This window comes from Schistocerca cancellata, chromosome 2, assembly GCF_023864275.1.
Source record: "Schistocerca cancellata isolate TAMUIC-IGC-003103 chromosome 2, iqSchCanc2.1, whole genome shotgun sequence".
NCBI classification, from domain to species: domain Eukaryota; kingdom Metazoa; phylum Arthropoda; class Insecta; order Orthoptera; family Acrididae; genus Schistocerca; species Schistocerca cancellata.
In genome coordinates, this window is record NC_064627.1 from 596,900,337 (window position 1) to 596,972,425 (window position 72,089).

Consider the following 72,089-nt stretch of genomic DNA (forward strand, 5'->3'; position numbering starts at 1 on the left):
AAACTTGAGACCGTACTGTGGGTAGTGTAGCCGCCATAATTGATCGCCACACTCAAGCCTGCGCCACCAGATAAGACTTTGTTATAGTAAATTTACTTTTGTACAGCGTGAACCATTAATTTAATAATCATCCTTGAACTTCAAAGAAATTCACCCCGTTGTTTCATCCTAATCATACACCTATATGGAGTTCCTTCCTGGTGCTTGATGACTCCAAGTATCCTATTTTACAGACTTATGAAGTGCCAAGTTAATATAAAGAGGCACCATTTGAATTGTTTTTGTGTATTCTTAACAATTGCAAGGTTTTATAGTAGAAGTCTGCTTACGTAAATTTCAATCAGAGTGTAGCCAAGTTACTACACTCTGGTAAATGACTATAAAGAGTTAGTTCAAATAATAATAACTTTTGAAAGTAAATTCCAGTACGAAAGATATTTTCTTGAAATTAAATGATCAGTATAAAATGTGTGTGCTTTAGTATCTAAGTATTTTAGTATTTAAGTTAGTTTATTATAGAAAATGATTTTCTATGCGTCCCAACTGGTCAAACTTTTTTAGCTTCTCTGAAGTTATATACTGGTCTTTTTCTCTTTTAAAAACGTACAGTATAAGGTTGTAGGGGTCAAAAGAAATTCCAGTGTCTGCATCAATATTGTTTACGTGCAATAATATTTATGGTCCAAAATGGTTCAAGTGGCTCTGAGCACTATAGGACTTAACATCTATGGTCATCAGTTCCCTAGAACTTAGAACTACTTAAACCTAACTAACCTAAGGACATCACACAACACCCAGTCATCACGAGGCAGAGAAAATCCGTGACCCCGCCGGGAATCGAACCCGGGAACCCGGGCGCGGGAAGCGAGAACGCTACCGAGTAATATTTATTTGAAGAACCAAATTAAACAGTAGGAAGAAAGTAGACAAAAACTCATACTTCTGCTTTTTCAATGCTTCACTGTTTCTTTGTCCGCCCCCGGTAGCTGAATTGTCAGCGTGACGGATTGTCAATCCTCTGGACCCGGGTTCGATTCCCGGCTGGGTCGGGGGATTTTCTCCGCCCAGGGACTGGGTGTTGTGCTGTCATCATCATCATCATCATCATCCTATCATCCTCATCGACTGCAGGTCGCCGAAGTGGTGCCAAATGGAATAACCGGCACCCGGCGAACGACCTGCCCGACGGGGGACCCTAGCCATACGATTAAATAAATAAAACTGTTTCACTGTCTGGATAGGATGGCGACCTTTATTAGATGTTTTAAACCACTAAATGAACTTGGAACTGAGTTGTCCTGGCTTCAGTATAATATTATTCATAGTGCGTTTCTATTTAACTGCTGGGTAAAATCTTAGGAAAAGAATTGAATAGTTTGATTTACGTATCCATTAGACACAACACACGGTCAAATCCTGTAAGAAGGGTAACTCTATTGATTAGCTTTTCTTACAAACGGGACTATCCTCTCATAGTGTACTTTATTTGGAAACTAAACTAAATTTAAGTAAGAGGGTTATACACTATATGGTCGAAAGTATACGGACACCTGGCTGAAAATGACTTACAAGTTCGGTAATGCTGGAATTCGATATGATGTTGGCCCAGCCTTAGCCTTGATGACAGCTTCCACTCTCGCAGGCTTACGTACAATAAGGTGCTGGAAAGTTTCTGGGGGAATGGCAGCCCATTCTTCACGAAGTGCAGTACTGAGGAGAGGTATCGAGGTCTTTCGGTGAGGCCTGGCACGAAGTCGGCGTTTCAAAACATCCCAAAGGTGTTCTATAGAATTCAGGTCAGGATTCTGTGCACGCCAATCCATTACAGGGATGTTACTGTCATGTAACCACTCCGCCACAGGCCGTGCATTATGAACAGATGCTTGATCGTGTTGAAAGATGCAATCGCCATCCCCGAATTGCTCTTCAACAGTGGGAAGCAAGAAGGTGCTTAAAACATCAACGTAGGCCTGTGCTGTGATAGTGCAACGCAAAATAACAAGGGGTGCAAGCCCCTTCCATGAAAAACACGACCACACCATAACACCACCGCCTCCGAATTTTACTTTTGGCACCACACACGCTGGTAGATGACGTTCACTGGGTATTCGCCATACCCACACCCTGCCTTCGAATCGCCACATTGTGTACCGTCATTCATCACTCCACACAACGTTTTTCCACTGTTCAATCGTCCAATGTTTACGCTCGTTACACCAAGCGCGACTTGTTTGGCATTTACCGGCGTGATGTGTGGCTTATGAGCAGTCGCTCGACCATGAAGTCCAATTTTCCTCACCTCCCGCCTAACTGTCATAGTACTTGCACTGGATCCTGATGCAGTTTGGATTTCCTGTGTGATGGTCTGGATAGATGTCTGCCTATTACACATTACGACCCTCTTCAACTGCCGGCAGTCTCTGTCAGTCAACAGACGAGGTCGGCCTGTATGCTTTTGTGCTGTACATGTCGCTTAAAGTTTCCACTTCACTATCACATCGGAAACAGTGGACCTAGGGATGTTCAGGTGTGTGGAAATCTCGCCTACAGACGTATGGCACTAGTGACGCCCGATCACCTGACCACATTCGAAGTCCGTGAGTTCCGTGGAGCGCCCCATTCTGCTCTCTAACGATGTCTAATGACTAGTGAGGTCGCTGATATGGAGTACCTGGCAATAGGTGGCAGCAAAATGCACCTAATATGAAAAACGTATGTTTTTGGGGGTGTCCGGATACTTTTGATCACATAGTGTACGTGGCTTTTCCCGTAACAGGACTATTTGTTCTGTTGGGGTGTAGTGTACGTGTCAACGTAGAGACAGGGTTTTCTGTCATTTAGGTAAAAACATACTCAGTTATAATAGTAGTGTTAGGGTTATACAGTCAAAAGTAAGAGTAGTAATTACTACGCAAAGTGCTACGTTCTGTTTTTGTAGTTAGCAAAGAACCATGTATACAGGCTTGTCACGAGAACAGTGCTCTGTTAAGGCGAAGGGATGTGCTTTGATGCACTTCATAACGACCTATCACTTGAGACTGGCGCAATGGCCGAAATCGTGATTGTGAATAAACACATTTACCTAATAACCAGGAGGAGCCCGCTCGAGTTCTCGAGCGTGTTAACTTGCCACTTCTGGGATACAGGGAAATAAGCCTGCCCCAGATCGAATCCAGCTTTTGGACGACGAGGGCTGGTGAGCTGACCAGCACGGATGTGGTTGTAGGCGGTTTTCCACATCCGGTATGTAAATAGCGGGTTTGGTACCATCGTCCCGCCTCAAACACACCGTACGCAAACATTTCGAAAACGTTCTCAGACTTGAACTTACTCATGGCACAAACAGACGGGCTACACAGATTCCGTCCCGACGTCAGAAAGGGCATCCAGCCACAGATACCACTAACGTTGCTAAAAGTTGTGAAGCAATGACGACCCCATAGAGCAACAGGAAAAGGCAAAGAAAAATAACAAGAACAATATGAGCAGCAAAGCACCGGTTAGAAAAAATGAATTGTTCCGAACGACTTCTAAAGTATGTTTCTGATGCCACTTCAGTCTCGGTGCACAAAATACATGACTTTTGTGGAAGCACACGATACATTTGAGACGTTTCAACTATAATGTTTCCCTTACTTGTTTACAAATAATAAGAATATTTTTGCGGGTTACAAGTCATAAGCATAAAATCCCAGGAAGATTTACGTCCTATTAATTATGAGCGGAAACATAATTGGTTCAAATGGCTCTGAGCACTGCGGGACTTAACATCTGAGGTCATCAGTCCCCTAGAACCTAGAACTACTTAAACGTAACTAACCTAAGGACATCACACACATCCATGCCCGAGGCAGGATTCGAACCTGCGACCGTAGCGGTCACGCGGTTACAGACCGAAGCGTCTAGAACATAATTCCGAAGATACATGCTGTCATAAGACAATGTCACTTTCTGTCAGACAGTTTGTTTGAAATATACCACATGCTCACAAATCATGAAATTCTGTTTAGGCTGTTCCCAACTACAATTTCTTATTCACTGTGTAAACATTATCTTTTTATTTATGAAAAACAGTTCCCTATTGCAGTACCTGTCTCGTCGTTCCCGTATACAGCTGATGCTTGTTCGTATTCGCAACTGCGAATACATTCAATGAAAAAGTGTTCGTTTTACAAAAACCATTCTGGACTAATGGAAAACCACTTATTTTCAGACTGCAAACAAACTTTTGCACGTGTTATATTCTTGAATCTCTGATCTTTAATTCACGATTATTTAAAACATCCGTCGTAATCCATTTCTTTCATAGATTTTTCTACACACACACACACACATACAAAATATTAAATAAATATTATTGTGGAACGTTAATACAGTATATTCACGTTCTTAAAAACAATTTTGTCTAAATTTTCTCTAATGGGAAAACTAAATGACAGCACAGTAATTAGTGTGACAAAGGAGGTTTCCAGGACGTTATAAATAGTAGTCAAAAGAGACCCAGAACACAGTTCGTAGTTTATTTTTCATACAGTTACACTCAGAAAAGTCAGAAAGGAGTTCGTAATCAATTCGGTTTTAAACTTCTTTGCAACCATTCTGTCGTTGAGTTATTTTGCACGTATGTCTTTGGCTATTGAAACGCACCGAAACGTGTAAGTTATACTAGTACATGCTTGATAACATGTTTTTATCACACAGTGTTTAACGAAATGCGAATGGGTGCTGAAAAGTAATGCCTCGGAATCTTTTATCACGTGACTAATGTCGATTGGGGTATTATACAATGAAGCGCCACAGAAACTGATATACCGTAGGCATGCGTATTCAAAAACAAAGATGATATGTCAACAGGCAGAATACGGCCCTGCTGTCGGCAACCCCTATATAAGACAAGTGTCTGGCGCAGTTGTCAGATCGGTTAATGCTGCTACAATGGCAGGTTATCAAGATGTAAGCGAGTTTGAACGTGGTGTTACATTCGGCGCACGAGCGATGGGACACAGCATCTCCTAGGTAGCGATGAAGCGGGTATTTTCCCGTGCGACTATTTCACGAGTGTACCGTGAATATTAGAAATCCGGTAAAACATCAAATCTTCGACATCGCTTCGGCCGGAAAAGGATCCAGCAAGAACGGGACCAATGACGACTGAAGAGAATTGTTGAACGTGACAGAAGTGCAGCCCTTCCGCAAATTGCTGCAGATTTCAATGCTGGGCCATCAACAAAAGTCATCGTGCGAACCATTCTACGAAACATCATCGATACGGGCTTTCGGAGCTGAAGGCCCACCTGTGTACCGTTGATGACTGCGCCTCATTATGCTTATCGCTTCGCCTGGGACCGTCGACACCGACAATGGACTGTTGATGACTGCAAAGATTTTGCCTGGTCGGACGAGTCTCGTTTCAAATTGTATCGAGCAGATGAACGTCTACGAGTATAGAGACAACCTCATGAATCCATGGACCTTGCATGTCAGCAGGGGAATGTTCAAGCTCGTGGAGGCTCTATAATGGTGTGGGGAGTGTGCAGTTGGAGTGATTGGTACGTCTAGATACGACTCTGACAGGTCGTCTGATCATGTGTGATCACCTGTTGCCATTTATGTTCATTGTGCATTCCAGCGTACTTGAGCAATTCCAGCAGGACAATGTGACACCTCCACGTCCAGAATTGCTACAGAGTGTCTGCAGAAGCACTCCTCTGCTTTCAAACATTTCCGCTGGCCACCAAATTCTCCAGGCATGAACATTACTGAGCGTATCTGGGATGCCTTGCAGCGTGCTGTTCAGAAGAGATCTCCACCCCATCGTACTCTTACGGGTTTATGGACAGCTCTGCAGGATTCATGGTGTCAGTTCCCTCCAGCAGTTCTTCAGACGTTAGTCGAGTCCATGCCACTTCGTGTTATGGCACTTCTGCGTGCTCGCGGGAGCCCTATAAGATATTAGGCAGGAGTACCAGTTTCCTTCGCTCTTCAGTGTATGTAATGCATATTACTCGGTCAACTTCCCCGGTGCGATCACGCAAGTTGCAACCCTATGCCGCTAGATGATTCCGAATTGTAGCATGTAACATGGCAGTACGTAATGTAACTAGATCGGTGTGTGAGAAAGAGCATATTGTCGTCAAGTTTCGAATTCGAAGAGTTCATGCTCTCCTTCAGAATGACAGTGCCACACCACACACGAGCGCTGCGACATCTGCAAAAATCCGACGCCTTGGTTTCCCTGTCACCCATCATGCTCCATGCAGTTCCGACTTAGCTCCATCCGATTTTCACCTATTTCCAACACTTAAAGAACCCATTCGAAGACTTCAGTTTGAAGTGGTGTAAGCAGAGGTGAGGTTGCCGCTCCGTCAACAAACTCAAACATGCTACAGTGGCGGTATCAACAAATTGGACTCTTTTTGGGGAAATGCGTTCGTCGCCAGGATGACCATGCGAGAAATAAATATATAGATATGAAGACTAAAGATGCAAGATATTAATAACATTTGTTTTCTTTAAAAACAACTTAAGAATTTTCACATAAAAAATTCGGAGCAAGAACGTGCCACCCTCATAACCTAGATGCCGTGCAGTGAAACTTAAAGAAATTTTGATTTTCAGTCATTATAGATAAACTGTCTATACATTCATAGCACTAGCGGCTATCGCCGATCTCCATACTGGTCAAGATTGATTGTTGGCCTTGCTCGAGCTCAGTTATTGTTTTGTTAATCAGTTCAGTTTCAACGTAAATGCTACCGGTTATTGTTTTTGTGCTGTGTGCAGTTGTGAGAGTTTCTAATGATAGATCAGTTTGTAACAAGAAAGAAGAGGAAAATAGATTTTGATTCGTCTGCTAGCTTTATGGTAAGTTAAAAATATATACGCACTATTGTAACAACCTAAATACCTGTCTGTAGCAGTTTAATTTTAACAGTGGAATCTTTATTTGGAGGCTGGTAGAACTTTGGGGTTCCAATATTTCAGTATTTCACAAGGCAATGGAGCGGTAAATATCATAAGAAATAACATGAAATTAAAATCAATACATAAAAATGCATCTGGATTTGTCTGTGTCGCACAAAAATCGCGTTGATCAACAAAAATATACTCCAAGTGACGTTGGTTGCATTTCTTGAAAAAAATTGCTCAGTATTCTACCATCAAAGGCCACACGGGCGGTACTCATTTATGAAAACCAGTTCCGATAGGGAACGATGGGGAGAGGTTTGAAGAGAGAGGAAGATGTATGTGCTGACAGCACATTTTATAGCTCGTTCGTTCCTAAAAGATTTTATCAGCGGGCCGACTGCGTCCTGCAAGCTTCCCTTCCCCTTTCGTCCAAAATCTATTTTCGCTCTTGTAATACGATAATAACTGAAGCCAGCATTTCCATGCACAATTAAATCTTAAAATATGCATGAATACATGCGCTATAAAATGCCCAAACATCCTCAATTAATGGTAAAACGTGCAATCTCACAATTCAATCTTTTGTAGCGTTGCGCTGTATTTTCTTTTAAAAATAATGTACAGCAAATAGTTTTAACTAATTCTACAACGGCTAGGGGTAGCTCTGCCTGCTGAGGCACTGAGGTAACCATCGCATCCCTGGTTCGGAAGGCGAGGTGCTTTGAATCGATCTGCCGGCAACCTTGGAAATGGTTTTCTGTGGTTCCCATTTTCAATTTAGGCAAATGCCAGGGTTTATGCCTTACTATAGGCCACAGTCAATTCCTTCCGAATACCTTTCTGTCCTAACACATTCCAATTCTCTTAAAGATGCAACCCCTCTGCTTAAATGAAAATAACTGCATCGAAGGAGAGCTGAGCGTGTCTTTGGAGACTCCCGGCATTAACAGCCGTATGATAAATAAATAATAATCCAAATTCTGTTCATTCAGGCTCGTGCATTCGTCTGTGAGGACATTCTTTCCTGCAGAAACTGATCTTCATTACATTGCAAGAAGTAACAGATGCATACTTAAATGAGCAAATTTGGGGAAGTATAAGGTTCAATAATTCTAGATCCTTTGCATTTTCGCCACCAAAAATTGTTGTAGCTTCCCTGTCGAACAGAGATCTCTTTATTCCAAAACCCCTATCGGTAACAATCACGGTATTGCAAAAAATATGCACTATTCAATTCCTTATCACTTCCTCACCTCAAATCCTGGATGAAAGAAGATGAAGTGTAAAATTACCTTGGAGACTGGAGTATGACTGTTTCTTACAATAATTGTTTCCAAAAATACAGTACTCACAAGTAATATGATTATATCTAAGCTTGGGGAAAACTCAGACATCATTATCGAATAAAGCGGTTTATCGTTCTTTACGCAAATTTTCAGAATAATTGGAAAACATGAGTCTTGTTACAGTCCGCTTTAATAAATCGGACCCCTTCCCCCCTTGACAGGAGGTGTTACCTTCCAGCATGCCCTCGTATATTCCTTTTGGATTTTTTGAGTGCCCTTATTATGGCAATACAAGCCAATGTCCGTTTTGAAAGTGTGTGATCTACTTTTGAACATAATACACGTCAGTGTGGAAAATGTGTTTTAATCTAAACAAAAAATCTGGCCCATTAATAAAATGACGTCTACAGAAAAATTTCCCGTTGACAGCGCTTCAGAAGATAAGACTTTTTAATTATTATCGAATGTACTCTTCTGTAACATTTAAATCAAAGAGTAATGTTAATAACTACAGCTCTAGAGATGCACTCATGGATAAACATTTCAGTGTAGCGTTAATGGAAAAGGTGCATTTCACTCTCCAGGCAAAAATTTTATTCCTACAGAAACTAGTGCAGTCAATCATTTGCTGCTGTCGTCTCAATCGCTTTTTGAGCGAACACTACCAAGGGAACACCATCTACATCTACATCTACATCTACGTGATTACTCTGCTATTCACAATAAAGTGCCTGACAGAGGGTTCAATGATCCACTTCAAGCTGTCTCTCTACCGTCCCACTCTCGCGGGACAAACGAGCACTTAAATTTTTCTGTGCGAGCCCTTATTTCTCTTATTTTATCGTGTTGATCATTTCTCGCTATGTAGTTTTGCTGCCAACAGAATGTTTTCGCAATCGGAGGAGAAAACTGGTGATTGAAATTTCGTGAGAAGATCCCGTCGCAACTAAAAACGTCTTTGTTTTAATGATTGCCACTCCAATTCACGTATCATATCTGTGACACTGTCTCCCCTATTTCGCGATAATACAAAACGAGCTGCCCTTCTTTATACTTTTTCGATGTCATCCGTCAGCTCCATCTGATGCGGATCCCACACTGCACAACAATACTTCAGAATAGGGCGGACAAGCGTGGTGTAAGCCGGCTGGAGTGGCCGAGCGGTTCTGGACGCTATAGTCTGGAACCGCGCGACCGCTACGGTCGCAGGTTCGAATCCTGCCTCGGGCATGGATGTGTGTGATGTCCTTAGGTTAGTTAGGTTTAAGTAGTTCTACGTTCTAGGGGACTGATGACCTCAGCAGTTAAGTCCCATAGTGCTCAGAGCCATTTGAACCATTTTTGAGACAAGCGTGGTGTGAACAGTCTCTTTAATAGACCTGTTGCACCTTCTAAGTGTTCTGCCAATGAATCGCAGTCTTTGGTTCGCTCTACCCACAGTATTATTTATGTGATCGTTCCAGTCTAGATTATTTGTAATGCAGTGGACATTTGGAGTCGGCTACCTCAATAAAGGCAACTGCTCGCAGACGATCATGAAAATGAACGTCTTCAGTGGGTCAAACAAAACACAACTGAACTGTAGCTGACTGGAGGTGTATGGTGCGTTGCGACATTGCCTCTTTTCAAAATATGAATCATTTAATGATTCAAGGCGTCGAGTGCACCGGCGGTCGCATGTCTTTTAACCCGCCGTGCGTGGAGAATGCAGTTCAGACAAGAGTAGGCTCTGTAGCGTTTTGGGGGTGCTTTTCGTTCCGTGACTAGACCCCATTCATTCGTGTTACCGTGAGCATGAATCAAGATCGGTATTCCAACATTTTCGGTGGCCAGGTATTGCCTTTTCTTCCACATCTTTATGATGAGTCTGCTGTTGTCACTCAAGTCTCCAATGATGATTACAACTGCGAGCACAGAACTACAAGCATACGTTACTGGTTACACGAGCAATCAGGCATCCTGTTACATCTCGACTGGCCTCCTAAAACACCGATTGTTCAGTGTTACTGTTCTAAACAGCCGTTCGAAGAACACTTGTAGTGAAACGAGTGATTGATTCCCGCTACTGTTAGAGGACAAGTGTAAACCAGAGTTGCACATGTATCAGAGTTCGGTCTCAGTTCTTCCGGCGATAATGGTCGTATTCACAGCATTTCTCTTAGGACACCGCGAAGAAGACGAAGTTCTGGTCACAGGCAGCTGCGAAAAGTAACTGTTTCCCTCACACGACTACCGGCGTAACAATCAATTTACCGACTAACGGAGAATCGTCTTTATAATCTACAGAAATCTTCTCTATCCTATGAGCATTACAGTGCACGAATCGACAGAAATTACTTCCGCCAGTCAAAATTTCCGTTATGACAGGCGGGAGAAAAGACGGATGTCATTGATATTCAATGGGATCGTAACAGCAGCTCTTTCCGGAAAATGGAGGTCGTGCTGAATTTGCCTGACAGGAAGTTCTGTAAAGTGTCTTTTTATATAGCTTCCTTGACTGCTTCTGAATAGGAACGAAGATTTGTTTTCCTTCCTTCGATCGCTATAGCCGAGCGCGTCTAAAAATAAATTTGATGCCTTCTCTGTTCCAGCGCTCCGTCACTGCAGTGCACACAGATTCCTGCTCTAAATATGACCTAGCATTTTCAGAAAACACAATTTCTTCGAGAAAATCCAAGGTCCGGTTACTTATCTATCTTTGTGTCATGTCAGTATCAATTTTCCTTATCGAGCAACAATTTACTTGCGTTTGATCACTCAGGACTTGCACGGTCAAGGATCATGGAACTTTCTCTAAACTTTTATACTGAATCACCGGTGTATTTCCTTGTAAACCCTAAATTGATGTCAGGAATTCCTATTTCTGATAGTTTTTGCACATTTTCCTCCAGCGACCGGTCTTGTTATCTCTCGCTGGTGAAGTCACACAGACTGCAATGCACACTTTCCCTTAAGGGGTTCGAGGGCAGCTTCCTCAAACCAAAACAAGAAAAAATTATTTATTAAACATCGGCTCTAAAATGCGTACCTTAAGAGCTCAGAGCACTTGCTGATCTTCTGTACTGTGAAACACATCTCTTCTATCGAACAGGTACTCACAACTCTTAAGGTATGCATTTTACAGCGCATTTTTAGTAAACAATTTTCTCATGTTTTTCTCCCATGTATACTAGACAATTTTTATCTTGTTTTGGTCCTTACCGAAATATGGAAAGCAAACAGATTGCAATAAAAGATATGTTTCATAGTATCTAAGGTGAGTAAGCGCTCATAGCGCTTAAGGTATGCATTTTAGAGGCTATGTTTCCCATACATTTTCTTCTTGCTTTGATATAAGGAACCTGTCCTCGAATTCTGTAAGGGAAATTAGTACAAGTGTAATGGAAAACCGCACAGTAATAGCCAGCGGAATATTCTCGTCCTATTAATCCTGATGCCATATCCTCATTTTACCTGTCTGCCACTACGATTATTACAAACAACTGCCGACGCACTGCGATGCAGTGATTCTGGTAGGTAGCTTGTTCATTTTCTCGTCACTGGCCGCGGGAGATACCAATCTAGCCTCTTAAAATCTCGTTACCCATCGCGTAACTTTCCAGGGTTGTGGGGATGTTAGTGTCCATGTGGAACATGAATTTTTTAACTCAAGAACCATCCCAGACCAAACGAAATCTTTCAGAACATCATTTCTAAATATGGTTGCTTTTATCTGGTTTTGTTTCCTAAAATGATAGCAGACATGCTACTGTTTGAAACGGAAACTCTACTCCAACAATGTCCATTGGAATATATTCTTTGACGTTCTGAAAGTAGCAGGGACAAAATTCAGGTATTTTTCGGACAGATTGTACAGAAACCAGACTGCTGTTACAAGAGTCGATGGACATGAAAGGAAAGCAGCGGATGGTAAGAATGTGAGACAGGGTTGTAGCCTATCCCTGATGGTAATCAAAATGTCCACTGAGAAACCAAAAAAGAAAACAAGAGCAAAATTTTTAGAAAATACTTAAGTTCAGGGAGAACAAAAGAAATGTTTGAGATTGCCGATGACTTTGTAATACTATTAGAGACATCAAACGACTTGAAAGAGCAGTTGAACGAAGTGGATCATGTCTTGAACGAGGACAAAGATGAACATTAACAAAAACAGAACAAGGGAAATGGAATGTAGCTGAATTAAAACAAACAACGTTGAGGGAATTAAATTAGAAAGTGGGACAGTAAGACTAGTAGCGAAGTTTGCATTTGGGCAGCAAAATAACTGATGATGGTCGAAGTAGACGGATACACAGTGCATACTGACTATAGCAAGGAAAGCATTTCTTAAACACGGGAATTTGTTGACAGCGATTGTAAAGCAGTTCACATAGAAGAGAATAGAAGCTTCTGAAACGTGGGTAGATCGCGTAACTAATGAGGATGTACTAAATCGAATTGGGAGAAAAGAAATTTGTAGCGCAACTTGACTAAAAGAAGGGAATGACTCATACATTGTGAGGCACCAAGGAATTGTCAATTTGGTATTCGAAGGAAGAGTGGGAGGTAAAAATTATGGAGGAAGATACAGTAACCAGTTCCACATAGCTGTAAGTTGCAGTAAATAAGATGGGATGAAGAGGCTTGCACCAGACAGACAAGCTGCATCTTCGGACTGAAGACCAGAAAACAACAAAACTAACGTCGTCCAGTCAACTGTAATAAGAAGTTATGTTTCATTTTTTCCTCCGTAAACGCATTGTAAGTGTTTGGTCCTTCGCGGCATGATTTTCTTACTCCATTATTGCAAAGTAATCATTCAATCGATACTTGAATATTCATCGTTGGTCTTCGATCTGCACCAGGTAGGATAGTTAGAGGAAACAGAAGATCCAAAGAACAGCAGCGCGATTCGTTACAGGTTCCTTTAGTAAACGTGAAAACTTCACTGAGATGGTCAGCCAACTCCTGTGGTAGAATCTGTGAGAGAGGCATTCTGCATCATGGATCACGCCATGATGCAGAACGCATCTCTTGCAGTTTCTGCCTGTTCTGAGATGGTATTTTTCTGAAAGGTTCAGTCAATACATCCCTTCCTCCCACGTATATCTCACAAAAAGACCGTGAAGATAAAATCAGAGAGATGGTTCACATGGTGGCTTATCAGCAGTGATTCTTCTCACAAACCATTCACGACTGGGATAGGAAATGGGAGAAGCGACAATGGTACACAAAGCATCCTCCAAACACACCGTAAGGTCGATGGTGGGGTATGGCTGTAGATATAGAAAGCACGTGTGTTTTGCTAAACTAATATGCTAAGCAGACAGTTGAGATCAGGAATCAACATTCAGAGACTTTTCGTGCTCTAACTCTGCTATCCAGTGTGCTGTGATTGATTTCATAGAGTGGTGTATGGATTTTTTGGAAATGCGACACATCAGAACAGTTCAGATGACGATTTCGCTACTAATTTCGATACTGATATGTTTCTGTATGCACTATGTATCATGCATCACCAGTACCTAACATTGCTAAAGAAATACGAGTGTACGAATATTTTACTTGATCATATACCCTACAATCTTAGCTAAAATAAAAAAAAACGTTTATTTATCTCTCTAAACTGTATTCCATTTCAGCTTGAATGATGTGTAGACATCCATAGTAGATAGAGATGTGCAGTCATTGTGTCTCAGTCAGTGAGGTACTCAAACAAAAATAGAGTGGTTCCATTACTATTTTACTGTCCTTCCCCACCCCCACCCCCGCCCCTGCCCCAAACTGACAAAGCTATAATGACTGCATTTTTACATGCAAGAAAAATCCATATGACCATTTAGAAAACAATGTCTTATTTGTTCCCTTTTTCAGCCATCACAATACAGTTTGATATGAGGAGGTCCGTCAAGCTGACATTCTCCATCAAATTGACAATATTTATCACAACATTTATACTTAGAATAAAATACTCGAAGTAACTTGTGAAATCTGTTTGAAATATTGTGTAGCAGTGGCTTCAGTCGTTTAGGAAACTATTAATAGTAAATTATATTCACATTATGACACCTTACCATAAGTTTTTTTAAACATCTAGAAGCAGCATAAACACATTTAAGTCACTCGAAAAAGTAGAGTGATTTAACACTCTCCTTCTCATTGAATCCAAGCCTTCCAGTTGCAGCACTGAGGCATGAAAATTTCTTCCAGAATACGTAGAACGACAGGGCTTAGTAGATTTCTCGAAAACACCAATGCCTTGCAGTTATTATTCTCCTTTTGCAGGAACTTCATGGATGACTTCAGAGTACTGAAAGATGCTTCAGCGTCCGGAACTTGTAGTATACATTCATCAACATTACTTAAATCAACGAATGACACTAGCCCTGCGTTTGTCAGATTTAGCAACAAGTTTCATAACTTTATTCATTTTCAACAGTATAAGTGGTAGTGACACAAGTGACAGGGACTGACTGGCTGCAGAGACCAGCGCATTTTTCTTTTATATGACTGGTAGCAGAAATGATACATGACTATACTTTTCATGTTTTAAAGTTACACAACTACACTGAGTATTACTTATACTAGTAATAGCTGAAAAAGTGTTCTCCCAGTCGTGTAAGAACTCTCGAAGGGTGAATATGGCGAAATGTGTAGCAGCAGCGCCGCTCTCATCCTCAATGCAACCATCATGTCAGTATTAGTGACAATGATAACTATAGTAGAAGAGTGTCGTTGAAAAATAATATATAACTCATTTTATTTTCTTCATGCAGGTAAGGCAAATCCATCACAACCGTCTAATATGAAAATAATGCTATTTAATTAAAAATATGGTATAAACACTAGTGACAGTAAATGTGTCAATGATGTTGGATTGTTAATTGCACCAACGTTGGCTTTTGAAAATCCTGGATGTAGAGATAAGAAAGTCGTATTATCTGTGAGTGAGTAGGTTCACCTATGTGTAACTTCAACGCAAACGAATTCCTCAAGATCCCTCAGTTATATTGAGAGATCATATAGTCTCCACAGGGGACTTCCCAAGAACAGTTAAACTTTTGAACGAGAGTGCACTCATCTTGAAGAGCGTACACCAATTACATGATCCAACATTTTCTGCACCAGTGATAGTTAACATGGTCCCTACTGTCCACTAGCGGGAGTTTCAGTTTCCATGGTGGGCAGTAAAGTTTTTAAAAAGTTTTTGTTACATATTTCCCAAAATTTTGGTATGTTATTATTATTGTTATTATTATTATTATATGATTTAACTTGATTTATAAGTTTTATGAAGTAAAATGACTTCCCTTCTTTATAAATAGCTATTACTATAGAATGGATGGGCAGTTAGAAAATTTTATTGCTAAGAGTGATACACAAGTGGATGGGAGGTAAAAAAGGTTGATTCCCCCTGCTTTAGACAAACGACTGAGCTTCCAGCCATATGTCTACAGATTCTACGAGAAAATATGCACAAATGTCATGCAGTTAGTGCGCCAAACCCTGCATATATCAGAAGAAATCATCGCTAACTTTATGACGCTTGCTGTGCATCTTCACATACATATATGTATGAAACAGCTGTGCTACACGTGGGCACAGAACTACATTCTTATTTAGGTGTGTATGTATAGCCACCAATTTTTAAGATATTATAAACAAACAAAAGTGTAATAGTTACTTGTCTTCATGGTTTTTTTCCATATAAAATCCCTTGCATGCTAATGTAAGCATGTAGTCATCACCATGGCCAAGTGGGCGAAACATTCTCATCACAAGAACTTGATAGTAACTGACTGGTCCTGCAATGCTAACAAAGACTAGAAGAAGAAGAAGAAAAAGAAGAATGTGACACTCTTCCCTGATAATATGTCAACAGTAGCTGTCAGTCCATCCTGCTGTGACAAGATGAATGTTATCATGTTATTGCTAACACATCCAGATGCCATTTTCAAAAACATTAATTCAGCCTAAGCACCACCTATTACAGGAGATATATCATGACATTGATAGTGTAATATACACTTCATTCAGTGAAAGCAGTGATATCCCACCACCAGAAAGAGTAACGCTGAACATTTCCTATATTTGATAATTTTGCAGACGAAAACCAGGAGCAAATAGGAAATATTTCTGTTTTGGCCATCATATGTGGGTTGAGGTCTTTTATTTGATCCAGACATATTCTAAGATTCCAAATCAGCTGGTAAGAAATAATGTAAACCTTATTATCGTTTTGAAACAAGACAATATGAATTTCAGACACATTTACCAAGCACTTGTAGGTACTGACATGTCATTCAATCAATTTATAACTATATGTTGGGAGTGCTGGAATTACTCACGGTACAGGTCTCTGGTTACTGATAAATTAAGAAAATTGAGTGAGGGAGTCTACAGAACAAACTTCCAAGAGTCATCATAACATACACAGTAAATAATGAGTTAAATACATCAATATATACTCCTGGAAATTGAAATAAGAACACCGTGAATTCATTGTCCCAGGAAGGGGAAACTTTATTGACACATTCCTGGGGTCAGGTACATCACATGATCACACTGACAGAACCACAGGCACATAGACACAGGCAACAGAGCATGCACAATGTCGGCACTAGTACAGTGTATATCCACCTTTCGCAGCAATGCAGGCTGCTATTCTCCCATGGAGACGATCGTAGAGATGCTGGATGTAGTCCTGTGGAACGGCTTGCCATGCCATTACCACCTGGCGCCTCAGTTGGACCAGCGTTCGTGCTGGACGTGCAGACCGCGTGAGACGACGCTTCATCCAGTCCCAAACATGCTCAATGGGGGACAGATCCGGAGATCTTGCTGGCCAGGGTAGTTGACTTACACCTTCTAGAGCACGTTGGGTGGCACGGGATACATGCGGACGTGCATTGTCCTGTTGGAACAGCAAGTTCCCTTGCCGGTCTAGGAATGGTAGAACGATGGGTTCGATGACGGTTTGGATGTACCGTGCACTATTCAGTGTCCCCTCGACGATCACCAGTGGTGTACGGCCAGTGTAGGAGATCGCTCCCCACACCATGATGCCGGGTGTTGGCCCTGTGTGCCTCGGTCGTATGCAGTCCTGATTGTGGCGCTCACCTGCATGGCGCCAAACACGCATACGACCATCATTGGCACCAAGGCAGAAGCGACTCTCATCGCTGAAGACGACACGTCTCCATTCGTCCCTCCATTCACGCCTGTCGCGACACCACTGGAGGCGGGCTGCACGATGTTGGGGCGTGAGCGGAAGACGGCCTAACGGTGTGCGGGACCATAGCCCAGCCTCATGGAGACGGTTGCGAATGGTCCTCGCCGATACCCCAGGAGCAACAGTGTCCCTAATTTGCTGGGAAGTGGCGGTGCGGTCCCCTACGGCACTGCGTAGGATCCTACGGTCTTGTCGTGCATCCGTGCGTCGCTGCGGTCCGGTCCCAGGTCGACGGGCACGTGCACCTTCCGCCGACCACTGGCGACAACATCGATGTACTGTGGAGACCTCACGCCCCACGTGTTGAGCAATTCGGCGGTACGTCCACCCGGCCTCCCGCATGCCCACTATACGCCCTCGCTCAAAGTCCGTCAACTGCACATACGGTTCACGTCCACGCTGTCGCGGCATGCTACCAGTGTTAAAGACTGCGATGGAGCTCCGTATGCCACGGCAAACTGGCTGACACTGACGGCGGCGGTGCACAAATGCTGCGCAGCTAGCGCCATTCGACGGCCAACACCGCGGTTCCTGGTGTGTCCGCTGTGCCGTGCGTGTGATCATTGCTTGTACAGCCCTCTCGCAGTGTCCGGAGCAAGTATGGTGGGTCTGACACACCGGTGTCAATGTGTTCTTTTTTCCATTTACAGGAGTGTACATTACACCTTGGACAAATGCACACATATTTCAGGCATTCAGCCCAAAAGGAGTGGAATACATAAACAGGATATTCGTCCATACATAATGAGAAACAAATGAAACTCTTAAACAACATTCTACAGAAATGAAAACGATCAAAAAACTTCTGCAGACTTGGTCTGAAAGAATTGCAATGATTGACAAAAATGTAATAATCATAATATGGATTCTCAAACATTCAGCAATGTTCTCAAAAACTATATTAGTTTGCTTGAACTGATCACTGAAAGAGTTAATCCTGCAAATTCTTGAGATGATATCAATAATAAAGTGACTGTTGCACATATGAATCATGTAAATGTAGAAGTTTGTGATGGTCAAAAAATGTTATGGGATGTAAGAATTAGTGATTTTAGGGACGTTTTGAAATCAATTAAAACATTTAATCCGAAGGTTAGAGGTACTGAAAAAAATTAGACATTGGGAAAAAATATATAAATTGTATACTATCTTGCAGTCAGTGTAGCAGGTAACAGCATGTTGACAAATGTAAAGTCATCTAAGTGTGTGAGGCCACTAGATGGAAATTACGATTGCTAAGGTTAGTGTATATGGAATGGAATCAATCTCTCTGAGAAACATTACTTAATCTCTTGATGAAGATGAAAGAAGAAGGAGAAGATGGCATTGCCAAATTCATCAACCGTCACAGCAACGATAAGATACATGAAATATATGGAGATCTATGTTTAACTGAGCGCAAAATACAAGTTGATCGTAGAGAAATTGAAAGAACAATTGGTTTACTGAATTTACTGTCCTAAGAGCCACTAAAGTTGAGAATTATTTACTGAAAGATCTAGAAACGTATCGTGAAATACTACATTTGACAGGTTGAGAGGTGGCATGAGCCCCTCTCATATTTCTATCTTACGATTCTCCTCTATAATTGCATGCGGTGGAAAGTTGCTATTCCTTCACGCGCGGACTTCCCACGCAGCGTCTCTCGTCACCCGGGTGGTCCGGTGACAGGCGGGCTCTGCTGATCTGGAAAGCTTTAAGCCGACGGGTGTGAGGAAGTCGAGTGAATGCTTTGCAGACACCGACATTGTCAAGAGGCACGCCCGCAGAGCTTGAAGTAGTGGCTGGGCTAGAGGTTCCGTTACTTCGCAGAAACTTAGCGAAAACACGTTCTGGCGGGCTACCAGCGAGGCGTGGGAATGACTTGTGTACCCAGGCAGCTGTGGCGGGAAAATTCCCGCACTTTCTGCAAAATAGTAACTGTGATTGGCTTGCTCAGGGCATAGCTCCGTGACGTAGCAAGATCGGCGCAGAAATTGGCGCCAAGAATCTCCATTGGTGGAATGGTAGCGTTCCGGCAATGGAGTGGAATTTCCGCCGGTTTTCGAGTTGCTGATTGGAACGTTTAACCACGGCCACTGTCGTGGGGGCGGGAATGTTCTGTGTTCGGTTTTTGTACGGGTGCTCTTGTGAGTAGTCGTCTCTCGCCTTTCGGTCGAGGACGTCGAAGCAACCAGCCAACGGCTCCGGTACGGCAGATCGTGTTCTGGGAGTCAAGAAGTCGGTTTGGTAACGTATGTCCGCAGCACCGGCAGATAGGGATTTTCCTAGGTGACAATCAGAGCTCAGCAGAGTGCGCCTGTTCGTCTTTTTTTTTTTCCTAACTTTGTTCTGTCTTGGGTAGCAGCAATTAATGGTGGGTTGGCTATGTGTTTTCTCTAAGAATTGAGTTGCTAGGAATTGGCTGCACATACCACTTCGTCATAATCCTCACAATCTAGTTTAGGGACAACTTCAATTTCACAGCGTTTGTTTAAGTATCCAATTAGAGCCAATTTGATATATTGTTAATGTTTCATGTGTTGTTGTTTATTATTTTGTGTTTAGTCTTAATAAATCATATTGTTATTTTGGACAGAACTTTCATTCTGTTAATAGATAGAGCAACCCCATCATTCCTCACTATGTTAATGAAACCTTCGTTTAATTAACTTATTTAACAAATTAAATTATTGCAGGTGCCAAACTCTCTTCTACTCCACTGGCAGGGTTGATTAGAGTCAGTTCGCGTATTTTTTTTATCCTTGTGCAACAGGAAAAGTTGGAGTTAGAAAAGGGGGGGCTTAGAGCATCATGTACATATGTAAATTCTCTAAGAATTGAGTGTTAAAAACACTGCTAGCCCCGGCACCTCGCATAATATGGCGACCCTGCCAGGATCTTCCCTGTGAATCTCTGATAAGCAAACAGGATTCTTAGTAGGAACATTCAATTTTTTTTCTCTCTTTTTTTTATTGATTAATACCCAAGTTTTTTTTCCGGTAGTTCCGCGTTTAGTTTTAAGTAGCGGCGCATGATTACAGTTTTTGTTTTCAGTGTATATATTTTTTTTTGTTTTGTTTTTTTTGTTCATTGTTTTTTTTGTGTTTCGTTGGTGTGGTGTCCGTACCACATCGCACTTTGTCGGATTTGTGTGCGGTTTCTGTACCACTTCAAATTGTGCTTGTAATTACAGCGTTGGAACAGCGTTGTTGAAATTTTGTGTCTATGTGTAAAAATATATGGAGTAGATTAATTTTATTGTGCATTTTAGATAAATTTGTTTTTCATGAATGATAACGAGAAGTAAGGCACGACTATTATCGAGCGAAGCTAAAACAAAAGAGGATAGCATAATGGATAAGGGGCAGTTTAACGGGAATAGGTTCGGAGATGAGATGGGCACATTTTTAGCAGGACAGGACGCCAGGGTCTTTGATGAGGAAGGTGATTTGGACGCGATCTCAGAGCAGCGTTGCGGCCGTGATTATGATAGTGAAGTAGAGGATGAAACAGAGACAGTCACACAGGTCGAGACGGTAGCAGAAGTTTATAATCAAACGAACGAGAGCAGACAGGGGCCAGCTCGGCCACGTCAGAGCTCTAGCGCCCAGGTGTCCAGAGTTACATCACCCATGGGTGACGAGGATCAAAATGATGACATTAACCCAATACTGAGCTTCCTACGATCAATGAAAGAAGAAGCTGACGAACAACGTAAGAGGGAGAAGGAAGAAGCTGACGAACAGCGTAAGAGGGAGAAGGAAGAAGAGGAGAAACAACGTAAGAAGGAGAAGGAAGAAGCTGACGAATAGCGTAAGAAGGACACTGAGGCAATAATTTCGCATATAGGGGAAATTCGTGGGGAATTACTAACAATAAAGAAAGAATGTGGAGAGGTAAAACAAATGTCAATGGCTGCACAAAAAGTAGCAGGCCTGGCTAAAACGGCAGCAATAGGGGCAATGAAAGTCGCGGAAGCAACTTCTAAACTCGCAGGGCGCTTGCGACGTACAACACAATCCCACTCAAAATCCCTAGCGTTCTTAAAAATTCAGGGTAATATCGCGGTTGCGAACAACACGAAACGAATGGAAGAAGTAGAGAGTCGGATAGCAAAACTAGAGCAAAACGGGCACACGAGCACTGCGCGTTCGGATACCAATGATGGAGTACACAGAATTGTGTCTCCGAGGAAAAGCCCGCCGTGCTCTAGCCCAATGACCGAGTGCGGAACTAACAATGCACACGCAGAAACAGCGAGTAATAGCTCCAATAATTGTAGCCCACTTGTGAATTCTGAGTGCCACTTCCACTGTGATACAGAGGTAGCACATCACAGTTATCACCAAGATAGAACAGGACACTCAGCAGACGTGCAAGTATCGGAAACGAGTGACAACACCAGTGCGAGGATCAGACAGGATTTTGATCAGAATCATTTCCTGTCGATACTAAAATTCCAGAAGTTCAAAGAAAATGGAGGGTCGATGCATCCGAAGAGCTGGGTGATGCAGTTTACAAATTCATTACCGGCATCATGGCCAACCCAGGCAAAATTAGAATTCATGTGTGGACACATCGAAGGCCAAGCCGCGGAAAAGATGCGGGGTGTAGCAGTGACGTGTCGGACTTATCAGGAATTTGTTGGTGCATTCCTGCGGACCTACTGGTCAAAGGAAACGCAGGACAGGATTAAAGATGAAATAATATTTTGTCCTGAACTGGAAGTGTCCGGGTATAGGAGCGCAACCAAATTTCTTGATGAGTTACTCAAGAAGAATCAATTTTTAGATAGTCCATATAGCAACGGAGAAATCATTAAATTTTGCTTTTCCAAATTGCCAGTTAGGTACCAACAGACACTTGTCGGCAAGTGTGGATCTGACATAGAAGCATTCAAGAGTCTATTGCGCGAACTCGAAGTAGTCTTTGATAAACAAGACGCAAAGGACAGGAAGAAGGGGCAAAGTAACAAATACCACGGGCCAGGAAGGGAAGACGACAACAGATCGCATAATCGCACTGGTCAGTTAGGAAACCAGGGTTACGGAAGTCAAGGTTACGCTATTCAAGGTTATGGAAACCAAAGACACGGAAACCAGAACGTCAGGGAGCAGGGTCAATCTAGACAAGGAATCTGGGATAGGAGGAATAACGAACGGCAAAGCGACCGTAATTGGAGAGAGCGAAACCAAGGACAACAGTGGAACCAGGAGATTGAAACTAGACCCGCAAATCCTAATGCACGTCAGAGGAGGGGGAGCTTAACAAGGGATTGACGCCAGACTAGTGCGAACACAGGCCGCCGGAATTTCGCACGTAATCTCGGACCTGGCCAACTACGGAGATTTATCAGAAATCCTGCTCGAGGAACATAAAGCAACTCCTCGACAAGATCGGCAGCCTCTTATCACAGTAGTAATAGCTGAAAAGAGTATGAATGCGATAATAGATAGTGGAAGCTACATAACAGCAATATCTGAGGCAGCATACAAGATGTGCTCTCAGGAGATGGACTGGCCTGTCCTATCGGTTAAGAAAACCAAAATAAAAGGGGCATTAGCGGGAAAATGTACGGAGGTCACCCAACAAACAAGACTGGAATTCTCCTGCCAAGGACACAAAATAGAGTCTAACTTCTGGATTGTGCCAAATCTGGCGATCGACATGATAATAGGAACGGACTTCCTAAATGAACATGAAGCGATAGTTGATCTAGGACGAGGTGAAGTGGTTTTGAGGAAAGGGAATCCCGTCCACATTAAATTCGACGATCAGCTGATCCCAGCTCAACTACCGTCTAACCGTGTACGGATAAACTATGCGTGTCTGAAAGACAGAAAGGAAGAACAGGTCGACGTTGCGGGTAGGGGAGCGGACACAGATGAGAATGAAGTCAGAATAATGGGGGAAATAAAGGAGAAAATAGGAGAAAAAGTGGAAGCAATAAAGAATATAAGGTGCGACCACCGCAAAGAACTTCATAAATTACTAGTAGAACATGCGGAGGTCTTCATTCCCAAGACAGGATCAATAAAGAACTTCCAATATGAATTTCGTGTACGTCCGCACAATCAGTTTCGTGTGCCACCCTATCCAATCCCCTTGGCATATCGACAGAAAGTAGCAGCCGAAATTACGCGAATGTTGAGTGAAGGAATAATAGAACCTACGGCTTCAGCCTATAATAACCCGTTAAGAGTAGTCGAGAAGGCAGATGGTAGTATTCGTTTAGTCTTGGACTCGCGACAAATTAATACCATAATAGAACCCGAAACAGACAGACCGGAACGATTAGAGGAACTCTTACAAAACTTCCATGGAATATCAATCTTCTCATCAGTTGATCTAAAAAACCGAGTTTCTGGCAGATCGAGCTCCATCCAAATTGCAGACAGTACACAGCCTTTTTAGCATTTGGAAGATGTTACCGGTTTCGTCGTCTACCATTTGGTTTGAACGTTTCATCTGCCGCATTCATTCGGGGGCTGGACGGCATACTAAGCGATAATTTGAAACGTCATGTCACCAGCTATGTGGACGATTTGCTGATCGCGGAGAAATCTTGGGGAGAGCACAATGCGGTCCTCGGTGAACTCCTTGCGACATTCAAGGAATACGGAGTGACTATCAATATCGAAAAATCGAATTTTGGGACGTCCTCTGTCAAATTTCTGGGACATATCATCACGGGTGAGGGCATTGCGCCAAATCCCGAAAAGATCGAAGCGATTGAAAAGTTTCCCATTCCTACGACAAAGAAGCAGTTAAGGGGGTTCTTGGGGATCATAAATTTTTACAACCGCTTTATACATGTCAAAACTCAGAGCAGTCCTAGGTTGCATCAACTTACAGGAAAGAAGATTCCTTGGGAATGGGATGAGGCGGCCGAATCCGAATGGAAAGCATTAAAATTCGCATTATTACAAGCACCCATCCTATCACACCCTAACTTAGCAGAAGAGCTTTGCATAGTAACGGACAGTTCATACTCAGGTCTGGGTGTCATGGTGTTCCAAGACTATGTACATGAAGGAAACAGGGCGTGGAAGGCAATTGCGTTTGGTAGCAGAGTACTAGCCAAGAGTGACAGGAATTACTCAGTAACCGAGTTAGAGGCGCTGGCTATTGTATGGGCGTTTGAAAAATTCAGATACCTTCTGTTTGGTCGCAAGACGAGGGTCTACACAGACCACAAGGCACTCGAGTTCTTGATGACTGCAAAGCTTAATCACAGGCGGCTCATTAGGTGGGCATCATATCTGCAGCAGTACAACTTTTCGATAGAATATATCCCCGGCAGTCAGAATATTATTGCAGACGCCTTATCACGGTCACCGATCGGATTTGAGCACAACATGGAAGAAGATCTGGAGGAAAATCACTACTGCCTTTTCTATATGCAGAAAGTAGCCTTTGAAAATTTTATTACCTGTAGTATGCATGACATCAAGAAGGAGCAAGACAAGGACCCTGCCCTAGTGTTATTGAAACAGAAATGGATAGACAGAAGACACGCCACCATCAGGCAGTTCTACCTCTTGCGGAAAGGCATAATTTTCCACCGAAATTATGCCAATGACACTGAATGGGGGGTATGCATCCCTGAACACCTAATAAACAAGGTTATATGGCATACTCACCTCAGCTATGGACACTTCGGACCACGCAAGTGCAATCTCAAGCTAAGGACCATGTGTTACTTTCGAAACATGGAGCGTCGAATTCGGAGGATACTGTCGGTGTGTAAAGACTGCCAAAAGGCTAAGCACACCACTGTGAGCATGCAGGCACCATTATACCCAATCGTACCGACCAAATTAAGACAATTAGCAGCAACAGATTTGATGGGACCTTTGCCAAGAACAAGAAGAGGATATACTTACGTATTAGTGTTTGTTGAACTAACGTCCAAATACGTTACCTTTACGCCACTGAAGAGGGCGACAGGACGAACTGTATCTCGAGCCCTAATCCGGGATTTCCTACAACAGGTTGGTCATGTGAGTAAAATTATTTCTGATAACGGGCCACAGTTTAAGTCAAAAACTTGGAAGGAGACGTTGCGTCGATGTAAAATTGATCCCATTTTTATATCTTCGCACCATCCGAGCTCGAATGCTGCAGAACGGGTTATTAAAGAACTCGGAAACTTGTGCCGGTTGTACTGTAACAAACAGCACACGACATGGGACGTTTTCCTTAAAGACTTCCAGGAGGTGATCAATGAGGCACCCCATGGGATAACAAAATTGGCACCCATTACAGTACTGAAAAACCGGATTCCTAAGGACTTGATAACCGATGTCGTAAACTTCCCACCAAGTGCGCGAACGCAGCACCAAGCCATAGTGGATTTGGCTCTCAAGAGGATACGTGCTGCAGCAGAGGTCAGGAAGAGACGTGCCGACAGGGGAGCTCGTCTACGACACTTCCACATTGGACAAAAGGTGCTCGTTAAGTCTTTCCGACTTTCGAACAAACAAAAAATGAAATGCCAAAAATTCTATTCTATTTACAACGGCCCGTACCGTATAAGGAGAGCAGCTCACCACAATGCTTATGAATTAGAGACGCTGAAAGGAAAGAAGTCCACATCTCTCACATAAAGGAGTTCGTGGAATAGAGTAGTGTAAGTGGTGTACGTAGTAGAATGGGCAAATACGTGAACCTTGCTATAGTAGTAGTGTAAGTGGTGTACAGAGTAGAATAGGCAAAGATATGAACCTTTCTTCGGGGAACAATAATCGTTGCATTAATAGATTAAGATTGTTAAAGTATTAACACGCTGCGTTTTCTCGCATAAGAATTTACTGCTGCTAATTTTTTTTCTGTTTATGTTCGCAAGCTCCACTGTCAATGCGATAAGAGGCACTACCTTTCCATGAGCAATGTTTTTGTCCTTTCCAATCTGGTGTCCATGTTAAGGGATAGTGATGAGTGACGAGATGTCGCACAAACGGGCGCATACAAGAACGTGCTCTTAGAAGCGTTCTGAGAAGTCGTGATACGCTCCATAGCGGCCACAGCCAGTTCGTGAGACGTTCATACCAATGCTTGCAGGCACGCGTCAGTGCACTGCAAGATTGTGGTATATTGCGAGATTTCGAGGATGAATATTGGCAGTATAGTTTTTGCAGAGCTGCGCCAGCATCGTTGTCTTGCAAGTCGGGGTGAACCTGTGAGCGTTTGACTCCAATGGTGCCCTAGGGCCTAGACGGTAGAAATGCGGGCATAAAGCCTACCATGCCAATGTGCTGGTTGGGGATTTAGCATGCTGCTTGCGACTGTCACAGATGAATAACCAGTGACTCATACTAGGATATTCGTGACATACTGTGTAGCTGGCGTGTGATGGGCGACTGAATCCTCAACAGGAACCAGACTTGGCTGGGTCAAATTACATTGCCTCTGGAAAGGTGCGCTTTCATTGCTAAGACTGCATCACATACAAAATTAAGTTCAACTATAAATTTATTGTCTTGTATAGCCATGGCTAACCCAGTCTCTGGAGTTTCAGTGAGGCGTAGTGAGAACTCGGAGGCCGTGTCGTACGGCGCGCACATCACTGTCGTCAATAGCGGCGAGCAGCGAGATATCTCAGCGTAACAGGAATTATGTAAGAGTAGTGTATAAGGTAAACAAAAAAAAAATAAATAAAATAAATAAATAAATAAATAAATAAATAAATAAATAAAAGGGAAAGTAAGTTATACTAGGATAAGTTAAACTGTAGGATTTAACAATAACTAGATTAATATTGTGGGGGTTTTCTACCACAAGTGTGGCGCGCGCCTGTTGGGATGCTATTTTTCAGGTCATCAAATCACAGACTCGAGATGGAGGGACGACCGGCGAGCGAAAGTAGTATAGTTGCATGTTCTTTATAGCACAGTAAAACTTAGACCTGAATAACAACATAATTTAATTAAAAGACATAGAATGTAGATCGTTGGCAAATGGTAGTTAATTCTTGAGCATGTCTACTGTCGATCTATATAATTAATAGTAATATTAGTGTGGGCCCGCACATTTAGTTGTTCATCCATTACATAGCATCAGTTATCACACACCATGTACAATACTGAGATCGGTCTCTACACAAATATCAAGATAAATTATTTCCATTTTTTGTTATGATAGCTACAGATAAATAACTATAAAATTAAAATTACAGTGTCTGAAATGACAGACCATCAATGTATCGGTATGTAAATTTATTATAACATAGAAGGTCATGGGGAAAAGTTAGGCATATGATTTTTGTAAGAATTGTGCAGAGGACTGGGATAGTGGCAACGCAGAGGCCAGCCGGAGGTCATCGGCTACCTGCAGGAGGAGAGCGTCGACGCGCTACCTGACGTGAGGGGCGCGAGGGCGTCCAGTCCTACAAGCTGACAGTCACCGGGCCGTGTACCTGAGGGATTAGGGAGGATCCTCGCCGGGCCACAAGCGAAAGTGAGGCTGGCCGTTGACACTGACACGCGACCCACACGAGGCAGCCGTTTGGAGGGATTCCCTGCGGCAGACCACGTAGTCGTGAGTACACGAAGAAGATCACATATGGTGTCATAACTGGCGTCTCATGTGCCTCACGACAGAAAGGGACGCTATATACTCACCTGTTTGGGTTTTTACAACTCACTAGCATTGGCCGATCTGCTTACACAAAGCAGTATCGTGCCACACTAACAAATGTATGGTCTCATTTCTAACTTCTCCTCTCTATTAGAGAGCAGTTTTTAGCAATCGTCGCTCCTAGTTCGATCCTGTATGGATGACCTCACACACTTGTGGAGTCACTCCACGTGCCATCATCCCTCGTCGAACTGCAATATTGGGAAACGTAAAGTACTGCCCAGCGAGAGAAGAGACCTAGACTAGTGATGTATCCCAACAAGTAGACATCAGAGACAATTAATCGACGTGAGGAGGGCCTATCACTGTGTCTTCCTACCGTACTGCCGTGATCATATGCGTGGGTCTGACTACAATCTCAACAGCGTACTGCAGACGCTCCAGCACTCCCTATTGATGTTGCAACAACGTAGCAACAACACCCGACGTTTAGCCCTATGTGATGTCAGTACTGTGGCCCCATCCCAAAAGCCGCCCTCCAATGCTCAAGACATGGAACCACGTGCATCAATGCATGTGACTCAACATACCAACCCCCTCAGAGAAACTAATGAATTTGTGAAGTGCTTCGAACATTTCTAACAATGTGATTTAGTGCCACATTCTCAGCACGGTCGTGAACAGTGTGCAATGTGCACGCACAACTTAATGTCCCATGAACCTTGTTTTTTTAATTTCTTTCTCTAGTGTTGTTTTTGTAATGTATGTGATACCTTGTATGTGTTTGTTTTACACTGTAATTCTCATTACAAATTACTGTATTGTTCTCCACACCATTTTTTTTATCTTGTATTTATTGTTGAGTGTATGGAAACAGTGTGCCTGAAGTCCCCATAAACTGAAGCAGATACCACCTCTGTCATTGTGAATGGACCATCAGTTCAGGGAACATTTTGTAAAGGTTATTCTTGCTGCAGGGAGACAGAATGAATCGGAGGTCGTAATTAGATTCTGAAAGCTCACAAAGAGATTGTTAACTTAAATAGTATCATGTGTGAGTGAGTTCAGGTTAGTTTAATGATTAAAATTGTTGTAACATCTTGGGCATTTAATTGCGGAGCACTCCAACTCTGATTGTAAAGAATAAATTGCTCCATATTTGGCTCACATGCCCAGGCCATATTTAGAGAGTGAATGTCTGTGTGAATCGGTGTTTGGAAGGGGCTCCCTGGCTATGGATGTGTGATGTGAGTGTTAGTGTTCCATATTAAGAAGGTGAAGTTGGCTACATCATAAATAATCCTCCCTCTATGAGCTGCATTTTTCAGTTGCAGTTATTTTCTTTATAGAGTGCGGCATGTGCAGCCAGTTTGCGAGATTGTTCTTGGGCGATTGACTCACTACCTTGCTCCTAAGTGAGCCAACCGCTCACCAATTACAATCTAAAATGGCGTAGGGGCTATGAGAGGTGGCATGAGCCCCCTCTCATATTTCTATCTTACGATTCTCCTCTATAATTGCATGCGGTGGAAAGTTGCTATTCCTTCACGCGCGGACTTCCCACGCAGCGTCTCTCGTCACCCGGGTGGTCCGGTGACAGGCGGGCTCTGCTGATCTGGAAAGCTTTAAGCCGACGGGTGTGAGGAAGTCGAGTGAATGCTTTGCAGACACCGACATTGTCAAGAGGCACGCCCGCAGAGCTTGAAGTAGTGGCTGGGCTAGAGGTTCCGTTACTTCGCAGAAACTTAGCGAAAACACGTTCTGGCGGGCTACCAGCGAGGCGTGGGAATGACTTGTGTACCCAGGCAGCTGTGGCGGGAAAATTCCCGCACTTTCTGCAAAATAGTAACTGTGATTGGCTTGCTCAGGGCATAGCTCCGTGACGTAGCAAGATCGGCGCAGAAATTGGCGCCAAGAATCTCCATTGGTGGAATGGTAGCGTTCCGACAATGGAGTGGAATTTCCGCCGGTTTTCGAGTTGCTGATTGGAACGTTTAACCACGGCCACTGTCGTGGGGGCGGGAATGTTCTGTGTTCGGTTTTTGTACGGGTGCTCTTGTGAGTAGTCGTCTCTCGCCTTTCGGTCGAGGACGTCGAAGCAACCAGCCAACGGCTCCGGTACGGCAGATCGTGTTCTGGGAGTCAAGAAGTCGGTTTGGTAACGTATGTCCGCAGCACCGGCAGATAGGGATTTTCCTAGGTGACAATCAGAGCTCAGCAGAGTGCGCCTGTTCGTCTTTTTTTTTTCCTAACTTTGTTCTGTCTTGGGTAGCAGCAATTAATGGTGGGTTGGCTATGTGTTTTCTCTAAGAATTGAGTTGCTAGGAATTGGCTGCACATACCACTTCGTCATAATCCTCACAATCTAGTTTAGGGACAACTTCAATTTCACAGCGTTTGTTTAAGTATCCAATTAGAGCCAATTTGATATATTGTTAATGTTTCATGTGTTGTTGTTTATTATTTTGTGTTTAGTCTTAATAAATCATATTGTTATTTTGGACAGAACTTTCATTCTGTTAATAGATAGAGCAACCCCATCATTCCTCACTATGTTAATGAAACCTTCGTTTAATTAACTTATTTAACAAATTAAATTATTGCAGGTGCCAAACTCTCTTCTACTCCACTGGCAGGGTTGATTAGAGTCAGTTCGCGTATTTTTTTTATTCTTGTGCAACAGGAAAAGTTGGAGTTAGAAAAGGGGGGGCTTAGAGCATCATGTACATATGTAAATTCTCTAAGAATTGAGTGTTAAAAACACTGCTAGCCCCGGCACCTCGCAAGGTGTTCATAAGAAACTCAATGGAAGACCAAAAATCACATGCAATGTGAAATACAAAACCATTACTAAGCTGGCATTAGATGTTAGATGTAGCACTGGTGAAGGTATCGCCATTGATGTCGTTGGTAATGAGCTTCTACATACAGTATGCAATCGTACTGAAATGGCGGTTCCACACAAACATTAATTTAATGTAGGTGTCTCAGTATGTATTTCAAATCACAAGACAGCATTTGCGAAATAATACCTACCAAATTGCTCAACAGAAATATTTACAGTTTTCAAGGTGAAGAGAACAAATCCTAAGCTAACATCTTAAAGAATGGTAGTTGTGAAGAAATTACTGGAAGTTTTTACACAAAAGAATCACAGGAGAACCCGGAATTGGACGTATTTCTGGTAAAGCGCTTTAGTTAAATGGCTTGGCTACCACTCAGTGCAGAACAATTGGATGGATGTGAGTGATATTTTATAAAACAGGATTTGCAAACCCAAACTATAAAGTAGCGTAACATGAGTGGTAGTAAGTGCATCAGAGATGGTGATAGTTTTTGGACGAATTACTGGTGTAACTGCACATTCATACATATTATTACGGCGAGTCCGGAACAAAGCTTCAAAAGTGGTTAGCATGTGGTGATAATGTGATTAATCTGCTGGATAAGGCCCACAAGCACCATGATACTACATAAATCACAAATAAAGATTTGAAGAATGTCGTGCTGCAGATCGAATTTTAGGCAATAAAGCTGGGGAAATACATGCAAAAAAAGGACATTGATGTAGTTCAGTGTATTACAACATCTGATGTTGTGCACGAAACTTGAAACTGGTTTGAGAATAAAGCTGTGAACGTCACCTTTTAAACAGAAAGAAGAAGCAAAAATCTTTTGGAAGTTCTAAAAAATGGATCAAATCAGTGATGCCAGCAGCTTAAAGTGACCTGAAGTGGAACGGAGTAACATGAAGAAGAAGACCTATTACAATGCCTAGAGTTGCACCGATACCTAAGACATCTGATGGCATTATTCAGTTTCTAATTCTCATACTGGTGGGTCTTTCAATATTTGACACTTAAGCTGGAAGGGCAGCAGCCATCGTCCTAACAGTAAAGAATGTGAATAATGCATAATAGGATGATGCCATCTGTGGCTATCAGAAAAAGCTTTATTTAACACTATAAGGGAAAGGCTTTAGACAGTTCGTAAAAATGCCCTAGAAAAATTACCTAACACACCACTTACAAACACCAGTCTACTTAAACTCTTCAAAACGTTCTACAGCCTAAGTTTTTGTGGAGTGTCTACGTCAAATAGTTGCTGATGACATTGTGTAAATCTAAAGAATGCAGGATTGTAAATTTAAGTGTTGTGGGAGGACCTGGAACTCACAGTGTGGCCATATGTTACAAAAATTGGAATAATGCCTACTATATGGACTTCTTCAGAGAAGTGTACCTAATGGAAGAATTGAACCAGTAATTTATCAACATCTGTGTGTTCTACAATTTTCGGTGCTATCAAAATTTCGACACATACTTGTGCAGCCATTCATGCCTCATGTTCTTCCTCATGACTGCATAAAAACAGACATCGAGCATGACATTGTGTCAGTTTAGGTTCAGATGAAATGTTGCAGACTCTGACCTTAGAAGAACTAGTGTCTATTCTATTTGTGGGTATTTCCGCTAACCGGTTTAAGCAGTTGGGACTGGAGTATTGTAGTGACTTGATGGGAGACATACAATACTGTTCCTAATATCACCAAGGTATCTAGAGTCTGATGGTACGAAAGAAGTTATGGAACTACCTCCTGGCTCATATGGTATTGAACATTTGAACATAGTTTTAAAACAGTCTGTAGAAGGTTTTGAGCTATGTGCAAACTCAACGTGTTTAAAAGGGAAATAAGGACAACAAAAGGCAACAATAGACATGAGCCAGAACAATTCGACAGGACCGCTTCTAGGTTTCTCAACAAGTCAAGTTTTGGAGAAAAAGTTTGATAAATTTTACTAATCAGCTCAGCTGGTGGATCTATTGCCAGTCAGAACAATTAGCATCAATCGTAATTTTGCAAGGACCGCTTCTAGGTTTCTCAACAAGTCAAGTTTTGGAGAAAAAGTTTGATAAATTTTACTAATCAGCTCAGCTGGTGGATCTATTGTCAGTCAGAACAATTAGCATCAATCGTAATTTTGCAAGGAATGTGTATCTAAACAACAAATTGTTTCACACAACCTACAGAGCCTTCCCTGCTGTTGGCGCAAGAAACAAGATCGTTAAGACACCCACCCAACGTCCACCACCTACCAACACCATCTTGGGACCATGGAAGGAAAATCGGTTTTGTGGTAAATCATTTTGAGGAAAATGCTTTGCAGTAGATTTATGAAATGCAGAAAGTTCTGAATCGTATGAGCAATTTGAGAAGGAAAATGGATCGAAATTCTGGTCTGAGGATGCACAAAGAAGACGAGACTGCAATTGTCAGGGCAAGGTGTGTACACGGAAACGGAGGTTAGATACAGAAACTTTGTGGATTGACGTTTCAACCAGGCAAACCATTTGGATAAAGTTACTAATGAATCACTTTTGGTGGAACTTCTCATTAGCAAATTACATAGCACACTGAGGGTAAAATTGATTCGATGGATATGTAAAAACTTCGAACAACCCTATTCTTATACTGGTTACATCATTTAAATATCTAGAACAACAGTACAAGGGAAAAAAACTTTTCAAAAACTCTGTTCGTTGTCATGAAAAGAGAATGGTAAGGGTGGTCAGATGCATAACGTTAGTTACGAACAAATGGCACAAAATTCATGTAACCAGGTACACTATGCTCGTGGGAATAACAGGTATTACTCTCACACTAGTGAGATACGGAAACTAATGGCCAGCAAGGACACAAATGCTCTGACTGATGCCAAATAAGCTAGAACAATAAATGCATCGATAATGTGTTTGGACTATTCAGCAGCTCTGCCAGCAAATCCTACTCCCTCGTCCTCACCCTATGCTCTGGAAGGTGCACTCGCTTTTAGTGTAACAGACTGGAGAGCATGAAAGGTGGGTCACTGTTTGCCTTAAAATGGTAGAAAGGGAGACATCCCGACAAAAAAACAGGCAGGTGGTACATCTCAAGATTAAAGATCCACCAGCCGACTACCCCAGCTATGAACTGGAATTTCATACTGGAAGTAAAGCTATTACATACCTATTATCTTCACAAAATAAAGATGAACAGATCTGTTCGATGATGAACTAGGCAGGACAGAACAACGACTTTGTCTTAAAGACAAGGTTATGATACGCACATTGAATGTAAGAGGACTGAGTAACAAAGAATTAGATCGCAACGTGATACTGAAGAAACAAAATATATGTATGCGGCTCGGAAGTGAAACAAAGAAAAACTTAAAGTGGACGGAAAGATCTAGACCACCACACCATGATTTTCAGTGGAGTTCCGCAAAATAGCATGTTGTGGAGAGGCCTTACTCATAAGTAACAAATAGAAAAACAAAATAATGCTTTGATAACATTAATAAAAGAAAAGTAGCCGTGATTTTCAAAATTGAAAATACCTGTCCAGGTATCATAGGAGCATGTGCGCCAGAAGAAAGAAGGGAGAGAAATATTGCTCTTTCTAAGACAAACTGCAAATAATAATCAACAAACTCAATAAAACACGATTTTTAATAATTACAGACCTGAATGCATGTTTTGGAAATCTGACAATAATGGGCCTGGAGGGAACCTTTGGGGGAAATCAAATCAATTCGCAATAATAGAAAAGTTAAAGGACCTAAAACTTTCTTTACATGAGTATGGAGACAATTTATAGATACATAACAGAAATGGAAAAAAGACAGCTATATTGCTATCCACCTGAAAAAAAAACATAAACAGCTCAAGAAATGTACAAAATACACCTTCTCCAAGGTAGTAGCACAAGGACACTATATCAAAGTAGGTTAAATCAGTTCCCAGAAAAAGTGACTAACAGCGATGTTATCGGTGAAGAATGCTTTACTATAAGAAAATGCATAAAAAGTGAGCGAAAGGAGGGGTGAGAAAAGAAAGAAAACACAGAACTAAAGAAAATCAAAAACACTGAATGCAGAATTAGAAGCAGTTATAAAATCAAACCAAAAAGCATATGAAGAGATCCTACTGAAGAACATATGAGAATCAGAAAACCGCTACAAGGAAAAGTGAAGCTATGTTAGACAAATTGTACGACAGGCTCATCAAGAATCTTCCGATAGATTCGGCAGTGGATGAAATACAAAATACGCTACGAAAAGTAGGAAGCCTTTTGAAATAGATGAAAGAAAAGCAGAGTCAGTGTCATATGCAGGAAATTGCTTTCGCCTCACATTCCTACATGTTATCAACATGTACTGGCAAAAGAGCAAGTTCACAAGCTTGTGGAACATGGTAGAAGATGTCTCTCTGTTCCGAAAGGGCAATAGTAGTGATTGAGAAGTACAGGGGCATTAGTCTGTTGAAGGCTGTGTACTAGTTCTACTCAAACGTCTTTCACTACAGGATAACTATTCTAGCTAAAGCACTTCTCCAAGAAGATCAAAGAGGATTTAGGACACGACATTCTGTAGTAAAAACATTCTTACAATGAAACGACTTAAAGAAAAATAGAAAATTTAATCTATAAATCCACATTAGTTTCAAATATTCTGAGAACTCTTTCGATTGGGATGATTTAAATAATTTATGGGATCTACTACATGACAGCAGTTACACATCATACTTCATAAGGCAATCTAAAGGTTATATCTTGAAACAATAACAGTATTAAATAAGATAAAAATAAATCAAGGGCTGAGATAGGGATTGTCTTGCACTCATTTTAACATTTACATTGACCACTTCCTTAAATATTGGAAATCTGGTAATTATCCAAGGCACACACACCCATCCACCCACCCACCCACCCACACACACACACACACACACACACATACACACACACATACACACACATGCTAAACTGAGAATATTCCTATTTGCAGGTGATAAAGTGATAATACAAACAAGTGACAACGATCTGCAATTAGTAATGCATAGTCCAAACCAAATGTGTTCATAATACAACCTTAAAATTTCATTATATAAGACGAAAGTTACTGACTTTCAAGGAAAATACCCAATATGGTCAAAAATAGTAATTAAGAATGAAGTAACTGTACAGGTGTCACATTTTTAATTACATAAGTTCTAATATGTGGAACAATAAACAGAAAAAAGAGCTGAAAAACCATAAAAGATAACCAAATTAAGTTTTGTGATACTATATTGACACCATTACTGTTCAACAGAAGTGAGAGTTGAGTAAATAAAAAGAAAGCTAACAGAAAAATACGGCAGCTATGAGAATTGTAAGCAGAGAAAAGGGCTGCATGAGATGGGATTTGATAAAGAATGACGTTCAAAATGAGAAAAAAACGATGCTGGATCAGAGTAGGCAACAATAGAATGAGAGATGAAAGATACCCAGGAAAATCCTGAACGGTAACTTTAAAGGAACGAGAGACAAGCTCGACTAATGGAACGAATTACATAAAGTTTTTGAACATGGAACAAGCAGATAAAAGGAAAAATATGGTATGTAAGATGGTGATGGTGGTGATGGTGGTGGTGGTGGTGGTGGTGGTGGTGGTGGTGGTGGTGATGATGATGATGACGACGACGACGACGACGACGAATGAAGTATACCAGAGCCACAATGATGCACATAGGAAGTACAAAAGAGTAAATCCAGCTTTTGGAGGCAATGGACAGGTTGAACTGCAACAGATACAAACAGATCATGGAGAACACGAAGTTCTACTGAAGGTGTGCGAGTAACTAAGTACCCACCACCAGCAAGAAGCAGCTTCGCTGAGTATATAAGGTCATATTAGGTGATATATGCGTCAGCGTTTGTATGATGTCAGGTAGGTGTAGAATTAGAAACAATATTTCTGGAGGAGAAACATGATGAACAAATGGATATAAATAAAGGTGCAGTAAGTGGGCATGTCCACGAGACAGAGGTGAATTTGACTGTGAAGACACGTAGTGACCTTTCTCTAGGCGGTAAGATTTGCTGGGAAAGGGAGCAACATGGCCTACAAGGGAAGGACGTTTATGGGGTACGACTGGAATCTGGAGCCGAAAAGTAAACCTCACGTGTACTTTAGTGTAGAAGGGATGAATTTTCAACATACAATGTATGTAGCTGCGGGAACAGGAGTAAAGATGATTTTTGAAATGGATGGGCTCAGGGAAAGAAGCAAATGTTCTAATCAGTGAACAAAAGGTAAGTGCACTGTATCACAGAGAGCTAAAGGAGGTAGAATTTTGGAAAGATAAGTTTGTATTGAGTCATAATGGATTAGAAAAAAAAGTGTGCCAGGTTAATGACACATCATTTGTTAGTAAGAGGTAGCAACAAAGGAAGCTATTCGAGAACATATAGAACAGAGTCAGTTACAAGAGGGATAAACTGGCCGCCTACCTGCAGAAAGGAACATGATCAGAGTAACTATCAACCAAAATTTGAAGCTTAAGGCAGAAACTTATCAAAGGGAGACTAAGGAGGTGTCAAAGTCACCTAACTACAGAATAGGGGACAGTATCCCTTTGAGAAGCCATGAGAAAAGCAACAAAACCTGAAAAAAACATTAGGAAAGTTTTTCATATGTGTCGAGGACCATTTGTGGTCACAGATATAAGGCTCTTGAGTATAATTGTATTAAAAGATTCATTATCAGAACAAATTGTGGGTTTCTGTAATATGTGCGAGGAAAGTGCGAGGTGTGTTTTTTTAAGTAAATGACATTTTGAAATAAAAGTAAAACAAGCAGACTTTTCTAAGAAATTTTATTTTTACATAAAAGCCTGCACTTTAATCTACTTTTCTACATAATTGCCACCAATATTAAGGCACTTAACGTATCTTACAATTAGCTTTGATTGACATGCTCACAGAAATTTGCTCCTCAGCATAACTTTCGATAATTTAAACGTTCTGTAGCAACTCCATAAAACACACTTCTCGACACTTGAGGAAACTCATTACATAACATCGAAATCGTAAAGCGTCGATTTTCTCCCACTTTCTCGTCAACTTTCTGCACCAAATCGTCAGTAATGACTGAAGGTCATCCACTTCGTTCTTCATCATCCATATTTGTACGGCCATCTTTAAAATCTCTCACCTACTTTTGTCCATCTCACCACTGGTATGTCTCAAGAAGTGTGCTTTATGCAGTTGTTGCAGAACGTTTAAATCATTGAAATTTATGCTCAGGTGGCTGATTTATATAAGGATGGTATTCAGAAGCTGTTTGTATGATATGATAAGTGCCTGAATATTGGCGGGAATCATGTAGAAAAGTAGATTTAAGTACAGGCTTAAACTTGCTAAGGAAAGTCTACTTGTTTCATTTTTATTTCAAAATGTTACTTACTTAAAAAAACATGGCTCATAACATTGAACCACCAGAATTGCAACCGTTTTCAAATGAGAGAAGAATTCTACAATCCTGATGGTTAATGAAAGGAGAAGGGGCAACTTCTGGATTAGACCTGTGGACAAGAGAAACTTTCCAGCCAACAATTACGGGAGAAGTACTGAGATATAGATCACATTTATCGTGGATTCAGATAGCAATGTCTGTCTTATTAATGAGGACCTGTGGAAAAGAGTAAAGGAATCAGAACAGATGGTGTTCCCTGTGGCATGTATTTATATCAAGGAAATTGCAGGGAAAAATAGTCATGATAAGAGAAGAGCACTTGTAGAATTTTCGATTGGAAGTGTGTTGTCATGGCAGTCGATGTTGGTTGTACTAAATATGAGCGTTGGTGTCATTCTGGGTGTGGGTTAATTAACCCAGAATGAAACAGATTTCTACATTGCTGAGAAGAAAGCGCAGATTGAATACAAAGGAAAAAGAAGGAAATATCTTTTGAGTAAATAGTAAGAGATGTCTGAGGGATCTTAAAACAGAGGAATAAGCTGCAGGGAAGAAATGTGTGTAGCTATGGTAGTGTGATCTGATACTGTTAAACTGTAGCACATAGGTTCAACAGTGGAGAGTACTGAGGTTTTCTTTCATTATTGTGTTCACCATACAACCACATGAAGCGATTTTTTATTGTTCATATGTCAGTTTAATTACTTTTGATGGTGGTTTGTAATGAGTATGGATGACATAAAAGGAAAGGAAGAATTATTATTTTTCAGGAGGAACTGTTCACAGTGTCATGTTTGATTTTCTGTAAATCTGTAAATATCCAGAGTACAGTATAAAGGTAGTTTAGTTATTCCACAGAAGTTAGTCTACACTACTGGCCATTAAAATTGCTACGCCAAGAAGAAATGCAGATGATAAACGGGTATTCATTGGACAAATATATTATACTAGAACTGACATGTGATTACATTTTTACGCAATTTGGGTACATAGATCCTGAGAAATCAGTACCCAGAACAACCACCTATGGCCGTAATAACAGCCTTGATACGCCTGGGCATTGAGTCAAACAAAGCTTGGATGGCGTGTACAGGTACAGCTGCCCATGCAGCTTCAACACGATACCACAGTTCATCAAGAGTAGTGACTGGCGTATTGTGACGAGCCAGTTGCTCGGCCACCATTGACTAGACGTTTTCAATTTGTGAGAGATCTAGAGAATGTGCTGGCCAGGGCAGCAGTAGAACATTTTCTGTATCCAGAAATGCCCTTACAGGACCTGCGACATGCGGTCGTGCATTATCCTGCTGAAATGTAGGCTTTCACAGGGATCGAATGAAGGGTAGAGCCACGGGTCGTAACACATCTGAAATGTAACGTCCACTGTTCAAAGTGTCGTCAATGCGAACAAGAGGTGACCGAGACGTGTAACCAATGGCACCCCATACCATCACGCCGGGTGATACGCCAGTTTGGCGATGACAAATACGCGCTTCCAATGTGCGTTCACCGCGATGTCGCCAAACACGGATGCGACCATCATGGTGCTGTAAACAGAACCTGGATTCATCCGAAAAACTGACGTTTTGCCATTCGTGTACCCAGGTTCGTCGTTGAGTACACCATCGCAGGCGCCCCTGTCTGTGATGCAGCGCCAAGGGTAACCGCAGCCATGGTCTCCGAGCTGATAGTCCATGCTGCTGCAAACGTCGTCGAACTGTTCGTGCAGATGGTTATTGTCTTGCGAACGTCCCCTTCTGTTGACTCAGGGGTCGAGATGTGGCTGCACGATCCGTTACGGCCATGCGGATAAGATGCCTGTCATCTCGACTGCTAGTGATGCGAGGCCGTTGGGATCCAGCACGGCGTTCCGTATCACCCTCCTGAACCCACCGATCCCATATACTGCTAACAGTCATTGGATCTCGACCAACGCGAGCAGCAATGTCGCGATACGATAAACCGCAATCGCGATAGGCTACAATCCGACCTTTATCAAAGTCGGAAACGTAATGGTACGCATTTCTCCTCCTTACACGAGGCATGACAACAACGTTTCACCAGGCAACGCCGGTCAACTGCTGTTTGTGTATGAGAAATCGGTTGGAAACTTTCCTCATGTCAGCACGTTGCAGGTGTCGCCACTGGCGCCAACCTTGTGTGAATGCTCTGAAAAGCTAATCATTTGAATATCACAGCATCTTCTCTCTGTCGGTTAAATTTCGCGTCTGTAGCACGTCATCTTCGTGGTGTAGCAATTTTAATGGCCAGTAGTGTAGATTCAGTCAAGGTCAGGATATAAAGAGATTAGGAGCAAGCATGTAAAACAAAGAAGAAATTAAGATACTTTTGGTAGTTAACAGAAATAATAATGTCCACAACTGTGCATATATGGAGCACTAATCTCATTGTTACTTAGATTAGAATTGTCTCAGTATTTTTCTGTTGATCAATTACGTCTATGACACAGAAATACACTATCTGTCCAAAAAGTTCTTAGACCGCTTTTATTCCTGGCATATAGGCGATATCAGATATATTCTAAGGTGGCAGCTTGAACTAACAACTATACACAACAGATGTGCATTTGATCAGTCAACTGAGTGCAGGTGAGCACAGTGTCTCACCATCATTATCACAAAACTCAATGGAGCAACATATACAAATGAAATGTACAAAATGTTCTGCACGGTATTCCGAAAAAGAGAAAGAGGTATGCAAAGTTTCTACTGCACACTTGTCTCCTGAACAAAACAATAATGCGTTGATGCCTTCCGTGCTGAATGAAATGACAAATGTGGATATTTTTTCTTGGAAAAGATCATCATGGGTAAAAAGACTTGTCGTTCAACACGGACCAACCACAAAACGACAAAGTACAGAAATCTAGGTGAAGGATCAACACTTCAGCGAAATAACTGACAATAAAGCCAAAATGATGCACAATTTTAACAACATCCCAAAGAAGGATTTTTGTCACAGCTTGTAACGGAACATATTTAAGGCTTTACTGTACCGAAGTATGCGATACCCTCCAAATTCAACCAGTTTATTTATGATTATAGAAAAGTTATTGTGTATGTTAACAATGATTGCATAACATGTCTGCATAAACAGTCAACCCATTAAATTATACTGAATAACTGACCCACACAAAAGTGTATATCACTTGATCACTGATACAGCAAATGTCATCATGTAAAAACACTAAGTTCATCTTAAATAATTAATATGAAGTACGAAAAATAGTGGCCAACTTAGGTATTTTGGATCTCCTTAAATAAAAATCACCCAGTGAAACCTATTTGTTCACTAGGAGCGTTTTCACTCAGTATTCACGAAATCAATCCTATTTTAGACGAAAACTAATGTAATTCTTAATAATTCATGTTATTTACTTATTTATGCAAATTAGAGAAGTCAATTGACAAACTTCTAAAAAACGGCCTTTTTGTAACAAAGAATTATTCTGTCAAGTTAACAAATCTGTCTGTCATTTTAATAACATGTTAAATTATGTCACTCGATGCAAATTAATAACTTTTCTGCACAAATTATGATAACAGATGTACATGTGACTTGTAAACTATATCTCTTTTTAGTAGTTCTTTGACAATGTTATAAATACAAGCAGCAAGAACGGTCAGGAGGCAGTCGGAATGTCACTTTGGTAAAGTGTGTTTGTGTGTTATTGTTTGAGGTGGATAAACAATGCAAAGGACATGTAACGGAAGTACTACTTTGTGTTGAGTCATGGTCTTTGGTGGACAGTGGAATTAAGATGGCCACCAGAGTAATAAATATTTGAAGTTTACATATTTCTTGGTTTCACTCGTTCTTTATCATCAAAAGCACATAAAAAACACGGGACCTCATGTTTTTAACCCTAGACAACCAGATTTAGAGCCAGCATCAACATCGAGACACAGCAGCGATCCAGCAAGCAGCAGTGATTACTACAATGCATTTTAATGGCGCCAACCTAACATCAAGTGCTAACAAGCTCCGTAAATGGGAGTGAAATAGTGCGATTATAGCAATTAGCAATATCTACGACTAGGCGACCATTACAAGCTTCACATGGCTGAATGAACGCTCAGTGCGTTGTACTCAAGTGGAGGGAGAGGGGGTGGATAATACTATGTACATCATCTGAAGCTTCAAAATCACCGCCTAAACGTTTCTTTATTTTTCATTAATTTAGTCTCCAAATTTTTGAGCTGACATTCTCTATATTGACAACAATATTGAAGAACAATATGGTACAATATGCTGAAGTTGACACCAAAGAGCGAAGTGACATTGCGCAAAATTTCGTGTCGAACTTCGGAGGTGCAAACACGATGAATGTGGATGCCAACTGTCATTTGGCACTGGCTAGCTTTGTGCTCGCAGAAAGGAAAGAGCACAGGAAAGAGCGCACGTTGATGGATGAAAACAAGGTATAAGGAAGAAGAATGACTATGAAAATTTACGAACATCCAAACCTCCACATGTCAGACTGTCAGAGCAGTACCTGACGTTCTATATCGACAGAGTATCAACCGAAACTCCGATATAGTTTGTGCTATGTGCTGTCATCCAGGAGAATGTGCGTAAATGCTAAGGAGTAACACTTTACCTATGGAGCAAAGGAAAAGCACCACTGTGGGCGTTTTTTATGTGCAGCTCCTGTGGGGAACTCAGTAGAGCGTTAGTTTGTTGTGCCAAGAGCCCTGGGTTTGAGACCTGGTCTTACCAGTTTTTGTACAATAGTACGTTTGAATCTGTTATATGGGACAACATGCTCCTGACGGATAAACGGAGTATTCAGGGTTTATAGCAACGTCCTATTGGAAGTCCATTTTCACTTCGAACCACATGTACAGTAGTATTAACTGTAATTATAAGAATAAAAGTTATTATTGTATTAATATCGCAGTCTAACATAATAGTCGCAACATATCGTCTCGTTTTTATTAGCCCCAGCGATAGCAGCGTCTCCAAGCGACACTTCTGAATACGATATCGGATGAGTGCGAATACCAACGTTTACATTGATTTGTAACATAGTATTCAAAATACGTTGTGTATGTAGTGCCATAAAAATCGACAATAACTAAAAAATTACATCACATCTGTGATTCTTTATTCTCCTAAGGGACCCTGGGAGGTAAGAAACGGTGAGTTACATGACAGTTTATTTACGATTCTCTTGTAAGTCAGACATTAACTGAATAACGTCGTTTTCCTTTAATAACCAAACATAGCTAGTGGACACCAGAAGACTTGGCGTTTTACAGAAAGATGTCGTATATCAATCCAACAAAGCAGAGTTCCGTTCGGTACACTTTCAGCCAAATCAGTGAATGTGGAACGAAGGAAGTCTATAAGGAAAATTGGAAATTTGCGGTAAGTTCCTATGGGACCAAACTGCTAAGGCCATTAGTCCCTAGGCTTACACACTACTTAATCTAACTTAAACTATCTTAGGCTAAGAACAACACACTTACCTATGCCCGAGGGAGGACTCGAACCTCCAACTGGGGTAGCCGCACGAGCCCTGGCAAGGCGCCTTAGACCGAACGGCTACCCCGCGCGGCACCTATAAGGAATGTAAGTAATACCTATATTATTCAACGTGTCAAACAAGCCATCACAACTGTAGCTCAAGCGAAAACCACACGGATGTGATAATAAATCGCAAAAGGCAATTAATCTGTTTCCCAACACAGGAGACACCAGTTCCACAAATGTTGCTATATCTGAGCCACAACCACCAAGAATCTTCAACACAGTCGCTTTTGAAGCAAAAGTAGTTACATTTACAAAAATATTCGTGTACCTGAAAGTCAAGTGAAGTGTATGAAAGGGCAAATCATTGGACTCCATAAAAAAATGAAATGAGAAAAATTTTTAAGTATCAAGAAAAGAAATTGTGATAATTACAACAGACGACAACAGAAATATTGCTTCTCATGCACGAAATGTATTTATATTGCCCGCATCTCGTGGTCGTGCGGTAGCGTTCTCGCTTCCCACACCCGGGTTCCCGGGTTCGATTCCCGGCGGGGTCAGGGATTTTCTCTACCTCGTGATGGTTGGGTGTTGTGTGCTGTCCTTAGGTTAGTTAGGTTTAAGTAGTTCTAAGTTATAGGGGACTGATGACCATAGATGTTAAGTCCCATAGTGCTCAGAGCCATTTTTTTGTATTTATATTATTTTGCTTTCAGTGGTATAAGTTGCAAATATAGACATATCTGAAAGTATTTCTTCATGAATGAGTTGTAGGTTATGTAACTGAATCAGTGTGAATCGACTGTTTTTACATGTATTTCACGATAATTTATGTCTTTTGGTAACTTACTAACGCATGAAACGCAAAAATATAACCACTGCTCTGTTAATTAAATAGAAAACAATTAAAATCAAACATTATCCTTACGGTAGATGTATATTTTCCCACTGCTTGGAGCGCTAGTTTCGCTACAGTTATCAAACAGTAAGAACTTTCACACCAGATAGTGTCGTGACTGTATTTATTAGCATGGAGGTAAAAAAAAGAAGGGAGGGGTCATTATGTCACGAACTTGAAGCCGATGTCCGCCATCATAACTAGCCCAAAACACTAGGTTCACCGCTTTGATACTTCCCCATGACGTCACTGTGACGTACACGTGCCCAGTTTCGTTTGTGTTGGGTGATTTCATTTTCTGCAGACATAGTTGTTTCACAAAAGACGCCAGCTTGTGGGTGTACTAATCGATTCGATCGTAATCTAAAGTTTAACGGGATCACATTGTACGTGACGCAATTCAAGCAATATTTTCCTTTGCATACATGAATTATTGTTGCACTCGTTACTTTTATTGAATGGTTTTGTTTCTGTCATTTGACTTTAGATTCGCCTTACTTTACTCAGAATCCGTTCTTTCCCTTCTCTCCACTGGTTTTCATTGCCTCCCAACTGGCAAACGCTCTGACATCCGAGCCACACTGTATCAACAGTCTCGTCCCCATACAACACACGGCTACGTTACCGCGCTGACTGTTGGGGCAGCATGCGATGCCCTAAATTCCTCTCGCCGATAATTATTATTCATTATACACAGTTTCTGCCCCTTTAAAAAAGATTTGGTCTAGAACAGCCAGAGACAGCGGTCATGTATGCATGAGTTTCGTGTGTATGATTGTATGAATGTATAATACGTGTGCTGTGCTTCTTTTCTGAAGAGGGCTTTGGCTGAAAAATTACAAGATATACAACTTTGCTTCCGCCGTTTGTCGATAGGTGGCGACAAAGGTAAGCAGCGGTCGAAAGAAACAGATCGCAGACGTCAGGCAGTTAGCTTGCACCCTGGTCAACATAACCTCATTCAAACGTTAGTCGATTTGTGTCTGCATCATAAAGTGTTCTTGGTTGAAAATGCCAGTTTACGAGCCTAATTCTCGTCGTTTGTGGTAGGTGTTACTGTTTTGCTTCAATATGAAGAAAACAGCAGCTGCGCCTCATCGAATGCTCTCAAGGACGTACATTAAGGACGCTATTAGTGAAAAAACGTGTCGTGAGTTGTTTCAACGCTTCAAGGATGGTGATTTTAACGTCGTAGACCGGCATAGTGGTGGAAGAGAGAAAACGTCTCAAGGCTATGGGCATGATTCAGAAAGAAGGAACTTGGGTCCCATGTGAGCTGAAACCAAGAGACGTTGAACAGAGTTTTTGTGTATGGACAGTTGCTTCAGAGGCAAAAACGGAAGGGATTTCTGCATCGCATTGTGACTGAGGACGAAAAATGGGTTCATTACGATAACCCTAAAAGTAAAAAATCATGGGGACATCCTGGCCATGCTTCCACGTCGACGGCCAAACCGAATATTCACGGCTCCAAGATCATGCTCTGCATTTGGTGGACCAGCTTGGCGTCGTGTACTATGAAGTGTTAAAACCAAGTGAAACAATCACAGGTGCTCGTTATCGAACGCAATTAATGCGTTTGAGCAGAACATTAAAAGACGAACGGCCGCAGTACAGCGAGAGGCACGATAAAGTGATTTTGCAGCTCGTCTCCATGCTGCAAAAGACGTCAAAACATACTTGGAAACGTTGAAATGGGAAGTCCTACCCCACCCCTGCCGTATCTCCAGACATTGCTTCATCTGACTATCACCTCTTTAGATCTATGGCGCATGGCCTGGTTGACCAACACTTCCGATCTCATGAAGGAGTCACAAATTGGATCAATTCGTGGATCGCCTCAAAAGATGAACAATTTTTTCGACGCGGGATTCGTACACTGCCTAAAATCTGGGAGGAAGTAGTGGCTAGTGATGGAAAATACTTTGAATGATACATGTGTAACCAATTTGTTTCATTAAAGACTCAAATGTTGGGGGCAAATGGCGGAAGCAAAATTGCACACCTTGTAGACCTACGTGAACGCTTTTTTCGTCGTGCCTGCCTTGTGCTCGGCGTTTGAGCAACAATGTATCCTTTTCACAGTGTAGTTATTCCTTCACAAGGTTTGTTGTATATAAACCACTGCACTTCAACAGGAACAATCATGTACATAATTACAGTATCAGAAGAAAAAAAGACATCCATTACACCACATTAATGTTGTCTGTAGCACAAACAGGGTTTCACAATGCTGCAACTAAAAGTTCTGATTACTTACCCTTTGATATAAAATGCCTGGCACGCAGCAAAGTAAAATTTGAAACTAAACTGAAAACGTTTCACTTTGATAATTCCTCTTATTCCGCTGAAGACTATCTATTACTGCAATGTGCAAATGTTGATGGGTAGAAATTACTGACTAACATCTGTCTGTCTTTAATTAAAACTCAAAATCTAATAAGAGATCAGCATGGACACATATTTACAAAAAAATTGATGTCAGTATATAATGACAGTTCCATATCATTACGATTTATCATGAAAATATACATGGAACATGGAACTAAGTAACTAACTATTGGTATACCACAAACCATGGTCTGAGACTCAGTCTGGCACAGAGTTTTAATCTGCCAGGAAGCTTCAAATCAGCGCACACCCCACTGCAGAGTGAAAATTTCAGCCCAGTCTGTGGCAAAGTTATGCCTCCGCAATATCCTTTCTTCCAGGAGTGCTAGTTCTCCAAGTTTCTCAGGAAAGCTTCTGTGAAGTTTGGAAGGTAGGAGATGAAGTACTGGCGGAAGTGAAGCTGTGAAGATGGGGTGTGAGTCGTGCTTGGGTAGCTCAGATGGTAGAGCACTTGCCTGCGTTAAGGTGAAGGTCCTGAGTTCGAGTCTCGGTCTGACACACAGTTTTAAACAGCCAGGAAGTTTTAAAATCAATCAGTTGATCAAAGTTGATGTACATTCCAGTTGTGCTATGTTCGGTCATTTCTGAAAAATTGAGAGAGCTACTGACGAGAAATATTCCAAGAAAAGAAGCACATAGGCTAGTGTTGGAAAGGTAGGCCTACATCTTACATAGGTTAGGCTACCATTACTAAAGAGTTAATCACATACATGTTAAAGCAAAATATCCATTTGGGGGGGGGGGGGGGGCTTTACCATTTGATACCATTCCCTCAAACACAGTAATAGCATTTCACAATGCTGGAAGATGTTTAAAAAATTATGTCTTGTTTCTTACCTTGTAAGTTGCTAGTATTGACTACACACTGGATGACACATCATAGGTAAGATTTCAGAGTAAGAAGACGGGCAAACTACAGTGAGACTAATGCACTGACACTCTAATAAAACAAGAACTCTATTCTCCATGGACGTATATGTCTAAGCAGTTCTGCTTCTTCAACATTTCAATAATCATTCATTTAGTTGACATGCACAAGATACGACAGTATGTCTTGCTTCTTTCCTAATTGTATACCTTTAAGGGGCTAGCACAGAACAAATAGGTAAGGTTTTTTGCAAACGTGAACACTACAAATTTTGTGCATACGAGTTGAAAGCTGAAAATGTAACGGACAAGAAACAGTACCGATACCAGTAAGCAAACAAACATTGGCTTTAAAGTTCCAGTTTCTTTTGCTGTCTTACAAATACAGTAAAAGTGGAATTAAATGGACTGCGAAAGCATGCTTTTGACATGACTTCCTTTTGTTGCTGGTTATCCGAAACATAGGTGCAAAAAAAAAAAAAAAAAAAAAAAAAAAAAAAAAAAAAAAAAAAAAGTTACGTTAATGAGGCCAAATGTGTCGTATTACTAGAGCAAATACGGATTAAAGACAGAAAACGTTCGAAATTGCGTTCCTGATTGGTATGTTATTCACTAAGCTCTATAATTCTTAATAATTAAAACAGCTGGTGCGTGCACACGACAGAAATAATGAATAAGAAGCAACGGTAAACAGTAGTATGCTAATTGTTTTGGGTTACTTAAAATGGCAGACAGGTCCCGCCCACTCTGGCTTCAGAATAACATAGGGCGTTACTCTCTGGTGCCACCTCCCTCCTTTTTTTACCTCCATGTTTCCTAGACTGTGATTAATACTTTCGCACATATGACGCAATTGTTTCTTTATTCTTTTGTTCCGATGCCTTTTGTTTATTCTGTGAAACTGCAAACGTACTCTATACATTTGATGCCTTCCAGTAAACAAAGCGAAAGTAGACTACCAGTAGAACATTGCCATAAACTCCGGACATTCATTTTCCATGTCAAGAGCTTATTGTCCCATATGACAGTTTCACACGTGCTACAGTACAAAAAATGTTGTGACCAGGGCTCTAACCTACGACCTACTAACTTCCCCACGGGAGCTCTACACAAGAGACGCTTACAGGTAAGCATTTTCTGTGTTCCTTAGGGCAAGTGTTACTTATTACTTACCGTTTACGCACTTTCTCCTGGACGACAGAATGTAGCACAAATTAGAGTTTTGGTTGAGACTATGTCGATATACAACGTTTAGTACTGATCTGATTGTCTGGCATCTAGATGTATGAATCTAAATGACTTGAGCACAAGTGAGCCAAAAGATTATGGGAACTTTCTGACAATGGGTGCTTGCTCATTTGAAGTGATTTTGCAATGGTTACTACTATCGATAGCAAAAGACACTCATTTGCTGGAGGCTTTTCTGTAAATCGGTACCTGTCAATTACTATTCATTATTTGGCGTCAGGAAATTCATTTAAAGATTTAAAATTTGTACATGCCGTATCACCAGAGTCAATAAAATACTGTAAATGTGTGCAGCTATTACAGAAATCTTAAAACCTTATGTAAAAATAGTAACAGATGTGTATACGAATTTACTGCTAAATCGTGGTTATGTTAGATTTAGAAGGGATTGCTTACCAATGCAAAAAGTTCATGGCATCATGCCATTGTGTTGGCTCCAGCAACTCGCCGTCTCCAGCTCCTCTTTCTGCTGCACTTCCTATTTATTAGTCTGCAGTGAATTTAACTTCTTTACTAATTGTAGTTTATCTGCTTCCGGATACATTTCTGCATATTTGGACAGTTGATCGTGCTGCTCAGTGCTCTTCTAACGGTTGCTATTCTCGTTTGGTCTTACACACCGCAAGGCATGATCGATTGTAGAAGTTCGTCAAGGGTTGCCTAATGGGGGAGGTGGGGGGGGTTGGGGGAATGGAATATTTCTTAATAAAAGGAGAGTTGGTGTCATCTACCAACAAACTGATAAAATTTGATGTTGCTTAAAGTAGTTTATCGTAACTGTATTGGAGTTCAGGGTAAAAAATGTGTATGGTAATTTCCAAGAATGATTGCCTATCGAAGTCGTGGGGTCCAAACGATACATATCGATCGTGCGATCGTAAATCGATCATGCGACTCTGGTGGTGGGCGTTGTGATCAATTATTTGTGATCGTTATTGTTTTCGTCGTTCCCTTAATTGCTCTAAATTACATCCCTCCGCGAATTATTTGTGAGCTGATTGAGAATCAGAGACGATTTATGTCGTTAGTGAGTGGGATGTCTGTTGTTCTCAACGTTTCTTCGGCGGATTCTCTCACATGGAGAAATCTAATTACATGTTTATCCAGCGTAGGAAATTGTTCTACTTTTTGTCGCAAATACTGCATGAGGAAAGAAGGGACTGTGTAGATTGTTGTGGTGCGAAGTGTGTAAAACTTCGTAAGAAAACTTTCGATGCTGAAATACCGTTTACAATTTCATTGCGGACAGTGCAGAAAAAGAACGAGTATCAGGAAGAACACATGGTTCGACTCTTCCAAATTATCCATCCAGACCAGCGTAATGGACTTTCAAATGATAACAACACCGACGACGAGTAAGGTAAGTCGTCTCCTTTGCAACGCTCTTATTTTGTCGTTGCAGTAGCGACCACCATAAACATACTCATAACGCCCACCATGAGAGTCGCATGATCGATTTACGATCGCACGTTCGGTATGTATCGTTTGGATCCCGCGACTTCGATAGGCAGTCATTCTTGGAAATTACCATGTGTATTAACAAAAAATAACACATGTATTTTAAGTTAAACGATATTTATTGGTTTAGGTAGTAAGCTACTTGCCACTCTTATTCTTTTGTTAAAATGTGTTTGGAATACATTGCAACCTATATTGATACATAATTATAAAAAAATGATTGAATCTGTTGGAGTAATATACTCTCTGATTCCTGAACTCATTTTATCCAGTATAATATCATACTCCACGGGGATGGGCTGTAGACCCCATAGCAACCCCCCCCCCCTTGCCACCACCCCTGCCATAAGGCTGGCAAACCCCTTGAGACTAAGTAATTCCTGTAAGAAGTGTGTTCCACTGATTTCTAAGTAATTTCCACAATTCGATTTACATAAAACAGTAGCACTTATGTTTGAATATTAGAAATGATTTATTGGTAATTTGATGAAGGTATTGATGATGTAAAGATAAAATTTAGGTATGTGTCAGTGAGGTGCTACCATCCTTTATGTTCATTTTTCTCTTTTCATTTCATGTAGTATGTCGTGCTCTGTTGCCTCTTAGTTGCTACTGGTAGGTGTTGTCCTCCACGTCATAAAGAATCAAGGCATTCTGTCGTTCATCATTATATAAGCGAAACTGTATACAATTAAAGTTCTACACTATTTTACTTGCATACAAATGATGTACAGGAAAATATAATGACAAAAGGATTAAGAAAAGAATAAATTTTAGTTTCTGAGAGGCTCATTTGACTCTTTTTAAGTGTAGGTGTCGAGCTTCGACCATAGATACTAATATCTATGGTCGAAGGTGTCGAGCTTAAGCAAAGCATTCGACTAGATATCCGTGGTCTCCATGGAGGTCAAGAATAGAGGGAGACACCGTGACGTCACAGCTGTGAAGCTATATGAAGCCGAGGGTAGCCATCTCAATCCGACCAAAACATTGCTGCTGTAAGCTTGTGTGCATAGGCTTGTCGCCCGCTTTTGGAAGGATTTTGAGCTATTATGGTGACTTGCGTGGTGTTCGGATGTACGAATCATTCTGATTGTGATGCGAAATCGAAGGGAATAACATTTCATGTGTACATTGTCTCGTTAAGTGTGATTTTACAACTTCATTGTGTTGAACGTGTGCTACATCGGTACTTGTACTATAGCGTGTTTTTCTCCTGTATGATTTTAGATTTCCTAAAAATGAAAGTCGGAAAGCTCTGTGGGAGAATGCCGTGAAGAGGAAGAACTGGCATGCGTCTAAATGGAGCACTATATGTTCTCAGCATTTCTGAGAAGAGCACATAGACCGAACATCCCTTTCAAGAGTAAGGCTCCGAGAAAATGCTGTACCATCAGTTTTCCCTACACACCCAAAACATTTGCAAAAGGTATGTTAATTCAAAGAATTAAATTCTTAGTTTTCAAGTTCACGTTTCAGTATAATACGTACGTATCGTCGATAATCGAAGTGTTGAGTAACTCACTTTGTCTTCATCATGTACCTAATTAAAAGCTAACACTACATTAACTGGCGTAAAATATAGGCCTAAACAGGACACTGTGTAGATTTGCCATTCTATGTACCGTATTTCAGTAAATATTGGTGGTAATGAACAGTGTTTCCCAGTAGTGTAACGTAATTGAAATGTCCCAGTACGTATTACAAACAAGATGTATTTAAGGGGCTTTGGAGGGAGGGTATAGCTAACTTAGTTTTCAGTTTCTATTATTTAGTTTGTGATACACGTTTATTACTGAATTAACAAAATTGTATCATTTACATTGAAGAATAGCTATTCGTAATATCACATTAAAAACTATTTTTAATCAGAAGAAACGCGGAATTTCGCCTTTAAGAGATTTTATTTTAAACAAAAACTTTGAAACAACCAATCTGATGATGTTACATGTGTATATGGTGCAATTAGCGACTGTAATACAGGCAGCGCTATAGCACACTGGCAATGTTTTGGTCAGAGTGTCATGGCAGCGAGCCACGCCCCCATGGCTTCAAAACGTAGTACGGCTGGGATACGTAGCGCCATCTCCCCTTATTCTTACCTCCATGGTGGTCTCTGTCAGCCATGACCTTTCCTACGTCTTTCTTTCATGTATGAGTATCTTTGCCTTTACTCATGCTTTGTTGTATCGCAAGTGCCATGTATATGTCATGTCTCTTCATTGCATATCATGTAGCACTGAATGCAGTAGCAAAAGCGAGTTTATTTTAATGTATAGGGCGCTGATTAAATGTTCAGTAAGATATATTTTGGTGTTCAATACAGGCAGATAATCGGCAGAATCCATATGCGACAGAACTCAGAACGCTTTGTGACAACTTTATTTCGTTTCATGAGGGGTTTCCTTTTTTTCTTTTTGCCTATTTCAGGCTCATTTCAAAGTATTAAAAACAATTTTTACATTCTTACAGATAAGCTGCCATTTCTTACAAAGAACGTTTTGACCTTGTCCTTGTTTCTATGCCTATCGTTTACCCATCAAGTTCATCTGTTCTGTTTTCCAGCACAATGTGCATCTATCTTCAAGATTTCAAGATTCTCTTTCCCAGCTGTAACATTTAATCCTTTGACGCGTCCGCCTTTGGAACTTTCTTCTTGTTTATGTGCATATCTTAAAACTACATCTTAGCACATGTTCCATTACAGTTAACACAAACACAATTCCTGTTCACTTTCAAGCACTAGTACTGTATCATCAATAATTAATCATAATGCGCTAATTTTCCGTCCTTGAATAAACCAGCCAAGAAATGCAGTGCCAAAGTCAGCTACTATTGCTTCAGTAAGTATGGAATCCATCTATACAAAATTTATGTTTCGAATATCTGAGTTATCTGATGCTCCTACCAGTTTGAAGGAAATATGAGCAGAATTTAGTGCACTCAAGAAAAATGTACTCAGGAAATACTGTGCTACTGTGAGAAATGTATCAAAGGTTTTTGACGTGAACTTTTTTAAACACCCAAATTGTATCATAAAGAACTGAAATGTTCTTTTATACACATCTGACTCAAAGGGAACTGAATAAATGAATTCATTACCATGCATCTTTTTTGTTATTTACAAGAAACCTATCACCATTCCACTGTGTGACACAGTTTTGAACATGAATATGTAGGAGGAGAGGAATAAGAAAGTGGCGCAGTTTGAAATGGAGTGTAACAGTGTAGAATTCTGATATACTGGTCCAGGCTTGAGATACTGGAATAGGTTGTACAACTTCATAATGTAGGTTCTGGAATACTGGCAACTGTACAAGAAAATGACCTTTGATAGTTCATATGACAGCGTAATATATATCCACCATAGATAATTTCATCATAGCAATTCATATTGAAGACTACTAGTCCCACAGATTCTCTGCAATTGAACGCATATAAGTTACCTATCAGAGTCACATATTCCTTCTGCCATTGCTCCATCAGCAATTGAGAACTTACTGGAGATATACAGCATCAAAGTTTTTAACAACACATACCAGATGCACTGGTTATCACACCTCTCATTTCTGATGAATTGTACTGGTGTTTGTACAGAAAAATGCACTATAATAGTTCACACAGATGCGTGGATTGCTTTGGCTGTTGGTATAGTCCCATACTAGCATTTGTTGTACTTGATTCAAACAGTGGGCCCCTGTGATGAATTCAGATTACAATAGGTCCCCAACTAACTGTAGGATTCTCAGCCATAGTGACTTACACAATCTTTTGGGGGATGGCAGTAGGGTCATTCCACATCAAAGGGACCAATATTAAAAAGTGTCCCACTCAGCCGTCTCCAAATGTAATGAAATTTGGTGTGGATGTTCTATGTGGTCTTCAGTGGCTACATACAAAATTTCAGTTCAGTATCTTCAGTGGTTGAATTCTTATGGGATTTTAAAGAGAGGCTACTCACCTCCGCATCATGTACGAAGGTGGAAATGTGTCAACTTTGCTAGGCGTTTTTAAAAGTTCTAGCAAACATTTGGTCATTTGCTTTAATATACATGGACAACGTTTTATGCTGAATCACACCATGGCAAAAATTAGGGATTTAGCCTTACCTAAATATAGATACAAGCCTCTAAAGTGGCAAAAATTCTTCACACTATTCTGAGAGCCATGGTTTGACCGACCACTGCTACTTTTCGTATGAGCCAATCACGCCAAAACTTCAGATGGTTATTCCTACCTATGATGTCTATATATCTATCAAATTTAATTAGTACTGGATGCCCAGATGAAAAGTTATACATCTCCAAATTGTCTAAAATTTTCTACTTGCAAATTTTATGGCATATTTGGGGGGCAATATCTCAACTGTGTCTTCTTCAATCCTTTTTTTTTCCTTGCCACAGCTGGATAGAGCATCCTTTAAGTTTTCAAAGCTATATTGCTTAATTTCTGGATCTTGCGTATTGATGAGTGAGAATACCTATCAAAAGTAGGGAAAATAGATTACTGATAAATACAGAAATTAATACAATTTGAAGTTGTAAATCAAAAAATGTGTAATTGTAGTGTCTTTTAACAGTATAAAATTTTCCTGTGGTTTAGGGAAAGGGAAAGTAATTATGCTAATAAGAAATGTTTTTACATTATTTTACAGTGTAGAATATAAATATAATAAAACCTCAGAAAGTGCCCTGAGGATTATAAAATCTAGTAGATCATAATGGAATGCTATGTTGTTTTGGGAGGTTTTAACCCTACAATGCATTGTCACAAAGTTTCCACTGGTATTTTAAAGCAGCAATAGTTTTTTAGGGCTCTAACCTCACAGCAGTGATATACATTGCTGAATCACCACTTCCAATTGCTGCTTTCATTATTGGCAATTTTCGCAGTGTCAGTCTTTTGTGCTGTACAATTTTAGTGTTGAGTATTGAGTGTTTGAATAATCAGTAATCATTGTTGTAGCTGAAGGCAAGCACAAAAACAATATGCTTTGAGAGCCTAATTTGTATATTTTATATAAAAACAACACTGAATCATCACCATTCTATCATGGCAAGAAGGAACTACAGTCAGTTAAGGAAATGTCACCAACTGACATGGAGCTTCTTCACTGTAGGTCTGGGCTTGGTTTTACTGAAGATGCCCAAATTTATTCATTCCAGAATGCCTTGTTGATGGCAAAATTACAATTCCTGCAGAATTTCTGCAGTCCATTTGGTAAAGGAAAATATATAACCAAGAAGGTTTGAACACCAATAAACACTGCAATGTCTGATAGGTTGAAGTTACTGACTAATTAAGTTTTTAAACTTGGTTGGAAAATTTGTACTAAATGCAGTCATGAAATGCCCAAAAAGAATCATCCTGCCAGGATAAGCAATAACACCATCCACTGAAGATGTGGGTGTTGTTGATGCTTGCTTTACTGTTAACACATCATTATCATCACTTGGAGAATCAGTATTAAAGGTTCAACAGATCAGCAAAGGGGATTCAATGGGATGCATAAAGTGCAAATGTCTGAAAGCCCAAGGCAACATTACTAAGGTAATTGCCACAGCTGCTGGTGTGAGCCAAGTAGTTATTGTTCACATACAAATGGAAGAGTGCCATAAATGTAAATGTATGGACATTTTAATTGCACAATTTAAGATTAAACTTCAGACTTTAAAGCATAGCAGTAAAGTTCAAATTTTGACCCTGGCCCAAATAGCTGCACTACTGAAAAAAATGGCTGAAGAATTTGCTGTTTCAACTAAGATGGTGAAGAAGGCTAGGAAACTAAAGATGGAAGATGGGATTTTGGCAACACCTGCAAACCAAAAAGGGGAAAAAGCTCATTGATGAAATAAAACAAAATGTCCTCACTTTCTTTGAAGATGATGAGTTTTCTCATTTATGCCCAGACAAGAAGGATTGTGTTGCAGTAAGAATAAATGGAAAAAGATTCACAAGGAGAAATTCCTGCTACTTTATAACCTTAAAGAAATGTTCATTGCTTATTGTGAGTAATATGGAAATGAACTAAGCTTCTCAAAATTTTATGAGCCCAGGCCAAAATGGTGTAGTACAACTGGTGCTTCTGGATCACATTCAGTAGGTGTATATGCAATACATCAAAATGTCAAATTAATGTTGGCTTCAGCAACATCCATTGAAGATGACTACAAGGATTTGTTGAAAAAACTGTATGCAGTTTGGAAGCAAAAAATTGTATGCTCCAACATTGTGAGGAATATCCAGGAAAAATGCAACTAGATGCTTTTCTTGAAGACTCTTTTAAAGACTTTGACCCTGAAGAAATAATGGAATACAAGCAATGGGTCCATACTGGCAGACAAACATTGGAGACTTGCCAGAGAACTGTTGAAAATTTTATAGAGGCATTGATTTTGAAAATTACCAGTTAAAGAAGCCATCACTTTGTGTCAGAACATCAAAGTTTATATCTTAAGCAGCTAAAAATAAATCTTTCAGAAAATCAGTTAATTATATTGGTAGATTTTACTGAGAATTATTCATTTGTTGTTCGTGATACTATGCAAGGATTCCATTGGGAGAATAGTCAGGCCACATTTCATCTATCTGATGTCTGCTTTGATGGCAAAGAATGTCAGAGTATTAGCATTCATATGATCAGTGAATGTTCTGTCATTATACCATTGCTGTCCACACCTTTCAAATAAAGTTGATAGCATATTTAAAGAGAAAGACTGAATACATTGACAACATTTATTACTTTAGTGATGGTTCAGCTGCTCAATATAAGAATTTCAAAAATTTCATCAATTTATGCCTGCATGCAAAGGATTTTGATATCACTGCCAAATGGAATATTTTGGAACAAGCACGGTAAATTGCCTTGTGATGGCATCGGGGGAACAGCGAAAGGACTTGCAACATGTGCTAGTCTGCAGAGGGCCTTAGATAACCAAATACTGACTCCGTCGGATTTATTCAGATTCTGTGATGATAGTATTCCAGGTGTAAAGATTTTTTATAAACCAAAAGAAGAAGCTGAAAAAAATTCATCTAGATCAAGAAACAAGGTTTACCATAGGACATACAGTATCTGGAACAAGAGAAAATCAATTAATTGTAATCAGCTCAGAGAAAGCAGAGTTTCCAATGATGCTACAGCATTCACAGTTAACACCTTTGAAACAGATGAAGAAATTCCAGCAGCCTCAATTCCAAGTTTACAACCAGGACAGTACGTTACTTGTATGTATGGCAATTTTTGGTGGATTGGAAATGTGAAGTTTCACATGAACAACACGATGCCCTCATCAGCTTTATGCACCCACATAGTCATGCTCGTTCCTAGCACTGGTCGACTGCTAAAGATACCTGCTGGATTCCTGAGCAACATATCTTCATGACTTTAGAAGCCTCATCAACATCATCACCAGGAAGACGATAAAGTTATCCACAATCTGTCATTGACAATATTGTAGAAGTGCTTAACCAAAAATGGAACTGACTCTTTAGTATTTTTGTTCTGCAAATTGAAATGCGGCAATCCGACTACAGTCCACAATTGAAATATTATATCCCGGACGAGCCCCCAATTGAAATGCAGCAATGACACAAGTTGAAAATACACTCCTGGAAATTGAAATCAGATACATCACATGATCACACTGACAGAACCACAGGCACATAGACACAGGCAACAGAGCATGCACAATGTCGGCACTAGTACAGTGTATATCCACCTTTCGCAGCAATGCAGGCTGCTATTCTCCCATGGAGACGATCATAGAGATGCTGGATGTAGTCCTGTGGAACGGCTTGCCATGCCATTTCCACCTGGCGCCTCAGTTGGACCAGCGTTCGTGCTGGACGTGCAGACCGCGTGAGACGACGCTTCATCCAGTCCCAAACATGCTCAATGGGGGACAGATCCGGAGATCTTGCTGGCCAGGGTAGTTGACGTACACCTTCTAGAGCACGTTGGGTGGCACGGGATACATGCGGACGTGCATTGTCCTGTTGGAACAGCAAGTTCCCTTGCCGGTCTAGGAATGGTAGAACGATGGGTTCGATGACGGTTTGGATGTACCGTGCACTATTCAGTGTCCCCTCGACGATCACCAGTGGTGTACGGCCAGTGTAGGAGATCGCTCCCCACACCATGATGCCGGGTGTTGGCCCTGTGTGCCTCGGTCGTATGCAGTCCTGATTGTGGCGCTCACCTGCACGGCGCCAAACACGCATACGACCATCATTGGCACCAAGGCAGAAGCGACTCTCATCGCTGAAGACGACACGTCTCCATTCGTCCCTCCATTCACGCCTGTCGCGACACCACTGGAGGCGGGCTGCACGATGTTCGGGCGTGAGCGGAAGACGGCCTAACGGTGTGCGGGACCATAGCCCAGCTTCATGGAGACGGTTGCGAATGGTCCTCGCCGATACCCCAGGAGCAACAGTGTCCCTAATTTGCTGGGAAGTGGAGGTGCGGTCCCCTACGGCACTGCGTAGGATCCTACGGTCTTGGCGTGCATCCGTGCGTCGCTGCGGTCCGGTCCCAGGTCGACGGGCACGTGCACCTTCCGCCGACCACTGGCGACAACATCGATGTACTGTGGAGACCTCACGCCCCACGTGTTGAGCAATTCGGCGGTACATCCACCCGGCCTCCCGCATGCCCACTATACGCCCTCGCTCAAAGTCCGTCAACTGCACATACGGTTCACGTCCACGCTGTCGCGGCATGCTACCAGTGTTAAAGACTGCGATGGAGCTCCGTATGCCACGGCAAACTGGCTGACACTGACGGCGGCGGTGCACAAATGCTGCGCAGCTAGCGCCATTCGACGGCCAACACCGCGGTTCCTGGTGTGTCCGCTGTGCCGTGCGTGTGATCATTGCTTGTACAGCCCTCTCGCAGTGTCCGGAGCAAGTATGGTGGGTCTGACACACCGGTGTCAATGTGTTCTTTTTTCCATTTCCAGGAGTGTATGATCACTATTTTTTATTTACTTAAATTTGCCATATTTCGTGACAGTACCTTTTCCATTAGACGTTTACACGGCGATATAGTCTTGGCTTCAGTTGTCTAAGTATGATTCCACAATGCATCTTTGTTGGTTGCAGAATTGACGTGGTTCAACGTGTTTCTCTCATTTTGGTGTTTCAAATACAGTTTCTTCAAATGTAGTTTCTTCTTTTTTTTTAGTTAATACAAAAATAATAGTAACATACTTCAAAATTATTTTTGACGGCGACCTTCACATTGTTCTTCCGACAACACCATGGTCAACACACACCAACCGTTAGCTGCCGACTAAGTACAGTCAAAGATGACTCCAACGTCAAAGATGTTTTACACCACACACAATCTTCCAGTTGTAATCAGTCTCTCTGCTATTCTTCGATACATTTTCTAATAGTAATCAATATGCTTTTACTCTCAAAAACAGAAGTAAATTAACATATAATAAGACAAATTATAATAAATCCTGACAAAAATATAAGAAAACATTTAAATTCGGTATCGACAAATACGGTAAAAAAATTACGTCTCCCAGATCCATTACAAAATATTGCTGTATTTTGCACTATACTTGCTTTTATGTCATGGGTTAAACTAATGTTTGAAACTGACTTATACATTCAAATAAAAATAATTAATTGTGGGACTTAATGAGCAAAATATTAGGCTTTTTAATCTTCTCAAAGTGCTAAGATAAAAACTTTTGAAAGGTATTCTTATTCGTCAAGCTGACAGATCCAGAAATTAAAGAAGATTTCTTTGGAAGCTTAAAGTATGCTTTTTCCAAATGTAGCAAGAAAAAGAGGATTGAAGAAGACACATTTGAGATATTGTACCCCAAAAATACCCTAAAATTTGCAATTAGAAAATTTTGGCTAACTTTGCAGATGCATATCTTTTCATCAGGGCATCCAATGTTAATTAAATCTGGTCAATATATAGACATCGTAGACATGAATAACCCTCTGAAGTTTTGGTATGTATGGTTCATATGAAAAGTAGCAGTGGTTGGTCAAATCATGGCTCTCAGAATGGCACAACAAATTTTTTAGCCACTTTAGAGGCTTGTATCTATATTTAGGTAAGGCTAAATCCCTAATTTTTGCCATGGTGTGATTCAGCATAAAAATTATATTAAAGCAAATGACCAAATGTTTGCTAGAACTTTTAAAAAAGCCTAGCAAACTTGGCACATCTGCACCATTGTACATGATGCGGAGGTGAGTACCCTCTCTTTAAAATACCCTAAGAATTCAACCACTGAAGATACTGAACTGAAACTTGGTATGTAGCCACCAAAGACCATAAAGAACCTCCACACCAAATTTCATTAGGTTTGGAGATGGTCGATGGGGACCCCTGGTTCCCCTGAAGTGGAATGACCCCACATAGATTTTTGAACTGAGACCAATTTTTATTGTAGACATATTGTGATGCAGTCAGAATGTTAAACTCTACCCATCCTTCCTATAAACAGAATGTGATCTAATGTCTATGCTGGCATTGCATTCTTATGTGATTCCTCTTATAAATTATAAATGTTATATGATGTAAAAGGATATGTGATTGTACTGCATTTATAAGCAAATTTAGAATATGTGACTCAAAGTAAAGTCATGAACAAGTGACCAGACTTGTCTGTATCTTGGACCTTAAGAGCAGGCTATATATAAACAGAGCTTTGAAAGCAAGTTCCTGTGTAAAATAGTGGGTGTCTAAGAGTGTTGGGGAGTTATATCAGTGCATCAGAATGTTTGTTTCATATGATACCTTGTAACCTGTGCAGAATGGAGATACTCCCACATTCACCTCCTGGATCAGCATCCTTATGCAGTTCAATGTGCGATGTAAAGGAGATTAGGTTAGCTCTCCCTAAATACAGAACATACAATGCAAGGCTGTCATCTGTCAAAGGTGGTCTTTAGCTGTTAAGCAATGTACCGCCAAACTAAGTGAAGCTGGATGCTTTTACTCTGGTGGTGGAGATGAAACCATGTCTTCACATTGTGGCAGATGAAATGAATAACCCATGGGCTGAACTTAATGTGTGGTTTTCCAAGTGCTTGTTTGTGCCTCTTGTGAGGGGTAAGGATTTTATAGATAATATTTGTCAGAAGAGAGATGCAGAAATTACTGCAAAGGTTGCATCTAATATTAAACCTCCATCTCACCTTCTGAAAGCAGCATCAGAACATCATTTGACTGTGAGAGCTTCTGTGTGTGTGTCACACAATGCAACGGTGATAGGTTTTTTGTAAATAACAACAATAAATACATACTGTAACAAATTCATTTATTCAAATCTCTCTGATACAGAAGTATATAAATGAACATTGTAGTTCTGAAAAAATCAAACAATGGAAACTGCAGGTAGGAATATCAACAATGTAGGAAAAGACAGAATGCTACTTACTGTAAAGGAGACACGTCAAGTCACAGACCCTCTTCCGTCCCCTTCCCTTTCACCTTCAAACATCTTTCATGTGTGTATTCTGCTGCCACTTGGGGAGTAGATTTCTTATCTATCCAATTAAACAACTGTGTAGGATGGCACAGAAAGTTACAGAGAGTTCATTACTGTTTCTCAGATGGCAGGTGCAGATGTGAAAGGGTTATGATTCTCTTGGTACACAATACAGTGAATCTCTTTTCTGGCAGTTAGAGGAAGTCAACCAAAACCTTGATAAACAATATGCCTGCCACAGGTTATCATGGACTATTACTGGGCCACCATCACATTCGAATGTCACTCAAATCCAGATATTGCATGATTTGACCAGCTTGTTAGGTGTTGATAATACTGTCTCACTTGGGTTTACAGCATCTCCATATTCTCCACAGTGATCACTCAGCATCCGATTCCGTCCACACCCCTTATACACCCTAGCAGGACTTATAAGAATACTACACATGAACAAAACTGAAGCACTTTGATGACTGTTCTGTCTGTCACAGAGAATTGAACTCTAAATATTTGCATACTTGGTGACAATGCATTTGTTGGAATGTAGCAAAATGGAATAGCTTCATTTGCTATGCTTCCACTTCATAGACAACTAATTGTTTTTCCTCTTTTACAATGGTAGTAACTATATGACATTTTGTCAAAATATTAGAATTGTTATCTATGTGATATTTCATTAAAATTTGTTATTCACTAGTTTATTTGACCTATACTTATTCCAATGGCCTATTTGGTTTATGAGTAAACAGTTTCTTTCAAGGGAAATTTGTAACTTACAATGTTCAGAAACCATCATGTGCTCATAAAAAGCTAGTGACCTAGTAATTGTACATTTCTGAAGTGGCATAACTCATATGAAAGTGCTAATTTTCCTCTTTTCAGTAAACATGCTATTTTTTCTAAGGAGTGATTAGCAAAAAAGTTATTCATAATGAAAATTTTCAAATTCCAGAAAACATTTTTGTTATTTTGGCCTTTAAGTATGTTTAATTTTCAGAATTAATGTTGTAATTTTGTTGTCTTAATTTTTCTGACCTAGGAAATACCTCTGGTTAGAGAAATAATTTGTTAATTGAAAAATTAAGTAAAGTAGTAAAATTCATAACCCATGGAATTTACATGAAGCTTGGTAAATTCTCATGGGAGTCCACCTGATATTAACAATGTAGTCCACACAGCTTTGTCAACTTTCCAGTTATCTGTCATACAATTAAAACCAAGTTACTACTTGGCTCAATGTAATTCCCTCATCAGTAATTTTGACCTTCTCCTCATTATGAACTAAAATTTATAAACTAAACTTCACAATTACCTATATGCTCATCTATAAACAGAACAACACTCTCTTCAGCAGCTGGCGGACGACAGTTTTCCAGTTACCTTTATGTGGGTTCCTCGCCATGTCGGTATCCCTGGGAACGAAGCTGCTGATGCCATGGCCAAGGCTGCGGTCCTCCAGCCTTGGACAGCTCCTTGTTGTGTGCCTTCATTGGATTTTAGCAGGGTCATTTGTCAGCACATTTTATCGCTGCGGCATGCCGATTGGGCTACACTTACTGAAAACAAGCTTCGGGCCTTGAAACCTCTCCCCACAGCTTGGACGACCTCTTCACGCCCTTCCCAGTGGGAGGAGGTTGTTTTGGGCCGGTTGCGAATTGGACATTGCCGGTTCAGCCATCGCCATCTGCTGACGGCTGCGCCGGCACCGTTCTGCCCATGTGGGCAATTGCTGATGGTACACCACATTTTAACGTCCTGTCCGAATTTTAATACGCTGTGCATTGATCTTGGCCTGCCATGTACTCTGGATGCCATTTTAGTGGATGACCCAGGAGCAGCTGCTCGCATTCTTCGTTTTATCCACTTGACAACCTGTCTAAGGACTTTTGATTATGCTGTTTTCTTTTAATCCCTTGCCTGTTAATGTGCCTTTTATAGTGTTTTAACCTTGTGCCTCGCTGTGCATTCATAACTCAGTCTGGGCACTAATGAGCACTGTAGTTGTGCACCCTAAAACCATCAAAAAAAAAAAAAAAGACAATAGTTTATTCAGTATACGGTCAACATTCACTTGATCAACAACTCTGTGTCAAGGTCATTCTGTGGATATTAATCATTCTGGTTGCACCTATGTGTCAGAGTGTCTGCACTTAGTAACCAACTTAATTACAAAGATCTAAATGTTAAAGTTAACGTCTTATGGTTACTATAAGTCAAAATGTATAATTGATTTGTGAGGCTACTAATTTTCTTTAGATTCTTTATCAAATAACATATGTGTCTGACCTGTGTCTGACAGCAGACATCTGATATTTATGTTGCTATGGTTGCTGTTTTAAATGTTTGGGACTCATACTGAGGGCCATATTTAGGGTGTGTGACATCTCTGTACAGGAATTTATTTCATGTCCCCTGGTTCTATACTTCAGCATTCCTATTCATTTATGTGCTAGCAAATAAAGCTGCATATCATCAACTTCAATTTTAATCTTTATTGAAGTATTTAAATACCATAAGGCAAATGCACAATTTAAATATTAAAAAATAATAAAATGACTACTACAGTTCAATAGCCCCTTCTACTAAAAATTATCAAAGAAACATCAAACTTGGACACACTGTGGAAATACAAAGAAAATCTTTATAGTTTAATACCATAACCAATATTACTTCATTTAAATGTGAAATTTAGTTGGTCCCCAAAACTGTATACAGCACCATTTAAAAGACATATTCTGAAATATACAGCACATAGAGAAATGTATTCCTTCTCATTTTTGTGTTTGTGAATTCATTTATCACTTCCTGAAAATCCAGGTTGACTGTTATTCCTGATTCTATGGCTAGAACTCCAAGATTGACCAGTCGTTCTTGATTTTATGTTGTAAATTCTGAGTGCTGTGTACAACATTTAGATAGACATCACCAATTGTTTGTGAAACTAACACTATACAGAGAAATAGAAGATAGAACGACTTGTCACCTTCTACTTTCTTCATAGACAACATATAGCTTTTAAAATGTATACATTTTCCACCAAAGTTATTCTCTAGGTCAGAATTATAGAGAGCTCTAAGTTTCTCTGCAGCATCATAAATCTGAACAAGTTTTAGTTCAGTGATATTTGAGAGAAATTAAAATCTTGAGGTATATTCTCTGTAGACATCCGGGGAGAGGTGGGGAGGATGGGTAAAGGAAAAGAAGAGAAATAAAAAGACAGAGTGCATTTATGGAATGAGGGCTGAGTAGTGCTGGAAAGAGAATAGGGAAGGAGCTGGATGAGTGAGAAAAATGACTAATAAACCTTGAGGCCAGGAGGGTTACGGGAATGCAGGATATATTGCAGGGAGAGTTCTCACCTGCACAATTCAGAAAAGCTGGTGTTGGTGGAAAGGATCTGTATGGCACAGGCTATGAAGTAGTCATTGAAATGAAGGATGTCATGTTAGACAGCATGCTCAGCAACATGGTGGTCCCCTTGTTTCTTGGCCACAGTTTGTTGGTGGCCATTCATTCAGACAAACAGCTTGCTGGTTGTCATGCCCACACAGAATGTGGCACAATGGTTGCAGCTTAGCTGGTAGAGTACATGACTGGTTTCACAGGTAGCCCTGCCTTTGGTGGGACAGGTGATATCTGTGACTGGACTGAAGTAGGTGCTAGTGGGAGGATGTGTGGGACGGGTCTTGCATCTACGATTATTACAGGGATATGAGCCATTACGTAAGGGGTTGGGAACATAGGTTGTGTAGGTATGGGCAAGTATGCTGTCTAGGTTAGGTGGATGGTGGAATACCACTATGGGAGGGGTGGGAAGGATAGTGGACAGGACATTCCTAATTTCAGGGCACAACGTGAGGTGGTGAAGCCCTGGAAGAGAATGTAATTCAGTTGCTCCACTCCTGGTTGGTACTGAGCTATGAGGGGAATGTTCCTCTGTGGCCAGATGGTGTAACTTTTGGAGGTTGTGGAAGACTCAAAAGATAAGGCATGAGAGATTTGCTTTTGTACAAGATTGGGAGGATAATTACAGTCTGTGAATTCCTCAGTGAGATACATTTCAAGAGGGACCTCTTGTCACTGCAGATGCAATGACCAGCTGTGGCTAGGCTGTATGGAAGGGACTTCTTGGTATGGAGTGGGTGGCAGCTGTCAAAGTTGAGGTATTGCATGTGGTTAGTAGGTTTGATATGGTCAGAGGTACTGATGTAGCCATCTCTGAGGTGGAGGTCAACATCTAGGAAGGTGGTACATTGTGTTGAGTAGGACCAGCTGAAGGAAGTGGGGGACAAGCTGTTGAGGTTATGGAAGACAGTGGATAGGTTGTTCTCACCCTCGATCCAGATTGCAAAAATGACAGGTGAATCTAAACCAGGTGAGGGATTTAGAATTCTTTGTGTTTAGGAAGGATTCCTGTAGATGGCCCGTGAATAGGTTGGCATAGGATGATGCCATGTGGGTGCCCATAGCTGTACCGCAAATTTGTTTGTAGGTAATGCCTTCAAAGGAGAAGTGATTGTGGGTGAGGATATAGTTGGTCATGGTGACTGGGAAGGAAGTTGTTGGTCTGGAATATGTTGAGTGCTGGGAAAGGCTGTGTTCAACATTGGTAAGGCCATGGGCATTAGGGATGTTAGTGTAAAGGGAGGCTGCCTTAATAGTGATGAGTATGGCACTGTGTAGTAAAGAAACAGAAACTGTGGAGAATTGGTGGAGGAAATGGTTGGTATCTACAAGGGTTGGAACTTTAATAGTGGCAACTATTTATTTATAGCTCATACAAAATAGATATGTGTTTCAAAGTTCTACTGACCTTCAGAGTAGTCACCAGCATTGTGTATAACCCACTGCCAGTGATGTGGAAGTTGTAGGATACTCTTAGCAGTTTGAGCGGTGCGGACTATTGTCCAAAGAATTTGTAGCAGTTCTGAAGTGAATGCCGTGAAGTGTCTCCTTCAGTTTAGAAATGAAGTTCAACTCTCAAGCACTTAATTACGCTGTGAAGTACCACTGTCCACCACCTCTACAACAACATCCAAACCTCTTCTACGTCCCCCTGTAGCTGACAAACCCTGTCTCACAGACCTACTACATTTACCCCACCCTCCAAATCTCCCTCCCACCACCACATAGAATCCAGAACTCAAAGAGACCCAAAACACAGTCATGAACCTTTCCTCCAGAAGCTTTAGCCCCACAGAAATATCAGACCCTTCCAAAGGCCACACCTTTTGTCCCCATTTCCAAATTCAGTCATGCAGGACTTGGTGAAGACCTTCTCTCCTCCTCCCGGTCCCAAAACACTTTTTGCACCAACCCTACCAATTACATTCAACCAAAGATCAATGTTGAACCTTGCCTGACTCAGTTCACTCCTCCATCCAACTGTGATCTACCCCCACCGCCACAAATCACCCCCTGTTAACTTTCCAGAATTTCTTAACCTCAAGCATTGCCTCAGCATCATTCCCCAAACCTCTCAACATGCAAACTAACCTTATATCCAGAGAAAGAACCACAGCCTACAATATAAAAACTGATCCTGAACTTATGATCCTACATGTGGACAAAGGCTTTACCACTGTTGTTTTGTACTGCAAGGATTACCTGGCAGAAGGGCTCCATCACTTCTCAGATACATCCAACTACAAACCTTGCCCCAGTGACTCCATTCCAGAAATCCAGCAGGATATCCAGTGTCTCCTCAATTCCTTAGGCCCATCCCACGACCTCTTCCCAGAGTACATCTATCTGCTCACCTGTAGCACTCCCTGCACTCCTGCCTTCTACATCTTCCTAAAGTCCATAAACCCAGCCACCCAGGATGCCCCATTGTAGCTGGTTACAGTGCCTCCACTGAGACACTCTGCTCTCATAGACCAGCACCTTCTGTCTATTACCTGAAACCTACCCTCCTATATAAAAGATACCAACCATTTCCTCCACCAACTCTCCACAGTTCCTGTCCCTTTATAATATGGTGCCCAGCTCGTCACTATTGATGCCACCTCCCTTTACACTAACATTCCTCATGCCCATTGCCTTACCGCTGTTGAACACTACCTTTCCTAGCACCCAACAGATTCCAAACCAACAACCACCTTTCTAGTAGCCATGACCAAGTATATCCTCACCCACAATTACTTCTCCTTTGAAGGTATTACCTACAAACAAAGCCAGGGTACAGTTATGGGCATCCACTTGGCACCATCTTATGCCAACCTATTCATGGGCCATTTACAGGATAAAACACTCAGAATCATAATGGTTCAGATTCACCGACGACATCTTTGCGATCTGAATCAATGGTGAGGACCCCTATCCACATTCCTCCAGAACTTCAACAGCTTCTCCCCCATTTGCTTCAGATTGTCCTACTCAACACAGCAAACCACCTACCAAGATGTTGACCTCCACCTCAAAGATGGCTACATCAGTACCTCTGTCCTTATCAAACCTACGAACCACCAGCAGTACCTCCACTTCAATAACTTCCACCCGTTCCATACCAAGAAATCCCTTCCATACAGACTAACCACCCACAGTTGTCACACCTGCAGTGGCAAGTGCTCTCTCAAAATATACCGAGGGTCTCACAGAGGCTTTAACACTCTGTAATTGTCCTCCTAGCCTTGTACAAAAACAGATCTCCTGTGCGTTAACTAGATTCAGTGAATGATCCCAGTATGGAATGAAGAAAATTAGACTGTTTCTGTCCTCGAGTCTTGCTTGCAAGCTTAATATGCACTAGATATGGTGGCTACATTCCCATAGGACTACATTCTACCACTGTCAAATTGCAATCCATTTAGCTCTAAAGAATTCAAAACGGCTTCAGGAAGCTTATCTCCAGTGTGACCAGTTTTTTACAAAACCAGAAATCTTTCAATTAAGAGCCTGTGCTCTTAACATGTCATTGTGGGATATATCTGGTGTAGAATCTACTATGACTGAAAAATACAGGAGATCTGTTTTTGTACAAGGCTAGGAGGACAATTAAAGTGTGTTAAAGCCTTTGTGAGACCCTCGGTATATTTTGAGAGATCTTGCAGGTCTCCCACAACCTCCCAAAGACTCACCGTCCAGCCACAGATGAGCATTCCCCTCATAACTCAGTACAATCCAGGTCTGTAGCAACTGAATTACATTCTCTGCCAGGGTTTCAACTACCTCTCGTTGTGCCCTGAAATGAGAAATGTAGACAGTCGTGTTCCACTGTCTACCGAACCTACAAAATATACTCGTCCATCCCTACACAGCCCCTGCTCCCAACCCCTTACCTTATGGCTGATATGCAAGGAGACTCAAGACCTGTCCCATACATCCTCCCACCAACACCTACTCCAATCTGGTCACAAACATCACCTATCCCATCTTCTTTTCCATTACCCCTCATCCCCAGCTCTCCCCTGATCTCTATCTAACCTCCTGGCTGCTCCTAGCTGCCCTACCCTCTATCCACCTCATCCTCACACACGCCCCAGCAGCACTTCACTGTCCTCCATCCACACCATGCTATCCCTTCCCCTCCCTGTCCCAGCACCCTTGTTACCCCCACCCAGTTGCCACTCGCATCATGCACTGCTGCTGTTGCTCACAGTGTGGAGCCTGCAGTCATGTGTGTGAGTTGTGTTTGCACACATGCACTTCTCTCTCTCTCTCTCTCTCTCTCTCTCTCTCTGTGTGTGTGTGTGTGTGTGTGTGTGTGTGTGTGATCTATTTTCGACAAAGGCCTGGTTGACCAAAAGATTATATTGTGAGGGTCTTTTTACTATTCCTATTTTTGACTGAGCATCTCCACCGTATAGTGAGTAGTAGCTTTCTTTTTCATAATATTGTAATAAAATAATCTCTTGCACTTAATTTGACATTTTCTTTTTTGAGTCTCAGCAACCGGAGGAGGTGGACCTTATTTCAAATTCCTGATCTCCATAAGTTTCTTTTCAGCTGAATCCTTGTGAATTGAAAAAGGTGTTTGAAGCTCAGCTGAAAATTTGCTAGAGAGTCATACATTTCAACAACAGTACTTCCTTAGCTTGCAGTTTTCTCATTGTCTTGCCAGACTGTTACAGAATACAATCCCACACTGATGTTATGAATTTTACATCAATACTACTTAACTTTCTAAGAAGACCTTCAGCTACACATGTATCATTTTCTGTAATTGTTCTTAATGCAGAAGCACAGATTTCCAGTGTGCTTTCAAACTCTTACATGCATCCTCACATGAACACCATCATGTTGTAGTGGTGACTTTGGTGTCACACTCAATTGAAAATTGTTTCCGAGATGTTCCATCTGCCAATGGAATGTACAGAGAAGTCATGTAAACCTTAAATTAACTCAAAAAACTGTGTGGCAGCTGTTCAGCTTGTGCATTAACTAGATTCAGTGAATGATCCCAGTATGGAATGAAGAAAATTAGACTGTTTCTGTCCTCGAGTCTTGCTTGCAAGCTTAATATGCACTAGATATGGTGGCTACATTCCCATAGGACTACATTCTACCACTGTCAAATTGCAATCCATTTAGCTCTAAAGAATTCAAAACGGCTTCAGGAAGCTTATCTCCAGTGTGACCAGTTTTTTACAAAACCAGAAATCTTTCAATTAAGAGCTTGTGCTCATTTATGTACCTAGCTATTATACTTAACATGTCATTATGGGATATATCTGGTGTAGAATCTACTATGACTGAGAAATACTTAGAAGAAATAACTTCATTACATACTTTTTTGGGTCACTGATCTCCTCATTAGTTGCTGGTGATATGTGTGAAGTACACCCTTTCCCATGGTAACCAAAGCTTGTTAGCCAAAAAGAAATCACACTCAGCAGTTAATTCCAAACACATCTTTAAATTTCAATTTTTCACTGAGCTAAACACTTCTTTGTCTCCACAAAATGCCAGGCCCTTAAAAGCTATCTTTTAAACTACAGAAACATCTCTTTTTAGTACATTTCTCCAATATGTAACTTCATGTTCATGCTGGTTGAGTAACCATTTGTCAATTCTATGCATCTATTTTCTTCTGTTTTTAAATTATAACAAGCCGATTCTGTGAGAGGCATAATTTTCATGTACAGCTGTTTGTATTCCAGCATGAGTCCAATCACTGAAACCAGATGTTGCAAATTGGTATGTACAACATGCACAAATCAATGATCCTTGTCTAGGAGAATAGACAATAGAGACCAAAATCCTCTAAAACAATTTTTTTCTGCAAAATCCTGAGATCTGTTAGTGTATGCCATGGGAACATAGAAAAATCAACATTTTTTGTTTTGATCAATACCAATTTTAACCAAATAATCCAGTGTCTGGTCATTGTTTCTCTAATAAAATGAGTCATTACTGGAAACAGGAAAATCTTCTGCTTTAGAGCATGTAGATTTTTGACATCCTTCTGGAACACCAAGAACCAGAACCTCTTTATTCTGTTTCCCATCAAGGACTCCAATTTCCTCTGCACCTGCAGAGCTACACCATTCATCATTACTGTTTTGGACCACAACTTTACCTGGATGTTCACAGCCACACCTTTACCACTAAAATATGACTCCAATTGTGGTATTTTCTGCAAAAGTTTACTATCCCTCTGTCTTTTTTCTTCAGCTGTCTTTCAATATGCAGTACCACTTAACCTAGATCATTCATCCATACCAGTACCATGAAATGAAGAAAAAAATCAATGATGTAGAGTGTTGGAAACTGAACATACGTAAACTCTGAACTATCTGGCCTAGTGTGGTGGAAGTTCAAAATGGACAACAGAAAAACCATATAGGTTGGAGTTTTATAAATTCTCTCTTCCAACCCAGCCATACCATTAGAATCATCCTTTTTATATCAAAACCCAATTTCATTAACAGTTTCTGACTTCTATAACCACTGTAAGTTTTTTTCTTTTATCACTCATTTCAGGCTCTTTAATTATAACATGAAAAATCACATAAAATAACAATTTTACAATGCAAGCACTTTAAGGGCTGTTGGATATGCAACTAAAGAAGCCTGAGG